The sequence below is a fragment of the Oryzias latipes genome, chromosome 12 (genome assembly GCF_053564925.1).
Source record: "Oryzias latipes strain Hd-rR chromosome 12, Olatipes_Hd-rR_3.1".
NCBI lineage: Eukaryota > Metazoa > Chordata > Actinopteri > Beloniformes > Adrianichthyidae > Oryzias > Oryzias latipes.
Window position 1 is genome coordinate 14,855,442 of NC_136248.1, and position 70,527 is coordinate 14,925,968.

Sequence of the window (70,527 nt, forward strand, 5' to 3'; positions counted from 1 at the left end):
TTCAGTGTGATCAAGGTACAGTCAATGAAGCACGCATTCATTCAACCCACCTGCTTATTCACTTTTGCACAAATACAGGTATAAGTTTTGTTTTTTAATACAGCTCTCCAATAATATTGGTTATGCAAATCCTGTGTTACTGTGTGCAAACGTTAATTTCAGTCGGTGTGCCCTGTGATACAAGACTTCTATGTATGAATATACTTAGAACCTGTAAATAGTTGTGTACAGACTGTTGGTGTGTATCAGTGTGTGTATGCGAGAACTAAGTCATGACATATACTTGTGACACTCTCTTGTAATGACTTTATTATTGATTGCTCCCCCACCCCCTCTATCTCCCTCATCTGAAGAAATACTGGATTATATTTTAGTGCAAAATATTGAATTGTATTTTCTACAATTCAATGTGTTTTCTAAAATATAAATTCTTTACTCATTCAGACACAGCACTTACTCAAACGCAGTTTTCTGCAGGCTGTGTCCATCTCATAAAATATGCAAGTTATATCTAAGTAGCTCCTGCTTGACTCGGAGTTTTGTGACCCAAACAAAAGAGACGGCTTACTCAACCGTGATACTACCTCAGCTCTAATGTAGCACAGATACTGTAGTAGACTTGTTTTGCATTAAAACCGTAGCTTACAAAGACAGGAGAGGAAGGAGGAAACAGAAAAGAAACATTTCCGCATGTTGATTTAAAAAAAAAAAGTTTCTATATAATCTAGGTGCAGTTCAAAAGCGCACAATTGGAAAAAGTCTTTGGTAACCATGAGTCATCTCTTTTGGGGAAACACCATTTTATTCTCCTCATCCTCCTGTTTCACCAGCCCTTCTTTGCTTTACGCATAACTGCTCTGCACACAATGCCTTTCTTTAATTGAGAGTAAGCACTATAGGTGGCAAAAATAGATCCGCAGCATTAAAAAATGATGTCAGATAAGACAACGTGAGTTACAATAATGCATTTTTATCTTCGAAAAAAAATCATTCACATGTGAATATTACAAATATATATCAAGTATGTCACAGGTAGAATAAATACAAATACATTATTTTAAATACAATTCAAAGAAATGAGTTGGCAAAAGTTTGAGAAAAAGAAAGTGAATATTAGATCTTTAACAAAGCTGGTGATCTGCTTCATTTATTTCAGCACCATGGACAGCAACATTGTCTGTCATAGCTATGAGGCACCTTAACAGGACCTGGGACCACTTCACAACATGTCCAACAATCAGGATAAAAGCAAGAATGTCATGTGAGTGTTCTACAAGTAAGACTGAAGGAAATCTAAAGTTAACTGCCATGAATGTGTTGATGTTCCAGGGAGGCATTTTGGAGGTAGAGTTGAGCGGTGGGTGGTATGAGTCACTCACTACTGCAACTGCTACCCACTGAGTTCAGACCTGAAACTTCACCTTTCCCTGATTTTATAGCCTACCTGAATGCAGCAACACATCTCCAATCAGCCACGGGTCAGAGTAAGCTTTGATTGTATAAACAAGATTGGAAAGGAACCAGCCATAAACACACACAGTACAGACCAAAAGTTTGGACACACCTTCCCATTCATTTGAATGAGAAGGTGTGTCCAAACCTTTGGTCTATACTGTATTTTCACTGAACAAGGCATCAAAGTTCTTTAGGAGTTATTAGTTAAAATAAATTCATATACAGTATACTGAATAAGTCACAGGAAATCCTAATATGTGAATTGATGGATTCCTCTCTTACTTTTATGTGAGGAACTACAAAATTATGTTAAAATGACTCTTATTAATATTAATTTAGAAAAAATGTCATCAAAAACTACAATAATGATTCCTCTATTTTTTATGATAGACCACGATCTCCCCAACACAAACTTTATCAAACATCCATCCATACACCTTCTAAACACACTTAATCCCATTTTGGGTTACGGGGTTACTGGAGCCTATCCCACCTTAAGCAGGATGAAGGCAGAGGACACCCTGGACAGGTTGCCATTTGATTGCAGGGCTACACAACCCCTTAAAATCTGACCTTGAGGCATGTTATTGGGCTGTGCGGAAACCGGCTGTGTGGGTTCCTGGAGAAAACCCACACATGAACTGGAGAACATTCTTACTTCACACAGAATGGTCCCAGCTGGGATTTGAACCAGGCCCTTCTCACTGTACGGCAGGAGTGTTACCAACATCCAGACCAGAAACATGGTTTTAGACATTCTATTAGATTTGATCTTTAACAAAATATCCAGAATAAAAAAAGCCCTTTTCCCAGAAAGGAGTTTAAACTTTGCCGGATGGGGTTCAAAGCCATTGCCAAACCAGGTTTTCATAAGCTCAACTCTGTCTATATCTAGACAACAAACTAAATAAACTACCTTTGGGTGATCCTACAGCAAAACACAGAACACTGACTTAAAACACCCACTGCTTTTCCCCCTTGATGTGATCCCATCTTTTTACCTCACAGCTTGTCCCTTCCTCCTCTAGCATCCCTGCTGTCAGCTGTGTCATGATTCTGCAGCTCATCCTCTGCAGCATGACTCTTCTTTCCTGCTCTGCAGCAAGTCCTTGGGCAGACAAAGGAAGCAGAATTCAACCCCAGACCTGTGCCGAGCAGACACAAGCTCACACACTCGGTTCCTATAGCTCCCTCTTAACCACACATCTGTTTCATGAGCCTTTTTTGGATGAAATATAAATAAAACGTCTTCCACAGACAGAGAAAATGTCCCTATTTCAGTCAATGTTTTTCTACAGCTGGGCCATAATTAGCAGGTTGATTAAAAAAAGAAAAATAAGTACTACAATATTCTTTTTAAATCCACCAAAATAAAATAGCATTCATAGAAAGATTAAGTGTGTGTTGTAATTTATATTTAAATGCCAGATGACAAAGCTTAACTTCATTACTGTTGCAAAGAAGTGTTTAAACACTGTTTGCAGCCTGTAGCTTGAGAAGCAGAGTAGTCTCATAGTGTTTTGAGCAGTGAAAACATATACTTTGTTTTTACAGCTACAGTAGTTCCTCGCTATAAAGTGGTTAACCCCCATAGTGTAATTTTGCACGTTTTTTAACAGTGTGTTCTGCATCCTGATTAGACCAATCAATCTCCTCCTTGCCATTTCTCCTGTACACTACTGATTATGTTTAGACCGCAAAAATTATCTTTGTGTTTATTTAAGAAGGAAGGTTGAAACCTTTTTCAAGTTTGAAAAGTGGGAAAATATTGTTGTCTGTGCGAAAAGTGGGTGTGGTGAGGGGTCTGACTGCCTTGTAACATTTATGATTACTGTAAAAAAAATCCACTTTCCATTTCAGTTTTGCTTCAGATTATTTTTAGAACGTAACTCCAGCGATAAACGAGGGAACACAGTAGTTCCTACAATGTATAAATAGAAAAGAGACCCAGTCTTAGTCAAGGATATCATGAAACAACAAAGACTGAGCTTAGAACGTTTGAAAAACTCTTTATTATATTATACAAACTGACATCCATCAGTTAAAAACTACCTACTGTACTTTCGCACTATAGGGCGAACAACGAACAAGGAACATGACGGAGCTGCAAACTAGTTAAAAAAAGATAGGGGGTCTTTAAAACCTACTTTAGTACTTTTCCATTGAAAAACAGAGCTATAAATGATCTTTCAGGCAGCAGAAAGGAGCGAGCGTACCTGGCCACTTAAAATGCACACATTGTGAAGACGACTACAAGCGGCTAATATGAGCTTCCTCCGTAGGGTTGGCTGGGCGCGCCCTTAGAGATAGGGTGAGAAGCTCGGTCACCCCCGGAGAGCTCGGAGTAGAACCGTTTCTCCTCCACATCAAGAGGAGCCAGTTGAGGTGGCTCGGGCATCTAGTCCGGATGCCTCCTGGACGCCTCCCTGGGGAGGTGTTCTGGGCATGTTCCACTGGGCGGAGGCCCCGGAGAAGACCCAGAAGACGCTGAAGAGACTATGTCTCTCAGCTGGCCTGGGAATGCCTCATGGTCTCCCCAGAGGAGCTGGAGGAAGTGGCCGGGGTGAGGGAAGTCTGGCCGTTTTTTCTTAGACTGCTGCCCCCGCGACCCAGTCCCAGATAAGCAGAGGAATATGGATGGATGGATGAATGGATGGATGGATGGATGGATGGATGGATGGATGGCTGTAACATTGGCCTTCTCCTGTCCCGCTAGATATTGGCCTTAAGCCCCAACAGGGAAAACCCCTGAGGATATGGTTATTGTGTGCATCATACTGGGTGTTGTCCGTCTTGGTGAAGACCCAGAGCTCTGTACGACTTTGAGGTCAACTTTTCATTAAAAGGACTGAATTCCTGTTGAGTTTTTTTTGTCACTTTTCGTCCTCATCAACAAACACGCTGGGGTTGGCAAAGGCAACTTCACACACGCAGTATGTTAGAAGCGTTAGCTGTGTTAGCATTTTCAAAATAGCTGTATCTCCTAACCTTATTTGCAACACGTAAAAAAAACAGACTGATATCACTAAAACAAACGTTACTATGACTTTGCTAACTCCCAGCCTTGTTATTATCACGTAAGAAACCCCTAAGTCAAACACTGCTACATATTAGACACGGTAAAACATTTACAATAGCACAATCAGATATATTTAATCCACTTATAAAGTGCTCCAGATTATAAGGCATACTTATAAAAACAAACAAACAAAAAACGATATAGCAGATTCATTCATGTAGTACAATTCAGTAACTTAAGTCAAACAGTTTTTACGACACCAGTAGATTTGTTTCTGTAAGTTACTGTGGATGCTCACACATTTAACTGGCATCATAAATGGCAACAAATTTCCATTTGCACCTTAAAGCATTGATTCACTTTAAGGATCATCTTGTGCTGAAGTGTCCTCATGCACAGCCCCGACCCCCCTGGATATCTCCGATGGCAGGCCATTATCTGACCTGTCTGCCGCTCTCTGAACGGGTGAGTAAGAAACTCATTGCAAAGCACTTTATATTGCTGAAGTTGGAGGGTTCCTTCGGATTATTTGTTACCATTAACTGTTGACCATTGCCCTGAGACTGAGAGATTATGGGCCTACCCAGCACTCCCCAACACAGGAGTAAAAGGGAATTCTCTAGCAAGATGAAACTGAAACAAAATGAGGAAGGGAATCCCACAAGGAAAAACAAGACGCAAATGAAATAAGTAAGAGGGGCTCAGAATGGGCCCCATCTGCGATGACTCAGTTTAATCTTCTTGGCTTTCATCTGATCGATCTCTCCCTGCTGCAGATGGCTAAAGCTGCTGACATCAGCCTGACACACTGTCAGACACACAGTAATGCAAGTCCTTGCCAGCGCGAGGAAGTGAGACATGTAAAGAAAAGAAGCAGATCGGCTCTGTGCCGTGAGACCGCTGCCTTGCCCCTGAGGAAAGGCATCTGCAGGGTCAGGTCTGCTGGGGTTCCTGCTGCAGAAACGTATTTGCAAACTGAGATGTGCAGACGAATTAGTCTGAGTTGACATTGGCGCTGTGATGGGACATGCTGACAACTCACACACACACCCGCAACACCTGCTGACACACCTGGCTCAGGAACAACAAGGCCTCTCAGGTAACCAAGAATTGACCTGTGTCACCACACAAAACACAGAGAACCACACTGAGGTAAACAGTGGTTTAAATGCTGCAAAAAGCTCCAGTGATTACCGCTTTTATTTTGAAGAATTTTTTTTTTTGTCCGCATCTGTTTTAAGGGACAACTAGTGGCTAAGAGGCAAACTGCGACCAACAAAAAAAACAGCATTTCTGTCTTCCAAATATGTCGGATGGTTTTTCAAAAAAGTGTTCAAATTTTCTTATCTGTGCATTTAAGGTGTTAAAAGAAATGTAAAAAAAAAAAAAAAAAACGACAAGTACATTTACAGTAATAAGCTTTTAATTATTTTTTTAAACGTTTTTAATACCTTAAAGTCTTTTTTAGACTACTAATGTTTGCACGTTTTAATCAGTGAAACATGATGGTTGATTGGCATAGCAGCTAACCGCTCTTAGAAAAATGGTTGTGGCGGGACTGCAAGTCAAAGTAGATACTAACATAATGTACAGCTTTAATATGCTGACTGATTAAGAGGCAAGACTATTGAGTCATACATATCTGCAGCACCAAGTGTTGCAATGAAAGCAAACAACAGTATAAATCAGTGATGAAGGCACACCAGTTCCTTCTTCCTTGAAAGAAACCGTTTTATCTTAGTTATTTTTAAATTAGTTCTGCATTTGTTCTCTGGGTTGATGGATTTACTCCTTCCCTTCTGTTTTTTGCACGTATTTTCCTGCACAAGTGTGAAAAATTTACAAAATTTTGATCCTTTTTAATGAAAGAATGTCTTTTAAACAGTAGAGCTTTAGCATTACGGGATGTTCTTTAAGCATAATCTGTTGTTGTGTCTGTAGAATGTATAATGACACGGTTTCCTCCCTGTCGTTGTGTTTACTAAACTCTATCCAGCCTCCCTGTGTGTATGTGTGTGTGTGCTGTAATCAATGAGTGAGTGAGGTGACTCAACCATTTCTCCTGATTTGAGCCACCGTCGCTGTCTCTGTGCGAGGAGAATGCAGAAGAGTTTCCTTTCTGTGGTCACTGATCGGCCCACCAAACATCACCTACAAGAGGACGCCGCCTCAGCCTGATCTGTGAGAAGGGAGGGAGCTATTGATGCATTGCAGATAAACTGCAGATCCCAGGGCAGCCCCTCCCCTTCTTGCCTCCTGTACACCCCTTCTTTTCTTTTTTTTGGCCCTGTCAGATGACGTCGTTGCCGTCAGACCTCCCACTGCCATCGCCCCATGCATCTATCTACATGTTGTAACATGCAGCTTGCCCTCTCACCTGTCTGTCTGAGATGCCAAAGCACCTCTGACACCAGCAGGAAGTGTCATCCATTGAAGACCCGCTTCCAGTGAAATTGAATTTTTCTCATATATAAATATATATAAAGAAAATAAAGCTCAAAATTCAATTTCTGAGTATTTTTTTATTCAAATTGCCATGAATAAAGAGCAGATAAAAGTGGCGTTTGACAAGCTCCCTGCTCCGCTACATTCTGCTCCATGATTTAGGCTAAAAAGCCATAATCATAATACACTGACCAAAAATATAAACGCAACACTTTTGTTATTGCTCCCATTTATTATGGTATGAACTCAAATATGTGAAACATTTTCCACATACACAAAATAATCAGTTCTCTGAAATATTGTTCACAAATCTGTCTAAATCTGTGATAGTGAGCACTTCTCCTTTGTCAAGACAATCCATCCCACCTCACAGGTGTGCCATATCAAGATGCTGATTAGACAGCATGATTATTGCACAGGTGTGCCTTAGACTGCCCACAAGAAAAGGCCACTCTGAAATCTTCAGTTTTGTTTTATTGAGGGGGTCAGGGGACTCAGACAACCAGTCAGTATTTGGTGTGACCACCATTTGCCTCATGAAGTGCGACACATCTCCTTCACATAGAGTTGATCAGGTTGTCCATTGTGGCCTGTGGAATGTTGGTCCACTCTTCTTCAATGGCTGTGCGAAGTTGCTGGATATTGGCAGGAACTGGAACACGCTGTCGTATGCGCCAATCCAGACCATCCCAAACATGCTCAATGGGTGACATGTCCGGTGAGTATGCTGGCCATGCAAGAACTGGGATGTTTTCAGCTTCCAAGAATTGTGTACAGATCCTTGCAACATGGGGCCGTGCATTATCATGCTGCAACATAAGGTGACGTTGTTGGATGTACGGCACAACAATGGGCCCCAGGATCTCGTCACGGTATCTCTGTGCATTCAAAATGCCATCAATGAAATGCACCTGTGTTCTTGCCCATAACATATGCCTGCCCATACCATAACCCCACCACCACCATGGGCTACTCGATCCACAACATTGACATCAGAAAACCGCTCACCCACACGACGCCACACACGCTGTCTGCCATCTGCCCTTAACAGTGTAAACCGAAATTCATCTGTGAAGAGAACACCTCTCCAACGTGCCAGACGCCATCGCATGTGAGCATTTGCCCACTCAAGTCGGTTACGACGACGAACCGGAGTGAGGTCGAGACCTCGATGAGGACGACGAGCATGCAGATGAGCTTCCCTGAGACGGTTTCTGACAGTTTGTGCAGAAATTCTGTGGTAATGCAAACCGATTGTTTCAGCAGCTGTCCGAGTGGCTCGTCTCAGACGATCTTGGAGGTGGACATGCTGGATGTGGAGGTCTTGGGCTGGTGTGGTTACACGTGGTCTGCGGTTGTGAGGCTGGTTGGATGTGCTGCCAAATTTTCGGAAACGCCTTTGTAGACGGCTTTTGGTGGAGAATTGGACATTCAATTCCCTAGCAACAGCTCTGGTGGACATTCCTGCTATCAGCATGCCAATTGCACGCTCCCTCAAAACTTGCGACATCGGTGGCATTGTGCTGTGTGATACAACTGAAGATTTCAGAGTGGCCTTTTCTTGTGGCCAGTCCAAGGCACACCTGTGCAATAATCATGCTGTTCTGATATGGCACACCTGTGAGGTGGGATGGATTGTCTTGGCAAAGGAGAAGTGCTCACTATCACAGATTTAGACAGATTTGTGAACAATATTTCAGAGAACTGGTTATTTTGTGTATGTGGAAAATGTTTCACATCTTTGAGTTCATACCATAAAAAATGGGAGCAATAACTAAAGTGTTGCGTTTATATTTTTGGTCAGTGTAAAAAGACTAATAGGAAAGATTTGAAAATAGATTAAAAGATGATCAGAGTGGGACTTCAAGGATTTCCAGATTTTTTTTTATTTTTTATCTTGTACTTTATAATTATTCTACATTTTCTTACTTCAACAGTGTGGACTATCCCGTTTAAAACAGAGACTAATGAACTGTACAATCTATCTTGGAGCTTCATATATGTGTCAAAATGATGCATAGACTTTTCAGCCAGTTGATTACATCAAGTAGATAAGAAACAGGGGCAACCAAGCAAAGCAAAGCAGCTGCTCTGGAGATGACGGCTTCTCTCTGTTTGCCATGAAATACACCTGCTTGCTGGTGGGTAATGGAGGTGAGCAGATGGATGTTTCTGTTGCAGAGGGTAAAAAAGTACAGAAATTCCACAGAATTACCAGGGAATAAGACAAGCGTCCGTTGTGTAAGCTGCAGAGACTGAGAGAGGGGAAGGTGAACGGAGGATTTACAGTCGCCATACTTACCCGTTCATGAATTATCGTTTGCTCGCGCTCACTAAACCTCCACACACACACATGCAAAGTCATTTTTCCTCTCCATATTCTGTCTGTCCTCTGGCATAGCTTACTGACTGAGAGAAGACCAGTTAGCACATGACAGCAGCTGAAGAGGAGCCCTTGGTTGGAGTGTGGGTGATCCTTTTTATAGTACAAGTTTGGGAAACCTGTAAATAAATACATAAAATAAAGAAAAACAAAGAATCAAATTAAGGAATGAATTAATACAAATAAAAAATAAATGAAGAAATGTAAAAAACAATTACAAATTTAATAAATTATATGAATAAAAGCAAATAATCAAATTAATGAATGAATGCATAATACACAAAAAAAATGACAATACAAACAATAAGATAAATAAAAATAAACAACCAAATTAATACATAAACAAACCCAAAAATACAAATAAATGAAAAAAAATAAAAAACAAAGAACAGCTAATAAAAATAATAAAAACAACATTTGTAGCTGATGTCTGGTTGCTCTTGATGAACTGACTCCAACCTTGGTCCACTGCTTGTAATCATCATCTTGTTCTTCTTCTTCTTTTTCTTGCGATGCTCCCCCAAATCCTTGTATGCATTTTGCTTGACAACCTTCTTAACCTCCCGACTGCCAACAATGCAAATGTATTCTATGTGGAGGACGTTTTAAAACCTAAATATCTCCCAACCACCACTAATTTGCTTTGGTATCTAAAGAGGACATGTGGGACTTTTTAGTGATACCAAATGTGAAGGGGTGGGGCTCTGATAGTGGTAGTTTTTGGTGGATATTAAAATAAATCACTGGACGCATTTTTTTCTTTGGTAATCAGGATGTTAAATCATTCCACATTCCACTTAATGTTATGTTAATATACTTGGATTCAGCACTCAGTGACTAACCAGATTCTTTCATCATTTGCTTTCATAGCTTGTCCTCCATAAAGGGTGTCGATGACTGGACATAAGTCATGTGAGTTCCACACACCCATCCAGACAAATAATTTAAAGGATTAGGAAACATTTGTAAGTGTGTGAGCCAAAATAATCAAATTTATGGGAACAAACTGTCTTCAAATATTTCAATCTATGTGTAATGGTTCCATTTAATATACAAGTGTTACATTTGACTTTGCTGACCTCAGAATTTGAACTTTTTAAGATGCTCTAATTTTTTTAAATTTGCTTGCTAGAGTCTGTCTCTGGGTTGAGGTAATGTACAGGGGGAAAAACTTAGTTTTTCTCATGTATGTTCTGCCAGCTCTGCTCTGACAGCATCCTTAGAACTATAAAGCTGTATCAATTTTATTTGGAAAAACAATGAAGGTGGAACGTGGGATTGAAAGCACTACTGCACTGATCATTAGGAATAAGACATCTCTCAGTCCCACTAGTTAAAGTCATAATGAAAAGGCATCAGAAATTTTGAATTATATGGCATTTGATGCATCAAGACTCCCATTCAAAACCAAATTTTATCCATTTCAATTAAATTCAGTTCAATTTTTCTTTATTTCAAAAACAAATGGAAATAAACACAACAGTTTAAAATAGACAGAACAAGACAGTGTGTTTGAAAAGTAGATGTTTGAAGAGAAATCTTGTGTGATCCCACCCCTTTTTATACAACACCTGATAATCTGCACATTTCTATTTACAGTTATGCACATGTTATATATTCACATTACATGAAGAAGGGAGATTTTTGTTTTTATTGATCATTTCTTGCCTTGCACCTGTTCCATCAGTGAGATCTTGCAGTTTTTTTTAAATGCATGTAAACTTTTGGTTTGTTTTAAACCTTCATCCAAGTCATTTCTTATTTGCATGTTGCTTTTTTAATTATAATTGATTAATATTTTTAGTTTAGAAATGTTTTAGAGAAAACTTTTAAAAAACCCTTTTACATTTTTTAAGTGTATCTGAATGCGCAGATTCAATTCTGGTTTTGACTGTTTAATGAAAGATTTAAGATGCATATAAAACTGGATTTCAACATTAAACGCATATAAGTATTTTTTTTTTAATCTTGAATTGCCATAAACATAAAATAAATAATGTTTCTGGATTTGATTTTTTTGGCTGAAAATGTTTAAAAAGAAGAACAACACTGTGTAAACACCTAAATAATGCACATATTTTGCAAAAAAACAATCAGCTTTTATTCATACAAAAATAAACTTTCAATGATCTGGAAGTGCTTCTATACAATTACACACTTATGGGTCATATAGCATGAATTTAAAAAGGTAAGATGGTTATTTTGTAATATGGCTTTAGTAGAAAAGTGTATTTCGTTTAAAGTTAATAAACGTTGTCGAAGCACATATTTCCAATCTTAGCTCCTCTGACCTCAACAGTCTTAGCTTCATGCTCCTGTGCATATTTGGTTGAGGCAGCACTACACTAGCTAAATAAAAGGTCATGCTGACTTTGCAGTATGTCCTACACCTTAAATTTTCACTGTGGCCCTTAAACATGGGGCACCACCTCTAATGGTGCACTCCTTAAACTCTCTAAACCTGTGGGTTTTGCATCATGCAGGATCTCAGGCGAACTAGAGTGCAATGGGATGGGCTCATCTCACTGCTTGTTTCTGCTGCAGTACCATTTGAAATCCCTCCAGCTCTTCTGCAGTGCGCCGGAGCCCAGAACCAATACATAATGACTCCCCTTTTTTTTTCTGTTTTTTTTATTTATTTTTTAACTCTGGTACCGGTGGCATGATTCAGCATGGCAAACACAACGTCCGGAAGAAAGTCATACTGACCCTCTTTGTCTGACTCGGTCTCAGAGGCAATCTAAAACGGGCTTGATGGATAAACTCTGCTTCAGTGAAGTCTGTGCTAGAATCCAAATGAGAAAAGACATAAAACACAGGCTTTCAGAAGAGATTTTAGACAGGAGAATAAAGGTGCAGAAACAAGTGCAATTGTTTTAGCTGCAGTAAAGACGCCTTTATGTTTGGCACCTGATACTGAAACATCAGTATTGACAGACGATCGATCCAGAGGAGCGGGTTGCTGAGGACAAACTATTAGAGCGTCTGCAAAGAGGGAGATGCTGACAGTAATGCATGAATAACCCAACAAATGTGGCCTACAGGTGTAATTATGCAGTGATGTTACACGGGAGTTAGATTTATGCTGATGTTTCTTTGCTATTTAGAAAACATATGACAACTGTAAAAAAATGAGGAATAAAAGGCTAATTCTTTCTCTGACTGTAAACAAAGGTTTTGCTTTACTCATTTTTTTTCATTGACTTATATGCTGGGGCGGCTGTGGGGCAGAGGTAGGGCGGTCAACCCATGATCGTAACGTTGCAGGTTCAATTCCTGCCTTGCACGCCCATGAGTCAATGTCTCCTTGGGGACAATGAACCCCACCTTGCCTCTGGTGGTAGGTGGGCGCCTGTGTTTGGTGGCAGAGCAGCCACCAGTGTGTGAAAGTGTGTGACTGGTTAAATGGGACTGTGACTGTAAAACTGCTTTGTCCTTGTAGATAGAAAAGCGCTATACAAGTATTTACCATTTACCATGCTCTAACATGTAATTCATTTCGTGTTGGTTTTGAAAATAACATTAAAAGACAACAGAAGAAGCACAACTAAGAGAGGAAACGACAACAAATGAGCCAAAACATGCAGATTTAAGACAGATTTTTGCATTAAAATCACAACTTAGAACTGTGAGGATCACAAACTGTGGTTTGTTTTTTGTCTGTTATGTTATAGTTTTTGGACAAGTTATTGAGCAAGCTACATGACTTCATTTTTAAATGAATTTGGACGCCATGTTCAGTAATTTTTTATTTTTTAATGGCAAATATGAAGTCACAGAATTTACAAATTAAAAATCTAATAAATATAAACATTTTACATAAACTATTCATGAATCCACTGTTTTCTTTAGATGGTTTATAAAAATTAAAAAAAAAACAAAACTATTTTTTCCCACAAAAAATTTTCAAGTGCAATGGATTGTGGTCCATATTCACCAATCTATACCCACTGGTTAATAAGCCAGAATCAAATAGACTTCTATTGAGAAAATAAAGTCAGTCATTCTATTTGTCAGAATCACCATTCACTGTCAGAATCACCAGAATCAACCATTCTTGCTCAGATATCTTTCTAAACATGTTCTTGATAATCCTAATTATGTTTTAAAAATTTTTTTATTTTATTGCAAGTTATTCAAGTTATAAACTGACCAATCAGATGCCTCAAAAAAAGCATATGCTGCCCACTTTGAACGTTTTAAATGTTTTAAACGTTTTTAAACGAGCAACAGATTCTCCTGGGCCTGCTTTCAATGAAAGGGGTGTGGACTTCCAACAAACTCACTCATGACTGGTGACAATAGTTGCCATAAAAACATGGACTCAGACCGACTCACTGTCATTTGGCTCCAAATAGTGGCGCCCGTATAGCGTAAAAAAGGCGACTGGTGGGTGGGTGGGTAGGTAGGTAGGTAGGTAGGTTGGTAGGTAGGTAGGTAGGTAGGTAGGTAGGTAGGTAGGTAGGTAGGTAGGTGGGTGGGTAGGTAGGTAGGTAGGTAGGTAGGTAGGTAGGTAGGTAGGTAGGTAGGTAGGTAGGTAGGTAGGTAGGTAGGTAGGTAGGTAGGTAGGTAGGTGGGTAGGTGGGTAGGTGGGTAGGTGGGTAGTTGGGTGGGTAGTCTGGTGGGTAGGTGGGTCGGTGGGTCGGACAGACAGATAGATGGTCATGACACAATAAATGAGTGTCAAAAGTACACAGGATTGAAAGTAATGACGGCATCATTAGGAAGGCGGGAAAAAAGAAACTTAAAATACAATTATAAGAAGTGCAGTGATTTTATAATTTGATCCTGCATAGTGCTTTGTAACTTAAACTAAATACAACTTTTGTTTTCGCCTAAAATACAGGGATGTCAATAAAATTGCACTGTCATCCTCATGAAAACATGAATAATTATCTATAATAATTTTAATTTTTTTAAAGAAGGAAAACAAAATCAAATACATTTTGCCAACCATTTGGACCCTTAGAGTCTAACCATGAGCTGTGATAAGTACTTAATTTGGGATTTAGGAACATGCAGGAACGCTCAGACTCATGCTCCGCCAATTTGGAAGGAAACACAAAGTTGTATCGCAGTGCTGTTGTCGTTGATTGACAGCTGTCTGTCAGTTAGTTTTCACTCATTGAACCATAACATCCGTCCCCTTCCACAGGTACACTGGTGCAATTAAGTTCTGCGGGTGTGATGTTGTTTCAGCACCATGGACAGAGATCTCCTCCGTTAACCATCAATCTATTGATCAGTGGGTGTTTTCTTTAAGTCACCCCACCACCCCCGCACCCCCACCCACGTGGTCCAGGTCCTGGGACCATAGCGGAGGGCGTGCCTCCCCTCCCTTCTTCCATCAGTGCCTGCCACAAAACTGCTTGGGCTCGCCGTGTTCATGACACTAGCTCACATATATAAAGCGCGCACAGAAGCGGTCTGAGTCGCTGTGGAAGCCAGACACCCCTCTCCTGCGCGCACACGCCCACTTACACACACGCTTCCCCCCTTTTTTCCATCACTGCGCACGTCCTCCACAGTGATCTGGCTGGATGAGTTACCCGGTGGAGACGATAGGAAGCCCCTTCAGGAGAGTTATGGAAACGAGAACTTCCAGCTACGGTTACGGCCGCCCCAGCGGAACCCCGTCCAGCGGCTTCCGCTCCCAGTCCTGGTCCCGGGGAAGCCCTGGCTCCACTCTGACCGCGTCCTACAAACGGAGCCTGAACGCGCCAGTGTCCCGGGCGTACGGCTCCACGGTGCTTAGTTCCACCGACAGCGTCGACTATGGTCAGAACTCGCTCTCAGGCGACTACAAGAGATCCAACGAGAAAGAACAGCTCCAGGGACTGAATGACCGCTTCGTCGTTTACATCGATAAGGTGCACTACCTGGAGCAGCAGAACAAGCAGATCGAAGATGAGATCCAGGCTCTGCGGGAGCGGCAGGTGTCGCGCTCCAACTTGGATGACCTGTACGGCCAGGAGCTGCAGGAGCTGCGCTCCATGCTGGAGCAGATCCACCACGACAAGGCGCAGATTCAGCTGGACACCGACCACATCGAGGAGGACATCCAGCGGCTCAGGGACCGCTTCGAGGAAGAAGCCCGAATCCGCGAGGAGACCGAGGCCATCATCCGCGTCCTGAAGAAGGACACCACCGACTCGGAGTTGGTCAAGTCCGAGTTAGAGAAGAAAGTTCAGTCGCTGCAGGACGAGATTGCCTTCATCCGCAACAACCACGAGGAGGAGGTGAGCGACCTGATTGCGCAGATTCAGGCGTCTCAGGTGAGCGTGGAGAGGAAAGACCTCCAGAGGGCTGATATCACCGAGGCTCTGCGGGAGATCCGCTGCGAGCTGGAGGGTCACTCCAACCAGAACCTGCAGCAGGTGGAGAACTGGTTCATGTGCCGCTACGCCAAGCTGACTGAGGCTGCGGAGCAGAACAAGGACGCCATCAAGTCCGCCCGGGATGAGATAGCAGACTACCGCCGCCAGCTGCAGTCCAAGACGGTGGAGCTGGAGTCTGTGCGCGGGACCAGAGACTCGCTGGAGAGGCAGCTGAGTGACATCGAGGACCGCCACAATAGCGACCTGGCCAGCCTCCAGGTACGGAGACACCGGGGGCAATCTTTACGCGCAGTATAAAGCTGCAAAAACAGCATCTCCGTAGACTTTATCCTACAGAATAATGATATTTGTGCTTTCATTTATGTATTACGTTTTAGATTCAGTGACACAGCTTTGATTTAACACCACCTCTCCACATGAATGGTGACATATTCCCTGATTTTTAATTTGCGTAAAGACGCATGGAGGCTGCGCTGACATGCCTTTTTTTTAACGCGCTGGGAGGCTGCCAGCATTTAAAAGGAGACACTGCAGTATGCTGCCTCCGTCTCTCTTGCTGAGTCAGAGGCTCGGGTCGATGCCTGTTCAGTCATTGCATCACCTCACTGTTGGTTTTTTTATAGAGAGGGTGGGGGCGCGTAAATCCAGTGTGGAGGCTAAGATATTCAGCATTTCTAAGATGTGGGATTGCGTCAGAATATATTAAAATGCACCCAGGAGACTGGAAACCAAAGTTAACTGCAGAATTTTTCTTTTTTACTTTGACTTTAAAGACTGTTTAGGGTCTTCACAAAATGTCTGCTGTGTGTTTTTTCAGGAAACAATTCACCAACTCGACAATGAGCTCAAGAGTACCAAGTGGGAGATGGCTCGTCATCTTCGGGAGTACCAGGACCTGCTCAATGTCAAGATGGCCTTGGATATTGAGATTGCTGCATACAGGTGTGGTTTCAGAATGTAAAAAAATGTTTAAAGATTTACTTGAAAGTGCACCAAAACGTTTTTCTGTCTTTTTAGGAAACTCCTCGAAGGTGAGGAGACCCACTTTAGCACTTTCCCTTACCGCCAGGCGGTCTCCTCCACGAAAACCGCTAAGGCAAAGTCTGAGGTCTCCAAGCTGAAAGTGCAGCACAAGTTTGTGGAAGAGATCATCGAGGAAACAAGGGTGGAGGACGATAAGGCCGAGTTGGATGAGTCGCTGGCGGAGATCGCACAGGAGATCTCAGCAGAAGACGGAGGAGGGGAGGGGGAGGAGGAAGGAGAGGAGGAAGACAGAAAAGAGGGAGGGGAGGAAGAGGAAGTTGTAGCCAGTAAAGCTGAAGTCAGCGCGAGTGAACCTGCCATGGAAGAGGATGGAGAAGATGAAGGGGATGCAGGTGAGGAGGGGGACAAGGGAGAGGAAGAGAAAGGGGAAGAAGAAGATGAGGAAGACAAGGGAGATGATGCAGAAGGAGGTGATGACGATGGAGAACAGGGAGAAGAAGGGGAGGAGGAAGTTGAGGAGACAGTCCTTTCCTCCAAAGCACCAGAGTCTAAAGCTTCTCCTGGGGAAAAGGAGGGAAGTGGAGGAGAGGAGGAGGAGGAGGCTGGAGTGGATGAGGCAGGAGGTGATAAGGATGAAGATGCAGGCAGTGACAAAGCATCTAAAAGTGAAGATGAGAAAGAGGACAAAGATGATGCAGACAAGGACAAAAAAGAAGATGAGCAGAAAGAAAAAAGTGAAAAAGCAGAAGATAAAGTGGAAAACACTGCAGCAAAGTCAGAAGCTGCAAAGCCTGAGGAGAAAAAGGAAGGATCAAAGCCTGGATCACCTAAATCTGAATCCCCAAAGCCTGGATCACCCAAATCTGACTCCCCAAAGCCAAGTTCCCTTAAAGCTGAATCTCCAAAACCTGGATCTCCCAAATCTGAATCCCCAAAGCCAAGTTCCCCTAAAGCTGAATCTCCAAAACCTACTTCTCCAAAGGCAGAGTCTCCTAAAGAAGGCTCACCCAAGACTGCGTCCCCAAAAGCCGAATCTCCTATAACAGAGACCAGCAAGCCAGAGGCTTCTAAGGAAGAAAAGTCAGAGACCAAGAGTGACTCCAAAGAAGAAAAACCAGTAGAAAAGAAAGATGCTGCCATGAACGGCGACCTTGACAAGAGCAGCCCAGAAGAAAAAGAGAAGAAAGACGAGGAAAAAGACACCGGCGTGATCGCCAACGGCGTGGACGAGAGTCCCGTCAAGGAGGACGGCAGCCAGAAAGTGGTGATCACCAAAACTGTGGAGACAATCACCACCGGGGAGGACGGCTCCAAGCACGTCACCAAGTCGGTCACGGTGACAGAAAGTGTCAAGGAGGTGGAGGAAGAGCTGCAGGAGAAGCTGGTCTCCACCAAGAAGACGGAGAAGCACTCCACCCAGTCCGTCAAGCAGGTGACAGAGGGAGACTGAGAGGCCTCGGGGAAGGAGGGATGGGGGAGGGGGCCCGCAAGAGGAGAGCACATGACAAGCAATCAACCCAGAAATCAAAGAAAATCATACAGCTAGAGCGACTTAATAAAGACGAGCATTCTCGAAAACAAACCTAAATGCTTCAAACATGCATGAGTGAAAGCTTCGCTGCAGACGGAGCAAGTGACTGAGGCATTTTACCCTCCTTTACTTACTTTCTGCTCTTCATGGGGGGAGCTCCATGGTGGGAGGGAGGGAGTCTGCATGCTAGCTCAGAGAAGGGGGGAGTCATTTTCCCTTCCTATCTGTAAAAAGAGGACTTATGTAAACAAATGCACTGTGGTTGGAATGGAAATGAGGGGGTTTTGAGACAATGCCAAAGGGGGGCCGACATGCATTCTACTGAAAAGCCTTACTTGACGATTGAAAATATAATCTGAGCCAAAATAAATCAACGCGAACTATGAATACATATGATAAAGACAGAAACACGGAACACGCAACCTGAAGCAGCCTGAACCTGAAGGCATCAAAGCTTATCAAAGCTCACAGTACTCCACCTCGCCTTAAACACGCTTTTTCCCCTTCTGTTTACCTGAGTGAAACAAACCAACAACAACGAAAATCTCTTACTGTAAACGCATAGAAACATGCATTCTTGCATAGGATTGACATCAGTTTAATGATTAATACACAAGGTGCTACTGTTTGCAGTCCCATGACTTTTCCCATTGTGAAGAATTTCCCAGCAGCATTTGCTCAATAAAGAAAGCTATGAAATGATTGTTTCTTGTTGTTTTTGCTAATCTCACGTTTAGATAATCTTTACCAAAAACATCCATATAACCTATTAGCAGCTTACACTATCATATATTATAACATTAATACCAGTAAAACTGCTGGCTTTTATTTAAGTAGGAAAACAGGTCAGATAAGTAACTTGCCATGTATTGTTTTGGATGTTTTTGCACCAAATGGCAGGTTGAGCCCAAAACATTGATTGTATGTGAAATTTGGATGGGATCAGGAAGTATCTGCTGACTCCAAAAAGCTCAAATCCCACAGACTTCTATTAAGAAATAAACAGCTGGTACTCAATCATTATAGTTGTCAGAAAAATAATTATTGCCCTTTTTTTCATGTTTTTCATAATCTAATTTTTCATATTTTTCTGTAGTTCCAGTTTTTCAAGTGACTTGACTCACATATGAACTGAAGTGCCTTCCCATTACTTAGAGCTCAATATGGTGTTGGTCCATCTTTTGCTTCTGTTACAGCTTTAACTCTTCTGGGAAGGCTGTCCATAAGGTTGAGGAGTGTGTTTATAGGAATTTCTGACCATTCTTCCAAAAGTGCATTGGTGAGGTCACACACTGATGTTGGTGGAGAAGGCCTGGCTCTCATTCTCCACTCTAATTCATCCCAAAGGTGTTCTATCGGGTTCAGGTCAGGACTCTGTGCAGGCCAGTCAAGTTCATCCACACCAGACTCTTTCATCCATGTCTTTATGGACCTTGCTTTGTGAACTCTGCACAGTTATGTTGGAAGATGAAGGGGCCTGCTCCAAACTGTTCCATCAAGGTTGGGAGCAGGGAATTGTCCAAAATGTTTTGGTATCCTGAAGTATTCAGAGTTCTTTTCACTGGAACTCAGGGGCCAACCCCAAATCCTGAAAAACAACCCCACACCATAACTCCACCTCCACCAAATCTTCCATTCAGCACAATGCAGTCAGAAATGCACCGTTCTCCTGTCAACCTCCAAACCCAGACTCATCCAATAGATTACCAGATGGAAAAGTGTGATTCATCAATCCGGAGGATGCGTCTCCACTGCTCTAGAGTCCAGTGGCGGTGTGCTTTACACCTCTGCATCCAACACTTTGTGTTGCACTTGGTGATGTGTGGCTTGAATGCAGCTGCTCGGTCATGGAAACCCATTCCATGAAGCTCTCTGTGTTCTGTACTTGGACTAATCTGAAGGTCACATGAAGTTTGGAGCTCTGTAGGAATTGTCTGTGCAGAAAGTTGGTGACCTCTTTGCTTCATTTTTGGTTGCATCACTAATGTCAGGTAGGGGATAATGAGGGGTTGTAAGCTAGCAGGAGAGCATGTCAACAAAGATTTCATGGAATATCAGGGTTACTTCCACACCACAACTCAGTTGAATTTCTAATAACTTCTGCCGCTTTGCAGGACATATGTCCTAGAAAATGACACAGGTTTTAGTTTAATTTTTTGGCTAAATACAGCTTAATTATTAAAGTACCACTGGGAAAGCTTTTAAAGTAGATCAAAATATAGTCGGTGTGGGACTTTAAATTACTTCCCTGAGGTGAAATTTAAACAAAAAAAAAAAAAAGTATAATCCTTTGTCATTAGTACAGAGCATATCCAGAATGACATCATAGGTATGTCCAGAATTAAAATATTCTTTGAAAGCAGCAGCACTGTTTGGGTCTGCATTAACATTCATGTTTTTGTGTTTAAGGTGCCAAATAACTTTGTTAAAATGACGGACAAACATCATAATCTGATCAGTGATGTTTCTTCTTAACTTCCTTTATTTTAACAATGTCATGACACTGCAGGTGGGTGGAACTCAGATGCTGTAACCCAGAACGAAGACAGGTGAGTTTTCAGGTAAGAAGTGTTTAATTATTTCTCCTGAGGTGAGATTGATCTAGGCTGGAAGCGGTCCGGACTTGAACATGACTTGTGGCGTGGCTGGATAAGGTTAGCGAGAGCCGTGAGGTCTTCAGGTTGCTTGAGTGGCTAAGTGGAAGGTCCACGCTGACTTCACTCGAGGTAGGTTGGCGATCCTGGGACAAGGAGCATAAAGTTAGAGCGAGACCGAAGCAAAGGTCATAGCAACAGAGCATAACTTAGACCAGCGATAGTCACCATAAGGGGCAACAAACTGGCGTTGAACTGTGGCGTTGGGTCTCCTTTTAAGAGGCAGAGAAGATGATGTGAGTGGAGTCAGCTGGTGGTAATCAGGATGAGAAGAGCAGGCAGAGCTGGAGGGGGAGGAGTCTGAGAGGCACCATGACAAACAAGTCATTTTGATTTCTGAAAATTACTTTTTTTCCCAAACATTTCCTATTTCTTTTTTTTTTTTTCCTTTTTCATCTTTTTTTGGGAACATTTTTGCTTTGATTTCTAATGCTTTTTTAATTTTTGTGATCTTTCGTGATCTTTATAATGTTTTTTGGATGTGATTTGAACTTCAGAGCCATCGTAGTTAATCTTTTAACTGCCATAATGTAGCAGCGACACATGTAACATAGGTTTTGACATTCTGTATATCTTCCATCCTTCACATGATTCCCATGAATCAGCTGACACAAAGAAAAGCGGCTTTTCTTTTTGGTTGTGCACCGATATGCAACACTTTACTAATGTAGAGCGCTGTGGCACAAAGCCGCTTTTCCCCACAGCAGTACCCGGTGATGGACGTTGATTATGTAAACACTTCACCACCATGCGGTGCTGCTTATCAGTGCTTTTCTCTGCTTCAGAACCTGCTGGAATTACAGTTGAAAAGTTACGGTTGTTGAAAGATTATAAACATTGGTGCTATAGCTCTGATGTTAAAGAATTTTAACAGAGTTTTCTTTCCCGCTCCAACTGCCGCTGGGATCGGGTTGGAGTGCAAAGGGTGCTAGCCCACTGACCCAAACTGAATGACTCAAATGAACATTCTCTTAAACAAAAACACTAATTGATCTTCTAATCTGTTTCAACTCTTTCAGGGTCACGGGGCTGCTGGAGCCTATCCCAGCCACTAGCGGGCAAAGACAGGGGACATCTTGGACAGCGCCACAATCACACACCCATGCACAACTAAGGACAATTTAGAGTAACCAATTAAACTATGAAGCATGTCTTTGAACGGTGGGAGGAAGCTGGAGAAAACCCACGCATGCACTGGGAGAACATGCAAACTACACACTGGGTCCCCCAGCCAGGGGGCCCGGGGGCCTTCTTGTTGTGAGGCAAGAGCACTAACCACTGCTCCACCATTCAGCCCAATAAACTAAAAAAATTAAAAATAAACATCATTCTCATTTAAGTCTCATTTAAGTTGTGTTACACCTGCATAGGTGTTATACATCTGTTATACAGGAATGAAACTTTCTGAGTTGTGGAGATTATGTCTGTTTTCTTTCCACACAGAAGGGTTTGGCACCCTGGTGCGACCATGGATTTTTTATTTTTTAGGTGCACCACTGAAAACTCCAGTCGCACTCTAGAGTCCTGTTTAGGAACAAGAACATTTCACAACTGGATTTGTTGCACAGGTGGCATCCAATGGCAGTCCCATGCTGGAATTCACTGAGCTGGTGAAAAAAGCCCATTCTTTTACAAATGTTATTTAAAAACAGTCTGCATACCTGAGTGCTTAATTTTATCCACCTGTGGCCAGGCCAAGTGATTAGAACACCTGATTCTGATCACTTGGGTGGGAGAGCCAATACTTTTGGTAATATAGTGTAGTTAGCAGCAACTACAGAAATCTTAGTTAGAAAACAAGCAAAATGGTAGATCTTTATGACTCTCCCCCTTTTTCTGACTAGTAAAAAGGATAAGCGTTTAAACTTTTTTCCCTGAATGTCTCTATTTTGAAAATAAAAACTATTTTGAGAAAATCTCTGATTAATAGAGTTTGTCCCTGGAGATTTTCCCAGAAGTTTCTGCGAAAAACGAGTTTGCATTGATTCTCACCAGATTGGCTAATATAGACCACAATGCATTGACTTTGAACCTAGCAGAACATGGTGGATTCTTAAATAGTCTTGGTAAAATTGGTATTACTTACGTTTTTTTCTTTACTTCAGGAAATCTGTGGCGTTACATTTGTCGTTTAAAAAAAAAAAGGGCTGCACGGTGGCACAGTGGTTAGTTAGCGCATGTTCTCCCCGTGCATGTGTGAGTTTTCTCTGGGGACTCTGACTTACTCCCACTGTCCAAAAACATGCTTCATAGGTTAATTGGTTACTCTAAATTGTCCATAAGTGTGAATGTGAGTTTGCATGGCTGTGTTGTGGCTCTACGACAGACTGGCGACCTGTCCAGGGTGTCCCCTGCCTTCGCCCACAAGTGGCTGGGATAGGCTCCAGCAGCCCCGTGACCCCGAAAGGGACAAAAGGGGTTTAGAAGATGAATGGAAAAAAAAAAAAAGAGTTAGCATGGTGTCTGAATGCTTTTCAAATCCAGGGTACTAATAGTCTAGCACTATATTGTGTTGTAGTCTTTAGGGAGTAGGAGGTGAATTCAGACATATTCAAAGTATTAGAAAAACTGACAATTGAGACAATTCTCCTTTTATAAGATATTCAGCTTTAAATTTTCAACCATTGTTGAAATGTAGCAAACCATTGCTGTCACCCAAACACATTTAATTAAAATTTTTAATCAAAAGACTCAGAAATAGTGACATGATTTTAAATTCATTTATTTGAGCACTCAGAACTCACACACACTCTTTTATTCAGCAATTAAAGACATTAGTCACCAGGAAATGTGCAATGGGACCCTTTTGGATTGATCTGGTTATCGGCAAGCAGTTAACCTGGATTTGTTGCTGTAATTGGTTATTGGACTGCCTCGCTGAGCACCGTGTTAACAAGCAGACTTGACAGCGCCGATTATCAAGCTGTGGTTTTTGCCAGGCTGGACCGAACTTTGCTAAAGTCACTTTTGGTCTTTTGTGCTTTTCTTTTCAGCAGGCTCTGTTTTGGCTGGTTTTTCTTCGTCCTTTCCTTTGGGTTTGTCACCTTTGTCCTCCCCTTTCGGGGTTGGCTCCTTAACGCTTTGGTCGCTGACTTTTTCTTCCTTCGCGCCATCTCTTTTGTCATCTTTCTCATCGCTTTTTTTAGCTTCCTCCTTCTCTTGCTTTACTGCACCTTCTGCATCAGCTTTCTCTGTTTCTCCTTTTTCTTCAGCATCTTCTGTTTTCCCCTCCTCCTTTTCTGATTCTCCTTTTTCTTCAGCATCCTGTGTTTTCACCTCCACCTTTTCTGATTCTCCTTTTTCTTCGGCATCTTCTGTTTTCACCTCTTCATCTTTTTCTCCTTCATCTTCAGCTTCCTCTGATTTGACTTCCACCTCCTCTTTTTCATCTCCCCCTTCTTTTCCTTCAGCCACCTCTGCCTCCTCCTCCTCTTCACCACCTTTACAAAATGTCAAACTTCTTTTATTGTCTGTCAGCGAATTTATTTTTTAGATTAGAAAAATAATCTTACCTGTCTCATCTTTAGCTTCTCCTTCTACCCTCTCTTCCTCTTCTTTCTCCTTATCTTCCTCCTCTTTCTCCTCGTCTTCCTCCTCCTTGACCTCTTCCTCCTCTTCCTCTTCTTCAGGTGGGCTGGCCTCTGCTTGCAGGGCATGGCTGGCAGAGATGATTCCCTCAGTGGTGCTGGAGCTGAGGAGACGTGAGGTCATCAGGTAGGAGGTTCCAGAGCTCAGGCTGGACAAGAGGGGCCGACCGAAGGAGGGAGCTGCGAAGCCGTGGCCGTACAGGGATGGACCCCCGACGGCCATTCCCACGTTGAAGCGGGACTCTTCGCCTTCCAGAAGCTTCCTGCAAACAAAGAACAAACAGATGTTAAAAGCTTAGCTTAAATTTGGATCACTTCCTGCAGAATTCAACAAACACGATAACAAAGTAAATAAACGGAAAAATATTTCTTCCACATTAATCGTTTTTCAGCTTTGTCTGCTTGACTTGTCACCTGTATGCAGCAATCTCAATGTCCAGAGCCATTTTGACATTCAGAAGGTCCTGGTACTCCTTCAGGTAGCGAGCCATTTCCTGTTTGGTGCCTCTCAGTTCTCCTTCCAGCTCTGCAATGGTGTTCTTAACACACATCCATCGTTAGTCAAAGGATAGATGAGTTTTCAATCCATGCATCAACGGTACATTTACAGACCTGCATAGCAGCAATCTCAGCACTCTGCCTCTCTTCTATCTCGTGCAGCTGCTTCTCCAGGGACTCGTTGAGGCCTCTGCATGCGTCGATCTCCAGGATGCGGGTCTGCAGCTGGCGCCGGTACTCTCCTGCTTTATCTTTGGAGCTCCTCATGGCGTTGCTGTGCTGGGCGACGGTTTCCGTCAGGGAGCCGATCTTCCCTTTGAACCACTCCTCTGCTGCCTGCGTGTTCCTCGCTGCCAGCCTCTCGTACTGGGACCGGATATCTCTGAGAGCCCCAGAGAGGTCTGGAGCGGCGGCTTCAGACTCCACAGCCACCTGGACACCTAGCTGGACCTGAGCCTGCAGTTCGGCCACCTCCCCTTCGTGGATCCTCTTCAAGAAGGCGAGCTCCTCCAGGAGGATGTCAACGCTCTTCTCCTGCTCAGCTTTAGCCAAAGCAGCTTGGTCGGCGTCACGACGGGCCTCCATCAGCCTCCCTTCTGCCTCTTCCCGAGCCAACATCTCCTCCTCATACTGACCCTGCATCACCCTCAGGGTCTGCTCCAGCTTCTCCCTCTGGCTCAGCACAGCCTGGTGCTCTATCCTGGCTTCCTCCACAGCTGCCCTCAGGGACCTGGCCTCCTGCTCATAGAGCGCTCTGAGGCGGGACGGCTCTGCGTGCCTCTGCCTCAGCAGCAGCAGCTCTGCCTGCAAAGCCCGATTCTGCTGCTCCAGCTCCCGCACTCTCTCGATGAACCCCGCAAAGCGGTCGTTGAGGTCCTGCAGCTGGCTACGCTCTTGTGTGCGTACAGCCCGAAACTCTGAGCTGATGTGGGCCGCCTGGCTGAGCTCCAGCTCCAGGGAAGACACTGGTGAGGAGGGGTAGGAGGAGAACAGCACCCGGCTGGGAGAGGAGTACTGCAGACGGGACGAGGCTAGAGGGGTCGCATAAGAAGAGTAGTTGGCGTGGGTCCTCCCTCTGGTCGGCGCCACACGAGGGGGAGGCTCATACCAGCGTTTGTACAACGAGGAGGAGTAGTAGGGGTCATATCCGAGGCTACTCATGGCTGACTTCTGGAGGTGTGGGACAGGCTCAGGCTGAAGCTAGACTGCCTGCTGCTGCTGCTGCAGCCTGTGCTTTTATAGCAGGGCAGGAGGGTCTGACGCAGGCGCATTCTCCAAACTCTGACAATGCAGCTTCTCGAGGCTTACACCGCAATGATGCAAAACTAGAAAGGAGGCATGAGGAGATGTACAGGAGGTCTAATAAAAGAAATAATCAACTTTGAGGCAGAAAAACAGGAAAAAAAATCAACTTTATTTGCCAATAAATAAGCAAAGACAGTAAAATACTACTAAAAACTTATTATTGAGTAGAATTTGAGTCTATTTTATATAACAATGCTGCAAACAAATGCAGGTTGTCATGGAATAATATCCAAAGGACAAAAAGAAAACTCACTGAGCTAATTTTAGTGCAGGGTGGAGGAGGAGGAGGAGGAGGAAGAGGAGGAAGAGGGTGTTCTCATCTAACAGTGGTGACTTAGCACATCATCTCCTGGTGGAGAACAGAATTACAGCTGCAGTCATGACCTCAGTGATCCTTAAAACGACACTGTAAATACAGAATCTTAAGAAAGTTAAACACACTTGTTTTAAGAAAACTATTTTTATTTTTGGCAACAACCAAAAAGTCTTTTAAAATCAAAATATTAAAGAGAATATGTCTTAGTGACTAGAATTTCTTTCTTAAAATAAGAATTCTTGGTGAGACTATTTTTCTTAACCCCACTGGCAGATTTATTGCTTATTTAACCCCTGTGCTTTCTTAGATGACCCCACCCTTGCATTGACGTGTTCTCCCTACCATGACAAAGGTGGATAAAGGTGGAAAGATTTCATTTAATCCATGGACACCAGTGAGGTTCTCAAATGATTGAAGAATAAAGGTTCAGTGCACTGTCTAGTGGGTCTAGATGACCCAACTCCCAATGTTAAAGTGCCTAGGATAGCACAAGGGTTAAAGACATTATTTTTCTAATTTTGAGAATTGTTTTCTTATTAGGGGGCCTGTTGTTGCAGTTTGCATCAAGCAATAGAAACGCGTGTGGATTTCAGTTGTTTATGTGTTTCCTGTAAAATGATGAGAGAAAGGATGCACTGTTATTGCAATTTACCATCAACAATTTGGATTAACGAATGAAGAGTATATCCTGTTTCTGGTCAAACTTTTGTCTCCAGTTTCATGATGATAACTCCTGATCTGCAGCATAAACATCCCTGCAGTTCATCCAGCTGCTGACAGGCGTTTTCTTTTATTCGACTCCTACTGTATATGAATCTCTGCAGGCTTGCAGTGTCTCAAGGCTTGCTTTTCCACACACATTAATAGTAAAGCAGCTTTGCTGTTGCGGTGTGCAGCAAGGCTCGTGCACACTTGTGCTACTTTGTGTGATTTGCAGTCTGCGTTTAGGCTTTTTGTGTGCTGCCGAACCTTTGCAGCAGGGGCCTGCAATGCTCACGGGCAGCGCCGTACCCCAAACAGAAGTGAGGCGGGTGGTGAGAGGTGGAAAATCCTCAACGATGCAGAGCGGTGTGAACTGTGCTGCAGGCTGAGTCATCGGAACCGCCGTGATCACACAAACTCCCCTGTGTACACTTTTTCCCCTTTAACAGCAGTCTAACAATCTGCACAAGGGTCATTTTTGGCAGACAAATGCTTACAGAGCTTTATGTTGGATTATGTTTCCAATAAGCCTGTTAGTGCGTTTATGGGACTAAGAGGGATAAAAAAAAAAAACTCTAAAACAAAGGATTCAAAATTGGCAGCACCTCTAAGTAACCTTTTAAAAAGTTTGTATTTCATTCAAAATCCATTCGATGACACTTAAGATGCGCAAAGTGCACAACAAAAAAACCCTGGAGCTTTCAAACTTGGCACAGCTTATCTGAGTAAATTACATCTTCAGGACAGATGAGGCATTCTGGAGGACACTACTTGTTGAGCTTCAATCTCATTGGATGATGTCCAAGAAAATCTCTCGTCTTTTGTCCTTTGGCACAAAGTATGATTAAATTGACTAAAGATGCAGGAAAATAAATCTAATTTATAGTGGAAGCATTATTGAGATCAAAGCACACTAGCAGGATCTTAAAATCGTCACCTTGACAAAGAGTGTAACCTTAAAGTGAAGCGGGGGGGTGTAAGTATGATGATACGTAAACGCAAAAGGAGCAATAATATTCATGGAACTCAATTATCAGCAAACTGAGGATTAAATCTGCCAAAATGTATTGAAAAATATTTAAGCATAGCTTAGTTTTCAAGATGTTATTTTAGTTAAGAATCTTATTACATTACTTATTGTCATGATAAAAACACGAGACGGACCCAGATGCTGAAACCCGGAAGGAGGAGACAGGCAAGTGGTTGGTAAGTAGAAAGTTTATTTTCTTTGCTGGTCCAAGCAGTGTTGTGGGTAAGCGTGGCTTGAGCTCTTGGTAAAGGGGCGTGGCTGGAGATCTTGAGGAGCACGGAAGCTGAGGCTCTTGAAGGTGGGAAGCGTCAGCATGAGTAGAATGAAGCTGCTGCTCGAGGTGGTGTCAGACTCAGGTGACACTCGTGGCATGAGGTAAACCTGAGGCACAGAAGACAAGGCAAGGTTAGCGAGGTACGAGGCAAGGGGAGCCAGACGTAGCGCTTAGGGAGACTAGGCACCATCAGGGTTAACAAACTGGCGAAGAATGCTGGAGCTGGGTCTCCTTATGTAGAGCAGGTAGCTGATGAGATGAGTAGTCACAGCTGGTGAGTCTGGAGCAGAGCAGAGCAGAGCTGGGAGGGGGAGGAGTCTGACAGAGGCACCATGACACTTATAACACTTTAGAATTTAATAAATCTATTATTTTTATATTAATATAATTTAAGAACCTAATATTTCACCCTATACCTAAAAGATTTAAATATTGTTTGAAACTTTATTTAAAAAAAGAAAGTCAGATTACACTGCTAATTTGACTCTCCATTTTTGCTTGTAAAATTAGCTGGTTTTTCAAATTAATATTTTTTGCAGTATATTTTAGTCTTAAAAAAAGAAATAAAAATAACATGTGATTTTTAAAAACATCACAGCAAAACATTATTTCCAGTCTGGCGTGTATAACAAAAAAGAGCTTACACAATTTAATTTCCTCAGCTCACAAGAGAAAAATAAATAAATAATACTAAAATTAAATAATGAAAAAATAATGATGTAAGGAAAGGTGGCATAAATTAGTAGTGCAAGGTCTTAATGGAAATGTTTGGAAAGAAATTTTTTTTGAAGTCTTATACAAGGATTCAAAAAGTTTAAAATGATTTTGTCAATATGCCAGTACTTGATTTGATCTCCAGAGTTAGACATGTCACCAGCTCTTTAGGGCATACTGTTAAAACCAGAAGTTACACCACCGTCAGACATGAAATAAAAGTAAACTTTTCCTTTTTTAGGTCAATTGTAATCAACAAAATTATTTCTATTTTCTAGATGTCAGAATAATGAGACTACAGGTTTTTTTAGACAAGTTTTTCTTCCTTTTATCAAAGTCAAAATTCATATAATTAGTATTTAGTACTATAGTATTTGGTAGTATTTGGTACTATTGCCTTTAAACTGCAGCACTTGGGTCAAACGACTTGGAAATCCTTCCACAAGCTTCTCACAAGATTTTGACCCATTCCTCCTGACAGAGCTGGTGTAACTGAGCCAAATTTGTAGTTTGCCTTGCCTGTACACGCCTATTCAGCTCTGACTATAAATGTTCAATAGGATTTAGATCCAGGCTTTGTGATAGCCACTCCAAAACATTGACTTTGTTATCCTTAAGCCACTTTGTAACCAGTTTGGCAGTATGCCTTGGGTCCATTTGTCCATTTGTGCCTAAAATTCAACTTCATGGCTGATGTCTTCAAACGTTGCATCAATATTTACACACATTGTTACTTCCTCCTGATACCATCAACTTTGTGAAATGCACTAAATAGTGAAGTGTTCAGAGGCCTGCCAGCTTCCCCATTTTTCCTCCAAACATAAGATCATTTCTCCAAAAATTAAAGTCTTTATCCGTGTTTGCATTAGCAACCTTTAATCTGGCTTTTCTATATTTCTTTAGGAGTAAAGGCTTCTTCCTGGCAGAGTAGCCTGTAAGCCCGTGTCTGTACCTTACAGTACTGTACCAGTTTCACTGTTGATAATGACGCATTCTCACCACCTTCAGCCATCATCTGCACAATATCTTTTGTCTTCGTCCTTGGGTTGTTCTGGACATATCGGACCGAAGTATGTTCATCTCTGGGACACAGAACCCAAATCCTTTCTGAGCAATACGATGACTGGACGTTCACCTGATGTTAATACTTGCATACAGTCTGGAAATGGCACCCATGGAAGAACCAGACTTGTGCAAATTGTCTGCCTTATGTCTTGACTGATTTCTTTTGAATGTCCCATGATGTCTTACAAACAAGCAAGTGTGTTTCAAATGTGCTGTAATATATATCCATCCACAGGTGTGTTTCTAATAAACTCAAATGCTGTCAATAACGTATTAGAAGCTTCCAAAAGATTACCTCACCATATGGGGTTTCCCAAATTGTTTGAAGGCATAGTGATCTAACCGCATGTAAACTTTTTACTTTGATAAAAGTAATAAAAACTTGTCTAAAAAAAACTAGTCTCATTATTCTGACATATAGCAAATAGAAATAATTTAGTTAATTGTAATTGACCTAAAACAGGAAAAGTTTACATTTTACTTTTTAAAAAATGTGTTTTATGTGCTGTATGTAAACTTCTGGTTTCAACAAGCTTTTCCACAACAATGCAACAAATTCTTCTGTTATACAACACTAACACATAAAGTCTATATTAAAACTTTAAATCGAGTTTGAGTTTACTTGAAATTTAATCAAAAACGTTCTGCATTAAATTTAAAATTCGTTCTTTTCTCCTCTGGAAAACTGTACTTTGCAGCCCAGTTTCAGTCAGGTGGTACTAAAAAGAATATTCATCATTTTAACTTAAAGCTTTAAATGTAATTAATATTTTATTGAGTTTTTGCCAAAGTTTTAATTAAAGAGCTGCACTTTGATCTTTTCTATTTAACAAAACTAAAACTAGACATCAGTCTTAATTTAACGCCTATTGATGCAAATATGCATCAAACTACTTCTGCTGCTTTAATTTAGCCACTAATTGAAAGCAGTGACAGAAGTGACATTTTTTTTTATGATGACATCTTTTTTTGAAAATATACAGTACATTAAAAGGAAAATAGGACACGATAAAACATACTTCAAATATCTGTAGAGTGAGTGAAACTAAGTATAAGTTTTATAAATGTTCACTCCGATGCCCTAGACCAGGAGTCTGAGACCTTTAACACTAAAAAAGCCATTTGGCCCAGTTTCTGTCTAAATCAAACTCAGCAAGAACCCACCCCACCGTTTAGAAAAACAAACTTTATTTATGCTTTTATGGCTATTCTACCTATTCTCTTTTTTTTTTTTTTTTTACTTTTATATGCACAATAATTTAATTATAACACTGTAATATTGTTCCTTCAATAAATTTAATTTAATTTTTCTTTTGACAGCAGCATGTACAAGATCCTTTCAAAATAAAACACAGTACATCCTCTGTCAAAACAGGGAGTTTTCTATTATTATGTCTATGATGCGCTTTTGTCCTCTTTCTCCTTTTACTATTAAAAAGAAAACACTAGCGCAGAATCCCAATTTTTTTTTTTTATACTGTAAATCCAACTCTTTAATTTTAGAATTCTTGAGTTTATTCCAACAAAAAACACCACTAACCTAACAAACTAAAGCACATTAACCAAAACTACAAAGTTATTTTTAAAAATTTGAATGATTTCTTTTGTTTTTTCAAAGCCGAAGAGCCACAATAGAAATGGAAATAACTTAAGGCGTCAAGGGATTGAAAGCAATGTGCAAAGATGTATGTTTGTAAAAAAAATAAAAGTAAAATTTGACTTGGGTGTGTAACACTAGAGCAACATCTAGAGGTAAGAATATTTAATTACACTTTGTAGTTTAAATCATGGTTTTTGAGATCTGGTCAATCTTTAAATAAGCTATAAAGGGAGTTTATCCTGTCAAACTTTGTTTTAGGAATATGTTCATGTGTGTAAATTTAAAAAAGTAAGAATTTACTCCAATCAGGTGTTGCAACTAAGTGAGAACGTGAAAGCTCCTTTGTTGCACTGATTATATTTAATATTTTATCAAATATACTCTATATGAGCTTCCTCAGCAACGATGTGGCTCCTCATTTCACTCAGAAGTGCCTCTTTACACTTTTGTTTCAGAGATCTCAGTTTAAAAGTCATGTGCTATTTTGGTGGATCCCTGACCTTTGCCCTTCCAGCCTGTCCCACCGTCCCAACAGAGGTTTGAGTGGATTGGTCTGCATCTTATGCCCATCAGAGAGTGAGAGGCTCTCACAGGAGGAAAGTAAAGAGGCCTGTCTGCTATAAAAAGAGTGTGGTATGCCGGCCAGAGCTGTGGATCGTGTGGGATCGAGCCGCTAAGAAGGCCTGAGGGGTGTGTGTCTGGTAAAACTCAGGAGGAGCCATCTTCATCATGACCGCTGTCCATCGTCTGGTGATCGTCCGTCATGGAGAAAGTGCGTGGAACCAGGAGAACCGCTTCTGTGGCTGGTTTGATGCCGACCTGAGTGAGAAGGGAATGGAGGAGGCCAAGCGAGGAGCCCAAGCCATCAAAGAGGCTGGCTTCAAGTTCGACGTGTGCTACACGTCTGTGCTGAAGCGAGCCATCAAGACCCTGTGGACCATCATGGAGGGCACGGACCAGATGTGGCTGCCTGTGATTCGCACGTGGCGCCTGAATGAACGCCACTACGGAGGCCTCACCGGACTCAACAAGGCAGAGACGGCCGAGAAGCACGGGGAGGAGCAGGTGAAGATCTGGCGTCGCTCCTTCGACATCCCACCTCCACCTATGGACAAGGACCACTCTTATCACAAGATCATCAGTGAGGTGAGACAACACATTTAGAAACTATCAGTTATTATAAATGCAGCAGAGGAATGTCATAGTGCAGGTTTCACACCTACTTTTATCTGTTTCCAGTCTCGGCGCTACAAGGACCTGAAGCCTGGGGAGTTGCCCACTTGTGAGTCACTGAAAGACACAATTGCCCGCGCCCTGCCTTTCTGGAACGATGTCATTGCCCCCCAAATCAAAGCTGGGAAAAACGTCATCATCGCCGCTCATGGCAACAGCCTTCGTGGCATCGTCAAGCACTTAGAGGGTGAGTTTCAGGGCTTTTTTATCTTTTAAGTCACAAAAAACGTTAGAAGTGAGCTTCGTTTGCAGACAAAGACAAAAAAAAACCTCTACTTGTCTCCACACTCAGCGATGTGGATTACAGTAGATATAAATAGCATGAAGGACTCAGAGAGGAGGAGCATGAATGTGGCTCCTGTTACGGTCATGACCTTTATGCAGAAAGGTTGAGCTTTTTGAGAATGGTCAGACCTGAAGGGAGAGGGGGGGGGGGTCATTTCACAGTTAATGTCAGGCAGGATCAGTATGGTAGGTCTGGATAGGACTTAAAGACACTCTCCAATGGAAATGATGTTTTTAACATGTTTTTGTTGATGGAGAACACATAAGCCTAAAATTGTATTTCTGAGTATTTCTTTGTTCAAATTGTTGTGAATCAGAGGCAGACGGAAAAATGTCCATTTGAGAAAGCTGGTAGTTGTGACTCTACAAGTGGGCGGGGCACAAGCTCACTGCTCCGCCCCATTCCGATGTATCCACCCGTGGATGACTAGATCCACGTACAACTTTGTTATCCTTGTCCAAGGCACCGATAATGTTAGGTCGGGGGCCGTAAGCTAGCGGGAGAGCATGGGAACAGATTGATGATGGGAAGTGGAAGCAGGGTTACTCCCCAACTCTAATTTCTTATGAACTTCTGCCGCTCTGCTGAAACTATGTCCTAGAAAACGACACAGATTTTTGGATTTTGGTTAAAAATGGCACAATTATAGTTACAAGATTATGCTAGGAACACTTGAAAACAGACAAAACACGAAACAAAAATCAGTGTAGGACTTTAAAAGTTGACAGCTTTGAGCTTCAGTGAGTTAAACCGTTTCTGTCAACCTTTGTCAGGTATGTCTGATGCAGCCATCATGGAGCTGAATCTCCCCACTGGAATCCCGATCGTGTATGAGCTGGACGCCGACCTGAAGCCGGTGAAGCCCATGTCTTTCCTGGGCGATGAGGAAACTGTGAAGAAGGCTATGGAGGCTGTGGCTGCCCAGGGAAAGGCCAAGAAGTAAGCTTCCCCTGAAGCTCCAGAAGGCAAAAAAAAAAAAAAAAAAATCCAAAAAAGGGACTTTTCCGCTGTCTTTCGACTTGTTTTTCTTTTATCTGTTAAAGTAAATTTTCATTCCAACTTTGGGAAATGTTTTAGTTTGCCTGGTTGACACAAAATAAAAGCCTGGTCAATCCACGCAGACACTAACCCCCTCTAATGTTTTGATTAAACTCTATCACCCCTCTGGCAAACCCAAATAAAAAAAGTGATTTGTTTTTATCTAGATCCGTTTCTATCTTTTCTCGTATCAGCTTATAAGAGTTGCCTTCATTTTTTTTTGCTTTCAATTTTGTCTTGTACTACAATACCTTCTGTTCTTATTTAGAAATCAGTGGTTTCAGCATAAAGGTGCTGTGAAATATTATCTTGGAGGCAGACATGGGGGTGGGGTAGAGAACTGCAGTCTGGGAGATAAAGTCAAGGAGTTCACATGGCACTGTTCCCATGATGCAGACCATTTCTTCACTCTGCCCAGACTGCATTGGAAAGGCCTAAAACACCAGCATTTGAGTCTGAAAACATTAATATTTCTTACAAACTTAGATTACCACCACCCTTCAGATGTGGCATGTTAACTTTTAAGTTATGTTGGTTTTTATTCTGCTGGATAAAGCCTTTGAAGATGGGATTCAAATAACTAGCAACACCAAGCAGCAGTCCTGGACTGTGTGCCCCCGCCACATACTCATAAACCCAAAGAATTTTGCACGCACCTACATGATGAAAGTGAATTTTGGACAATATTGATGATGCACACAATCCCATTTTTGAGACGTTTTAGTTCATATTTTTCATTGTTTTGTTTTTTTACAGAAGATAAAACTGCAAAATTATTTGAGTCTTGGTTTAACAGTTTTATTAAATATTGTTAAATTACAGACTATAAACACATAAAACAATAACTTTAAAAAGAAGATGTTACACTGTAGCATTGATGGTCCCATATTCTGCATTATAGTGCCATCTACTGGATGGCAGAATAAATAACAAGTGGACTGAATAAATATATGTTTCTCAAGCGTCTAACCAGGTCTGATCCTGACTCGGTTCGTCAGGCACAGATTTCCTGAAAGGTTTGTTCCAATATCTTCCGTATCTAATAAAACAGATCATTTAAAAAGTTTGGATCTATTACAAAGCTAAACACTTCGATACTGGAGAGCAGTTCAGACAAATGTCACTGAGGAGTTTTGGTGTTTTAGAAGCACAGGCTTCAGTCCTGATTAGAACCTTCAAGCTCACTGGTCCAGTTGTGGTTCAGGTCAGAAGGGTTTGGTTCTGGTCTGGTTTTGGTACTGCTTCTTTTTCTGAAAGGCCTGAAAAAGCTCGGGAGCGAAACCACCTGGAGGCGGTTTTTCTTGTACGTAATGGCTTTATCCATCTCTGCCTTTGATTCGACCACGTATTCCGCTGCACTTGTGACGTTCCTTTCTATGTTGTTAATCAGCTCCCCCTGGTGGAAACAATCAGAATTGACACAGGCTGGCCTGCTGCTGCGCCTGTGTGTCCACACATGCCACCACTTACCTGACTCTCCAACAGCATTGCTGTGTCAGCAAATATCTCACGAAGCTCTCCGATGCTGGACTCTAAGGACAGGATGTCCTGGTGACGTCTTTCGATCTGATTCAGAGCTCGACCCGACACACGAGTCTCAGAGTTCACCTGAGCAACGATAAGACATTTTTATTTCAAAAGAGAACAAGAAGAACAATTTAGATAAGACACAAACTCCCACTAACATCAGCTATGAAAATGGCCAAATTGTGACAATGCAGCATTTCTTCCAACTCCTCATTTGAAGTCGCCTTGTCCACTAAATAACAACAAAAAAAAGTCATTTTCAACAGATGAAGAATAAATGAATGCAGTACTAGAAAGACGTTTTAACTCCCACATGTTCAGGCTGCTCACCGATCTCCAGCTGCCTCTGAATCTGAGCCTTGCATTTGTCTCTGAAGCAGATTTGGGCTCGGTGGTGTCGCCTCATCACTTCATCAAAGCAGCGGGTCAGATGAGAGTGCTGTTGAACGGGGAGTCAGCACAATTCAAAATCAAATTATTGAGCTATTGCTCAAAACAGAACACCCCCCCCCCCAACCCAAAGGCCAGTAACAATCTGTGGAACGGTTGGTTTACAAAAAAAAAAACAAAAAAAACAACACAACCTAAATGTTTTAAAGATTTATTTATAATCTGGTTGTGGAGGAAGTATTATTTTTAAAAACTGGATTCTTTCCACCACATCCGACTCCGTGACGAATGTCAAGTCGCTCGGTGACACATTGAAAATCCATCCGCTACTATGAAACCTGAAGCTGGCAAAGTTAATAGAAACCAAACACTTTTTAAAGGTTTCTTTTTTGAAGAAAAGAGCCAATGAGGAAACAGAAGAAGCTTCAACTTCTAAATAAAAGATGGATTTCAGCTGCAGCTAACAAACAAAAAGCAGGAGTCTTTGCTCCAAACATGGATTTACCATAATAATAGCAACAATGTTACAAAGATGCTGCTAAGAAAGTTGCTCAACTGGTGGATTCACATTTATTATTATATTTAGAAAATATCAGTTTTAGTTACTGTTTTATTTATTTTTTGTATTCATCTGTTGTATCTTGAAGGTCAGATGAGGCTGAAGTTGGCGTCTGGTTTTTAGTTTCCACTTAGACAGTTATGGGTCAAGGGAAAATCTGTTTCGCATTTTACTACACAAACTCTAGTAAACAATTAAAGTTAAAAGCAGCTGCAGATATTTGACAGAGAATCAAGATAAACTTCACACTCAAAAGTTGTGGGAAACTGGAAGCAAAAGAAAATTAAATAAAGAGAAGTCAGAAACCAACTTCAGCCTCATACAGACCGATCGTGGCCTGAAAAAGGTTGAGGCCTAACTTGAAGAAAGGAAAAAAAAAATCAATTTCAACATCAATCCTAACGTGAATGTCAGCGTGATAGAAACTGGGAGTCTAAGCAAACAAACAAAACAGGAAGTAAAAAGTGAATTTCCAGACCTGGTTCTCATAGATTCGATGGATCACTGAGACACCAGTTTTCTCTTTCAACCAGCTTTTCTGCATTGCTGTAGGAAAAAAAAAAAGTCCATGTCAAATATTTCTACAGCCCCAGTAATCATTTGTAGCTTTCTAAATGGTTGGTCGACAACAATAATACACTTGTTTAATGTTGAAAAAGTCACATTAAAATATAACAGAACTGAGGTCTGTTTTCCGATCAAAGTATAAAAATATAGAAACTGGTGCAGTTCTGATGTGACCTGGTGGTTTATTCTATCACTGATCAGAAAACACGTCAGGTTTAATTTTACATGAAAACAGCATCCATACATACCTGACAGCAGAATGTGGAAGTCTCCACTTCCTCTTTTTCTCCCATTTGCCAGTCAAATAAGGAGTTAAGGCCACTACTGTGTACTTTTACTCCTTTGTAATCAGATTAGTTCCAAATGGAAGCTAAAAATCCGGTATGCCCGTACCGTTTACTCAGACGAGGGACTATAACTTCACTTACATTTTAACTTTGTTCGGACCAAGCCGGCATTCTGTGTGATCTCATTGTTAAGCAGCTCCAGCTCTTCTTTGAGTTCTAGAAATGCCAAAAAAATAAATAAAAAAAGATTTCATTATTTAAAAATAAACTAGCCTTTAAGGCAGTCTGTAGCTGCTCATGACATACATCTAATGTGTGTCAACCATTCAATATTTTTAGGAAACATGACGCTGTGTTTTGGATTACAACACAAAGAGAGAGAGAGAGAGATGGCTGATTTTCGGAATCCCTTCAGGGATCGGCAGAGCGAATCAGCTTTATTCATTTGTGTGTAAACAATTATATTAAGTAAACTAAAAAAAATTTCTGACAAAGCCAATCATATCTATAAAAGCAGTGGTGGCTGTTTATGCTGTTAGGCTTTTTTAAATTCCATTTCATTGTTGTGGACCTTCAACCAGATCAGCCACTCTGTGATGCCAACAGTCAAAACATTATCTAATGAGCTCTAAATGTCAACAATCCAACATTTACTCTGGTCTTGGTTTGTAGAGGACAGGATGGCGCCGTGAACTGCTTCCATTTCCTCCACGTGGCTGGACATTTTCTCAATAAGCCTCTTCACATCCCCCACCTACAAAAAAAACAACCCACAAACACCATAAAGCTGTGTAAACAAGAAGAGCAGTAGACACAGAGTTTGTATTCAGAGGTTTGTCTAGAGGACAGTAAGGGCAAAGTTATCCCTAAAAAACTGACTTTAATCTGTAGCAGTAGTTCCAGTACGCATACCCCTATAGGGTGCATGACAGGATTCCGGAAAAAAACTGTCAAAGTAGAAACAGTGTTCTGTAAACTACTGGAGGAAAGAAAGCTGGACACATTCATAAACCCTCATGTGGGACAGACGTATTAGCATCTACACACGTGGCGCATCGACTGAGACTTGAAGACACGAGGGTGTGGTTACGCTACTACAGTCGCTCCACCTGCTGCTTGTGTACAGGATCCACTGAGAGGCTCTTATTGCAAAGGGAAAACCTGCAGCCTGAAACATGTCTGTGACATCACGGCTAAAGTCTTAGTCACATGCACCCATAAAGGTGCTGTGAAGGCCGTAGAGGGATGCACACAGGTGCAGCCGCATCTTTTGGCTTGTGCGGCCACCTTAAAAGATGTCATGAAATTTAAATGTCTGATTTTCCAGCGTGGGGTAAATGTATGGTGAAGCATTTGTAAGGATAATGTGAGTTACACACACTTACGATGCTTTTGTACCATGTCTTTACGCTGCACTCTAGCCATCAGTAAGGGGCACATACTGAATGTACTGACCATGTGCAAATCCTTCATCAACAGGATGTGCAGTGTTGGGGGAACTGATAACAAAGTAACAAACTACTTTAATTTAATCACTATTGTCAGTAACTGAGTAACGTGACAAATTACAGTTTTAGTTTTGGTAAAACATTATAATTACTGGACTGCAGAAACCCTTGTTATATCATAACTTAGGTTGTGTAGACTGTCAATTTCTCTTGGATAAATGGAAAGAAACAGAGGTTAATTAAAAAAGAAAAATAGAATAACTAGAGCAGAAACGCAATTGAAGATAGAGATCAATCAAAAATACACACATGCCCTCATTGCTGCAGTCATGTCACCCTAAATCAAAGTGCAATGGCTCAAAAATGAGAACTGTTTTTTTTTTTTAAATCTGACATAAATGAATAGTTCATCATTTAAAGCAATAAATAAAGAAGAATATTGAAGATTTATTACAGTACTTAGACAAATCTGACTGCATCTCCACACTAGCTGCTACTGAAACATGAAGAATATCCGTTACAAGTCATGACCATTTATTACGCCAGTAGCCAAACACAGATAGGGTGACACTTTACGACGTAAACAGCAGTTTATGGCAGTCTTCTCAGGCGCTGCCTTACCTTAAACCTAGCGGGCGAATAAAGGTGACGCGGGAAAATAAGGAAGCAGACAGGTGTGGTTTAACGGCCACTTTCAAAGCCAACACACGAGGTTTTAGTAACTTTAGTAGGTCGCAAAGGTTTGTGGGTATCGTAAACTGTACCGTTTTGAAGCAGTCCTCCATGATCTTGTCCGTGCTCTCTCCCCCCCGCGAGTCGCATCCGTCTTTTATCGACTGCTGCGGAGTTTCCTCCCTCCACCTGCTTTCCAAATGTAACCCGGTCATAAACAGCAAATGTTCTACAATAAAACAAAGCGCGCGCCCACAAACATCTTATTTTTTAAGAAAACACTATTTAAAACCCTTAGTTGTGAGGCCGAAGAGGAGCGAGGTCCACCACCCTGGAACTAAAAGAGAAATATTCAAAATAGCAGCTCGGTATGAAAACAACAACTCACCTGCCCTGCGTCCTGTTGTGAGGTGATGTCACTGACTGAGCACACCTGTGTGAGAATAGGCGCGGGCACGCATGCGCCGCCCCGTGCAGCTGGTAAACAAACACCAGGCGCAAGTACAAGAAACGGACAAGTCTAAGGCTTCCAGAGGTTAAAAATAAATAAAAAAGTTTTAAACTTTGTTTTAAAAAAGCTGGGGTCATATTATTTGCCGACAAAAAAAACGACGTTTTCTGGTATTTCAAAGGTAAATAGATGATATTACTTTGGGAAGATGCCACCCTACCACGCCTCTACCTTTGAATGGTCCTACCAATGAGTTATATCGCTAGAGGAGACACCCCCGCTTTAAAGCCTTTTTTTTTTTTTTTTTTTTTTTTTTGCTTTAGAAGCCTGGCCGACGGTGCCGGAGCGCGACGCCATCTTGGTGGGGTCGACGACGCCCACATGACAATGATTTCTATTGCTTTTAGTGGTGTCTAAGTAGATTTTATGTACCATATATATTTTTACATTTATATATATTTATACATATATCCAAATATATTATATTTATAATATATATATATATATATATATATATATATATATATATATATATATATATATATATATATATATATATATATATATATATATATATATATATATATATATATATATATACATCATTTGTTGTTGTTAAAGGAGAGAAACAGTCAGCCTTAAAAGCTCAAACTTTAAGGAAAATGCATAGTTGCAGGACTTCTTACAAATAAAAAAATTATTACAAAGAATTTTTTAAAATAATTTCTAAACATTTAGAAGTTTTACACCTCTTTGACATGTAATTTAAATTATTTAGAAAAACCCAACAATAAGTCAATAATAATAATAATAATAATGATAATAATAATAATAAATCAATAGTAAGTCAATACAAACAATAAATAACAACAACAAATATTTGAAAAAAATCATGTAAACCAATTAATTTAGAAATTATTAACACTGAATATTAAGGGCATTTGTCTCCATTCTTTATATCATGCCTCAAACATTGAACTTTTTAAAAACAAAGGAAATTTTGACCTATATTCCTGGAAGTTGTTTGACAGTACAAAGATTTTGGATATTGACTCACTTTTGATGGTATTTCATAAAACATTCTTGGTTTGAAATGAGACACAGAATAACACATTTCTGACATTTTGACCTGTTTGGACCGGGGTTTCATCGTCCCTGCTTTTCAGAGTGAAGAGGCAGGTGTCCCATGTTGTCGTAGTGCACAATGTGGCTTTGGTCGTGATTGTCTTTGTGTGTGGCCTTTCCACATCTGTGGTAGAGGGCTCAATGATGGTCGGCCAACTTTGGGTGCTTGCTTGTTGATGTTATTTAAACTGTGTGCAACAGCCAGGCAGAACCTTTTCAGTGACACTGGTGTTTGCTTCAGTAGGTCCCTCTTGTAGACCAGCCAGGAATTAGTGACACAAAAGTCGATGATGTATCCAAACGGGGACTCTACCATCACCTTGATTTAGCTGTACAGGTCTTATACAGGTGCACCAGCATATCAGAGAGATCTATTTGGCAGGGATCAGTGATGGGAATGGGATGAACTCTTTTGACTCTTTACTCCACCGCCTGACTGTTGAAAGAGGCATGATCCCAAAGGCATTGCTCAGCAGGTTGAATCATTTGTTATCAAATCTTGTAAAATTGGTCTGTACTCTCGTTGATGTGCTACTTATCACAAAAATCTATATATCTGCATAACAACTGGAATATTTTCCTTGGCATGATGTCAGCAATTATGTTGACTCTTGGTGCCAGTTGTCCGCCTGCGATGGGAAGGTGAAAACATACAGAGAACAGAAGAATTGCTAAGAAATCCTCAATTTCTTTGAACTTGTCTTTGTAATATCTCCCAACATCTGAGAAGAATAAAGATTTGTATGATAAGCAATATGCTTAATCATTTTAAAGCATTTTGAAGTATTGGAATGGTATGTGTACATCCTCAGGAGGCTCAAATCTTGAATCTGGAACCTTGAATTCCTCAATGTCCTCATGCTTCCATGTTCTTCTTGTGGTTTTGCTTGGGTTAGAGGGAATATTGAGTCAAGAGAATAGCCTGTCTCCTCCAACAAAATTGGAGGAGACAGGCTATTCTTGGTAAGGTAGAATGGCATGTGTTTGCTTTTTCTGTTCTTCTTATGAGGTGGCAGTGTAGAAGATCTGCTTGTTGAAAGAGATTCTTCTTCATCCAGGGATTCAAAAGAACTGTCACCAATGCCCTTTGCATGTGTGGACTGATAATCAGAATCCTCTGTTGGGTCATCATCACTGTCATACAGATCTGCATCTAAGTCATGTGGATTTTGTCGTGGTCTTGCACTGTAGAATGTTTTAGTGTCTATCTAGTAGTTGTAAAGCAAAAGATAATGATAGAAAACTTTTGTAAATGTTAGTAATATTATTATTGCCTCTATTTTTGCTTAGTTTCAAGTGAATTAGCTGTAAAAATCTTGATTTTTCATTTCTTTACACAAAGGCTGATATAAACTCAAAAGTAGACAAAACTATACAGTAGTATGTATTTTAAATTATTATTTATGATGTGTTAAAGATTATTTCTTTAGTAATGGATGATTTAGAAGGTTGTTCTAACTGATTTTATGACAAACAGTCCCATTATTTAACATTGGCCTGATTTTGCTACTTATACCATAAAGTGACAAATCAACCGTTTGGTAGAGCATGTTTTAAAAAAATTATTACAAACATAAATTTGGTTATTTTTGTTTATTTAGGAACATATTTCTGTTCATTAAAGCCTTTACCTGTTATACCAAGTAAGAAAAATATTCCTACCTTTCAAATTTTCATGAAAAAGGAAGAAAGAGTGTATGATCATTTTCAAGTTGTGACTTGTTTGTCAGTCACAGAGGTTGGGCAAGCAACTGACTGACACAGTGCCATCTGTTGGTTTTCTTTAAATTTGCATGCTTCTACCAATTGGTTGAGATGGCTTAGTCAGTTTGAGTTAAGTGAGAAACTTCTCTTATAAAAAATATGGTGACTCAAAGTTTGCTCAACCATTTGGTTGAGCAGGCAGTTAAAGGGTTTTAATATGATGAGTAAATAATTGTTGTCAATTTGATTTACAGAATTTCTTTATAAAAACAAAGTGCTTTAGTCATCTATAAAGCCAGCTTTATATTCATGCATACTTAGTGTATCTGGAGGCATTGTTTTCTTCTGACTTACAATAGAGAATTTTGTAAAACTCACTGAAATTTCTGGTACAATTTCAGAAATATGTAGCTGGTTATAGAGGAAAGTATTTTGATAATATCTATGACATTTCATGTTCAATTTAAGTGCTTCACAAGACTTTATTCTTGGTGTCGCTCAACTGTCTACAGTAATTTCAAAATAAAAGCCAAGTGTGGCTGGGATGTTTCTCTGTGGAGTTTGCACGTTCTTCCCAGGCCTGAATGGGGAGAACTCCAGCTTCCTCTGACAGTCCAAAAATATGCTTCATAGGTTGATTGGTTACTCTAAAGTGACCCTGAGAGTGTGTTGAAGTGATTGGGGTCCGCTGTGACAGACTGGTGACCCATCCAAGGTATGGCCCACCAACACCAACAGTAGCCGGCACAGGCCCCAGCAAACCTGTGACCCCCAAAGGGATTTAGGTGTTGGGAAAGTGGATGGTTACCTTTTTAGTTGAATATTTTAGGATTAACACTTTACGATCCCAAACTGTGAAATATGACTTCAAATATGATATACAATTCAAATTGCTGTGAATCTGGAGGAGACGAAACATGCTGTTTGAAAAAGAGTGTATTTGTATGCTGGGGGAGCTACAAGCTCCCTGCTCCAAGCGCTCAGCAAAGGTGAGGGGAAAGGAGGTGGGGTTGCTCTGCGCCAACAGTTAGAAACCATAGAAAACGACAATGCTATTTTTTTTGTGTCTAAAAATGGCATAATCATAATTAAAAGACAACTGAGAACCCTTTCACAATCGATCAAAAGCTAATTGGAGTGGATTTTACATCAGAATCACCCTGAACTCTTTACCCTGAAATTTATCCACTGTCCCAACCTGGAAAACACAAACAGTTGCTTAACATGGACTGCAAAATCTTTTACAGTTAAGCTCCAAAAAGCTTCACTGACGGACTTCTACATTTTCCAAATTTTCTTTGCTGAGGTCTGCATCCCATTGAATGGCCTTTTGGATTTTCTCCACCTGTAGGTAGATATTTAAAGACAAAGTTAGAGTTGTGTTTAGAACTATTCTGGCCACGAAAAGTTTGTAAATTTTCTATTTCAGATTTCTTTAGGATTTCTTATAATAAAAACATTTTAATGTAATTAAACTGACTTGTTTCCTGTATGGAGAGATGATGCCGATTTCTCCTGGTGGAACATGGCTCACATTATTCCGGTGGAGGTGTTGGATCAGGGATTTTAGGTATTCCTTTATGACTTCAATCTCTGCCATGTTGTAAAAATAAGAGAAGCCCTTTTCCTGTTGGCTGATGCCCGCCACGCCATGGAAGACCACCGGGAAACCCTGAAACGAATAAGGAAGTCACAAAAGCAGAAGTGGACTGAGGCTGCTTGTTGTCTGTGTACGTTCTCCTCACCTCCTTGGGCAGAAGCTCCAATTGATTGTATAACTTGCTAAGACGAGCGCACGGCTGGAGCTCTCCACCATAAAACAGGTCGTTGGGAACTTTGAGAATGGCAGGATGGGAGCTGGGAGATTCAAAATGAATCGGGTGACACATAAAAAAATTAGAACTTGGGGAAAAAGTTTATAAAAATCCTGCGAAATTATTTAAAGTGACAAAAGATCATCATTTTTACTCAGCAAGTAGAAACAGGTCCAGCATTTATTGTGGCTATCTGATTTTTTTCATACCATCCTGCTCCTAAAGGAGAAGTTTGTAAACTGGAACAATACATACATTTAAATGAGAATTTACCACAAAATTTAAAATGATGCTAATTTTATTTTGAAAGAGTACACAGCAGAGACCCTCACATGTTTTTTACCCTGCACTGTTTGACCCAAAAAATTAAAAATGATCATTGTAATAGAATAGAATAGAATAACACTTCATTGATCCTACAAAGAGGATATTACCTTGTGAACATACATTCTTTAAAAGTTTGTTTAATACACAAAATACACGTAAATCCAAGCAAAACTTGTCATTTGTTTGTTTTTATCTTTAATTATTTGGAATCAAAATTTTAATTCTAGATTTTTTTAAGAAAAAATGCAGAAGCTGCAGAGTTTTTAATGGTTTTCTTTTTGTAATTTCGATTAAATCCAATGACTTTACCTTTTTTTAATTTAAAAAATAGGTAGACATTTTAAATTTTAAGGCCCGAGCTAATAGTTGAGCTGACCTTCTACAAATGTAGTCACAGGGCGGTATAAGCAGAAATGAACTGATGTAGTAATACATATAACCTAAAATGTGACGTGCATGCATGAGTGACACAACTGCCTGTTGTAATAGAAACAAAATAAATGAATAAACTTTCCAACTTTGCCAAAGAAAAACATGCTATTAAAGTTCTGTTTTCTCACCTTATTGTCATTCGCAGTGACAGAGAAACTCTTTTGTTATTTTAAACACCCCACTTTTATTTTGACAGCATAACTTTCTTCAGTATGCCTGTGTGGATGGATGAAAAACAGTCCTTTTGAAATTGTACACAGCACGAAACACACTGAAAGAAATAGAGCAACATGTGATGCAAAGTTGCAATAACCACAACCCACTAGGAGCCAAAAAGTCAAGCCCTTTAAAAATAACATACTGATTTATATCTATGTAATTGTTCCTATAATACATATAAATATATTGTTTTTGTTGCATAAATGAAACATGAAGTGAAAAAAGCCTTTATTTTTAATATAAATAGTTTTAAACTTTTGATAGAGGTATACATGACTTTCTTAAAAAAAAAAGACAGCCTGTGTCACATAGGATCATCAAAATGAAATAAATATTTTAGCAGTTTCTGTAATTAAATAAAACAGTTTATTTTACCGTTTGTGTTGCATCTCAGTCAGAAAAAAAAATAGAAAATCTGCTTTATAATCCACTGTGCCGGAATTCTGTTTACTAACCTCCAATTGATTTTCTGTGGTATGCAGCGCACAAAATTCTGCTAAAATGTTTTATTTTGACTTTCGATATGCATCTTCTTTCAACTGTTTGTGAATGAATGAATACATTTTAGGTTAGATTGCTCTTTTTGACTTTACTTACTTTAAAGTTACTTTTTACATGTAAAGGTTTTTGTTTTTTTCTGTAACCAGAGAGCCATGATGGAGGGGTAAGAGAGACACAGGTTTGTTCTATCCTTTAAAAAACTGAACAGCTGTTTGCTTTAAGTGAGATCAACATCAGAAAGATCTTCTATCTCCAAAGTTTTGAACAATGCTTTCCTTAACAATACCATTAGAAATGGAGAATGCTGACATTCTTAATACAAAACAAAACAAATCTTGGAGGTCATTTCCAACCACTTTGCTCTTTTTCTGTGTTTTAGAGAGTTTTCATACCTATTTTTCTGGAATAATGTTGCCCATTTTATTCGGTCCTGAATTTCACTGTAGGCCAGATTAGCAAGCTGGTTTTCATCAGGGACAATTTTGTTCAGATTCCTCCTGGGGACAGTCTCCCATTCGTCATCTTGAGGTAGACTCATTTTGGCCTGAAGAATGTGAAGAAGAAATGTGTTTAAGTCATGATGCATTAATAAAGACAGAATGAGATCTTAATGTGTCACAGAGGTCATGAAAAAAAGAGCTTTAGGAAGTTTAAATGCAGCCATGAGACGCAGATTTTGAGGTCAAGGATGTTTGTTACGTCATCAATTTAAGATTTAGGGAAAGCAGCTGTTTTGGTTGTTGTGACTCATGTGGCAGTGAAGGTGACTAGTTCCTTATAAATATGCCTTGTTACTGAAGATGATGCAGTTCACCTGTGGAGAAGCTGCAAAGGTAACCCTAAGTAGTCTCTGCACTTTCAGGTGTATGCCAATCAAATCGGTTCATAACAATGATGTAAGAATGACTCTGACCTATGAGGGTATAAGACATTATTTATTCTGAGCCATTCACATTCATACATTCTTGCTCTCACAGTCATATATACTCTCTTCCACATACATATATTCTCTTACCCATACATATATTCTCACTTGCACATACATATATTCTCTTACCCATACATATATCCTCTCTTGCACATACATATATACTTTCTTTCGCATACATATATTCTCTTACGCATACATATATTCTCACATGCACATACATATATTCTCTCTCTCGCATGCATATATATTACCTTACACATACATACATTCTCACTCTCATTGTCACTCTTAAAAAAGAATATATGTATGTGAAAGACAAGTATATATGTGCGTGTGCGGAAAAGTATATATGTGCGTGTGAGAGAGGAGTATACATGAAACGGAAGTGACTTTGCATGAAAAGGAAGGCACTTTGCATGAACCGGAAGGCAGATGATTTCTCGTGCTCTAATTGGACGAGAGGCCGCCACCTCCGATTTTGAACAGACGCTAACATGAACCAGCAAGAAGGAGCCAGGGGGGTCCTGCAGCAGGCCATCGGAACCTTAAGAAATATTTTATCTTCACCTCAAGTGGTCACAAATCTGTCTGCATCTCTAAAGACACAAAGGAATGTCTCAAATACCAATAATGGTAATAGAAGCGCCACCGAAACAGAAATGAGGTAGCTGTTGACTGTTTGTGTGTTTCTTGAATCTTCCACAAATCTTGAAATTGACAAAAATCCAGATAAAGTAAAAATGTGATCACGTAGTTGTCTGTGAAGCCTCTCTTTAAAGAAAGAATCAGCACTGCCTCTTTGTAATTGTTCGAGACATCCTAAGACACTTCTAAAAAAAGCTCGAATGTCACTTTCAATGCTCTTTACACCTCCATTGAAAAATAGCACCACAAATAAAGAGGTCAGTATTATAGAAGGATTCATCCTGTTGTGTAATACCATACACAAACCGAGATCTTAAAATATGCTGTAGATTAAAGTCACTCCGGTGTAACACTCACTTCCCGTATCCACCTTATTCCTAGCCCACATTTTATATAAACGCAAATCACGCTTCATAGAACATTGGTTTCGAAATAAGATTATTTTTGTGTATCAATTATTTAACAACCAGTGCTTACTTTTAACTTATGAGGAGTTTCTCTCTAAATTTAACTTCCCTGTTCCACCTTTAGAATATGCCAGAGTGTTTGGAGCTATTCCTTCTGGTGTCTGCATGCTGTTTAAATTCCAACACAGAGTTAATATTGAGGAGCTTTTTCTACTCTCTCCCATAAATACTCCTGTGGGGAAAATATGTCTGACCGGTTATCCCAGGAAAAACAACAAAGCAATACGAACATTATTTCAAACGAACATTGTCTCACTACCTCGTAGTATGTCTTATTGGAGCATGTTTGTTGAAGACATTGCATGGAAGGAGGTTTGGCAAACACCCAATACATTTTTAATCACTAATAAGGTTAAAGAAGTTTGTTTTAAGATTATCCATAAAATTTACCCAGCTAAAATGTTTATTCAAAACAGATTTAAATTAAACATTGACACACTGTGTAGTTTTGGTTGTAATTTCCCTGAAACAGTTATCCATCTTTTCTGGTATTGTCCCAAAGTTAAGGTGTTTTGGCAGAAGATATGTGATTTTATTAATGATAAAATTGATTCTTGTTTTGTCTTATTTTGGAAAGATGTTTTGTTGGGTTTAATATCAAAAAATATGCAAAAGGACTCTGCTTTTCTTTTAAATCTTTTACTAATTTTGGCTAAATTCCATGTTCATAAATGTAAATTTTCTGGTAGAAAACCTTGTTTCACTGTATTCCTTTCTGAATCAAATCAGTATATCAACAGTATTCGAAATTCAGAGAAGCAAAAAGCAATTAGAACATTGTCTGTATGTGATAGTTTCAGTATTTTCTCGTAGAGTTTAACCCCCTGGCTTATTTCTATCTTTATTCTTGTTCTTCTGTTTGTTACAGATGTGTATTTGATATTTGCAGTTGTGTTTTTTATTGCATATCTAAAAGTACATCCTTGTAAAATGACATGATGTGCAATAAAGTTGATTAAAAAAAAAAAAAAAACTTTATTCCTAGCCCCCATGAGCCTTTGCGTGAATTATGGGCGACACTTCCTGTAGACACCGGAACACGCATGAAGAAACTGGATTCTCTAGAAAGGACTGTATTGTATTAGTTCGTAACCCCGTCAGTTTCTTGCACACAGGAATAATGAATAATGACTCAGAGACAAAACCTATCTTTTGTAGATTTACTCCGCACAAAGACCACAGATTTGTACGCAAGGTTACAGACAGATGAACACGGTGCATTCAAAGTCCGAACCAACGAGCTCAGGGATGGGGTTGGTATAAAAACCCTGCATTTGCATGTTCAGAAGATCGTCCGATGGGCCCCGTGTGAAAATCACGCCCACAGGTTACTGCTGGAGAGAAGCTACAAGGCTAAAGTGAAGATAAGTTTGAGGCCTGCTCGGCAGATCACACATGCACAGAAAAAAGGGAGTATGAAAATAAACTGTTAGAACAATAGTTTGGCTGTGCTTTCTTCAAATGTAATATAATTTTGAGATGACAATCCATGCTCAGTGAATTAAGTTTAAGCCATCAGTGTAATAAAAGTTAAAGGCAGTTTCTAACTATTCTTCACAACATTAAAACAAATTCCTCTTGTTTTCGATCCATAACTACATATAAATGTGGGAAAACCAGCATGTCTTAAAAAAGGCAACGGTGAGGTGAAGATAAAATATTTCTTGAGGTTCCGATGGCCTGCTGCAGGACCCCCGTGGTTCCTTCTTGCTGGTTCATGTTAGCCTCTGTTCAAAATGTTAGTACCACTGTTTATCCCACTGAGCTATTATCTCCTCGTATATCACATATCCTCACAATATCAGATGAAATTTGAACATATCATATTTGGCCTACACGAAAAAAATATAAGATCAAACGTAAAATTGGCAATTAATCTAATTATAATATTTGGTAAATTTCATATTCACAAATCAAAGTTTTCTTCATCACAACTTTTTTTCCCTTTAATAATTAAAGAATTAGAATCTTATTTACATACTATTTCTAATAGTTTAAACAAAAAGGCCATACATATTTATGAAAACTGTCTGTCTCTGAATATTTTCAATGCATAGCATCTGTAATCTTTTTGTAATACATGTACCATCCCCTGACATTGTTGTTGTTATAACTATTGTTCCTGTCATACATATTTGTTCTATTTGTGTTGAATAATAAAGTTTATTAAAAAAAAAGAAAAAAGAAAAGTCTATTCAAAATGAGAGGTGGCGGCCTCTCGTCCAATCAGAGCACGAGAAATCATCTGCCTTCCGGTTTATGCAAAGTGCCTTCCTTTTCATGCAAAGTGCCTTCCTTTTCTTGCAAAGTCACTTCAGTTTCATGCATACTCCTCTCTCACATGCACATATATACTCTTCCTCACACGCACATATATACTTGCTTTCACATACATATATTCTTTTTTAAGAGTGACAATGAGATTGAGAATGTATGTATGTGTAAGGTAATATATATGCATGCGAGAGAGAGAATATATGGATGCGCAAGTGAGAATACATGTGTGCAAGTGAGAATATATGTATGTGCAAGTGAGAATATATGTATGCGTAAGAGAATATATGTATGCGAAAGAGAGTATATGTGTATGTGCAAGAGAGAATATATGTATGCGTAAGAGAATATATGTATGCGAAAGAGAGTATATATGTATGTGCAAGAGAGAATATATGTATGCGTAAAAGAATATATGTATGCGAAAGAGAGTATATATGACTGTGAGAGCAAGAATGTATGAATGTGAATGGTTCAGAATAAATAATGTCTTATACGGCCCCTCATACTGACCTGCCATGAGTAGTTTTCCTTCAAAATTCAATTTGAAGATTTTCAAAGGCTTATTAACTTTGAAATTTTTGACTTAAAACACAATCATACTACTTGGAAAATTACCTCAGTGCTAATTTACTCTTTAAAAATCGACATTGATTTGTATTTATGCCATTTTAACTATTATGATAAACATAAACTGTTGTTTTTGGCATAACGTAATGATAAAAAGGCCTTTTAAAAAAATAGGAAATAGTTTATAACTTTTGACTGAGGTTCACGTGAATTCCTTTCAAAATAAAAGACACCCTGTCTCACAGGATAATCTCAATGTAGCAAATGTAGTAATGGGTAAGTAATGTCAAAGGGATAAATCAAAACAGTTTCTTTCACAGTTTATGAGTCATCTCAGCCAAAATTTTGTAAATCTTACAAACCAAAATAAAATCAGAGCTAATTGACACGGCAGAACACAGGACTGGACTCAGATTTAAGGCCCGTACACACCGGGACGAATATTCGCCAGGCCTTGTTCGCCAGCGTTTTTCGCCACGTTTTTTGTGTTCACACCCAGGCGATTTTTGCTGACGATATGCCGAGCGAACATGCAATATCATTCCCTGACATTAGATGGCGCTTAATGTAAAACAGAAATACACCTGTACACAAGGTGGCGCTGCGCAACTTTACGCTTCTTAAAGTCGCTTTTCACTCAGAAGAAGAGAGCAAGTATTATGTCAGAATCATATAAAGAAAACATGAATATTTCAAGCACCAGTTGCTCCAACTGGTGCTTGGTTCAGGGATATTTTAGAATGTCCGTCATTATTTCTTCGCGCAGTGTAGACGCTACTTGGCGTCTATCTTCTTCGCTGGTATATGTGCTCAGAAAGGCAGTTTTGTGTTTGAGTGCCCCCAAGTTGTGTTTTACTGTAACTTCCGATGCTCGAGACACGTGTGCAAAAGCGCCATTCTCATTGGTCGTATAGTTTTCGACGCAGCGCGTCAAACCAAAAAAACGAACCCGAGGCGTTTTTTAAAAAGTGACGCTTTGACGCGTGGCGGTTTTTCGCATCGGTGTGCACACTCACATTGGTGCCCTTTGTTTAGTCACAAGGCGTTAAACGTCGGCGAATATCGCGCGCGGAATTCGTCCCCGTGTGTAGGGGCCTTAAGGAGGATTTAAATATTTGGGATAAGAAAATGGCTAGCTTTGACAGGTGAAGGCACATGACAAACAGGAACAGGACAAAGGGAAACACAGGCTATAAATACATGAGGAGGGGAAGCACAGGTGGGAATGATCAGGGATGATGAGGCAGTCTCAGGTGTAGGAAACAGACAAGGCAGGAAGGGGAAGGTCTGAAACGAGAAGTAGGTTAGACTTTCAAAATAAAACAGGAAACCCCACACGAGACAACAGGAAGCTTGACGAGACATGACACTAATTTAGTGACCCATACCATATTTTTGTAATTATCAGGCACAATTAAAATCCTTATTCGTTCAGAAATAGCAAATCTAACCTATGATCTAGTCCGCTTGAATTCTATTAGCTTACTGACCTCCAATTGATTTTCTGTGGTACACGGCACTCAATAATCTGTCAAAGTGTTTTACTTTTACTTTTTTAACTACGAAGCCCAATTGCTTGATTTAGAACTTAGGATTTCTACAAAGAACTAAAATTTAGAACATGCATGTAATTATTTAGTCTGATTTAAGTGTTAACTGTTAAACTTTTTTTACATTATGAGTGGCAAAATGCAAATTTAGTTCTTTTATTTAACCCTGACTCACCTAAAAAAATAAAATAAACCATTCTCTTGCTGTTTTTTCTCTGACACAGTGATCTATGTTAAAACATCATAAGTCTACAGTTTTACAGTTTTTTGTGCTCATCAGTTTCAATGTAAATCAATAGTGCGGCTGAGCTTGCAGGCTCAGCATTGCTTAACGGTGATTTCACACAAGGGTGAACCCAGGAGAAGCCAGGCGGTGAGCTGGGAATCAGTTTGCTGTGTTGCTGATCATGAGACCATGTGGGGAAGCAGCAGAAAATAAACAAGTAGAAAAAATATGTAGTACATAGAAACAATAGACATAAAGGGTAAAAAATAAAATAAAATAACAACGTAGAAAACAAGATGATCCAAAAAATTCAAAATCTGCAAAAATAACGTTTCAGTCTTGAGTGAAATCACTTTTTTTGAAGTTATGTTTCTTCTTTTATATTTTAAAGTTCTAATTTTAAAAACATGCATTCATTTGCTCCTACTTTTAACATTTTGCACTTCCATTTCCTGTTTCCGCAATTTAACAATATTGAAAATCCACAAAAACAATTTCCACTGGTGATTTATTTTTATGGTTAATTGCTTAACGGTTTTTGCATGAAACTGCAATATTCTCAATTTGTTACATATTTTGATCACAACAATGTAAAATGTAGTAGAAACTGTCGGACCTACAACTCAGAAAAGAATATCTGAAGAAAAAGGCTTCAATAGACCCGTCCCACAAATATCAGAATATGTCTTTAGCATACACACTTGTACCGAACAACGTACTTTAAAGCAGTGTTTTTCAACCAGTGTGGTGCCGTGGAAGATGGTCAAGTGTGCCGTGGAAAATTGCCCTCATTAACTGATCTAAAAACATTAACCATCTCAAGGAAATCAGCTTTTTGTTCATCCAAACAGGTCCTGATAAAACACTGAGTAGTTAGGAATATAAAAGATCATAAAATACTTTTTTCTTTGTGTTTAATTGATTCTATTAAAGACATTTTGATAAGAATGACGGCACCGCGATTTACCTGCAGCTATAACTGTTTTCTGAAAAGTCCCGCAGCTTTTACTGTCTCCACGACTCCACCAATCATTCTTGAAGGCTTAATCACATGTCATCAGTCTGACCAATCAGAAGTGTTAAAAGTCTTCACTTCCTTGTTCCAATTTAGCTCATAACTCACTCATTTCCCACAAAAACACCAGCTAAAGCTCGTCATTAGCGGTGTAGCTTTCCACAGAATCCGGTATCAGACCGTGGAACAAGTGAACAAAACCATGAAGCTCAGAGACGCAAGTCTTTCTGCCGTTTTTCGCCGTGTTCACACTACATCTCCCATGATGCATTGGCTTAAAGGGACAGCGCCTCAGCGTACAATGAGTCGTCCTTGTTACACGGATTGAAACCACAACGAACATACAGTTTGTATGTAACTTAACTTTTATTACATCTTTTAGAAAAAAAAACATCTGCAACGTCCTGCTTTTTCTGCCACAATTATCACAAAAATGAACGTCAGATTGCCGGGGGGGGGGGGGGGGGGGGGCTGTAGATCAAAACAGTGTATGAGTTTCTGCTTTTTTTTTTTTTTGGGGATGCTGGTGTGCCGCGGGATTTTTGTCAAGGTTAAAGTGTGCCGTGGCTCAAAAAAGGTTGAAAAACACTGCTTTAAAGGATGACAACGTTAGGGCAAAAAGGGAAACAAATGTTTACTTTTTTACTGATGTCAACAAAACTTTATATTTAAAACAAATCTTCGATGTTTGACTAAAAACTTTACGTGTTAAAGATGTTGGAACTTATTCTGTTTGCTATGACTTGATTTTTTTAAAGCAGATGTTTCATAAAAAGACTGTAGTTTTCATGTAGTTTTTTTTTTTAAATAGGCTCCTCTGCAATTTTGCTGACCATCATCTTTGGAGCTTTAACATTTTATAATGCTTTTCAGATCTTTTGGCCTTTTGACAGCAAGCAGGCTTGGAATGCTTTGTGGCTTGGCTGTATTAATATTTTATCCTCTAGATGGCAGTCTTGTCTGTTTTTTTTTTTTTTTTTCAGCCTGAATGTGGATCAAATTTAAATTTTAACTTGTGCCAAACCCTTGAATCAGTATTGTTTATTTTTATTCTGTAATGCTGATTGATATACAATTTTCTTCAAACTTTGAATCGTTTTAAAGGTTTTACAAAGTCAGGCCTCCAGCAGCCACTTAACAGAAGGATGTTAAACGTGTCAATTATTCCTGTTTTAGTAGTCACTGGTTATTTGTGCAGGAAAAAAAACCCACACTAAAATTATTTTAGATTTTTACTGTATTTTATTTACATAGTGATATCCTACCAGGTACTGAGTTCCAAAACAGAATGAGATGCTGGATTGTAATAAATTATTCAGGTGTTTAAATTTAAAAACAAGCAAATGTGTTTGTGTGTGTGTGTGTAGGTGTATATGTGGGATAAAGTTAAATAGTCTCTTGCTTTGGCATTTTTTATATATCAAGACAGAATAACTAATTCAATCTCAAGTATGCCATTCATAGTAACAGAATTCAGAGCAGCAAACTGGAAAACATCTGTATCCAGGGGTGAACTCACCATTGTTAGGTGATTGTCTCGTCCCCCAACACCTTGGGGGCCCTGAACTGAACACTCAATACAAAATATGGTCTAAAATAATTACCATCCTCATTATCAATTAACTCTATCCTAAAAACCCAATCACTGAAATGGCAGAAGACTGTTGATGTGAAAGTGTTTCGTCCTCCCCGGTCCCTCTGCAGCAATGGCATATTCCGTCAACAGCAAGTTAAACAGCGGAGTGAAACTCTACCAAAAGATTAACAAAAAAAAAAAAAAAAAGCATTGTTATCCCAGCAGATGTGTAAAAATAGAAAGAACTTAAAAAGAAGACAAAAAAATACAAGAATGAGAAATTAGACAGAAAAGAAGAGGAAAGACAAAGGGAGGGGCAGAAAAGGGTCATTTATACTTAAGCTCAAGTATATTTTTAATTTTTTTTTTTACCCCATTCCAAAACAGTTTCAAGGATTCCTTGACAACCTTAAAATAAGGGACTGTTTTGTTCAATCATTCAAATATTTTTGTTTCGTTTGCCTTCTGCTTTATAATCAATTAAAGAAAAGACAAAATATCGTCATTTCCTAGAAAGTGAATGGGTAACAAATTACGTTATGTTGGTTATTAGCACGTTTTTGACCCAAGTAAAAACAATGAAAGAGTGTTTTTTGGGAGGTAATTGTCACAGGAGCCTTATGCAAAATAAAGAAGAGAAAGCATATAAGCCACTTTGGTGTATCTGTCGTTCTTTGGCGTAAGCAGAAAAAAAACAATTCACATGTCAAATTCGTGTCTGTTTCCTCTTTTGACGAGCGTCAAATTCAATGATCAATGGTTGTCCAAAAAAGTGTTCATAAACTTGATGCTTCTTCTTCTGTGTTGCTGTCAGTAGCATATACTCATTCAGGCATCTACAGTGCTCTCTAGTGGTTTTTAATGATTGTTAAGGCCATGTCACACAGCCACTGTACATACATTTTGTGCATCTTCCACATATGGAATTTTGGTCTTTCATGATACATACTTTAGGTAATATTCTTTATAAGTGCTTTTTGCGTTTGTCATTCATCGATGTGTGCAGATGTCCGTTGAGAGTTTCAGCCAATGGGTCTTAACATGAATTCGGTTTTAAGCTGTTCAACATTTTTGTTCGCAATTTACGTGTATTTTATGTAGTGTTTATGCTATTATTATGTAAATCTTATGCGATTATGCTTGATTTTTTCAAGATACATACGCAAATTTGTGGCTTTCCACAACCATTCCACATATGTCTTACAGGCTTTTAACACATCTAACATTAATGCATAACTTTTACACATATGTTGAAAATATCATGTTCAAATTAATGTAATTGATGCATTTATTTAGGGTTACATTGGCTTTTATGTTTATTTACATGTCCCTTTTATAGTTTATTTGTACTTTTTCCATGGTTTTATCGTGGTTCATTTCTAAAACATCTGTAAAAATTTCACGTAAAGACCACAACTTTTCTCAATTTTTCCACGTATTTTCAGGTATGACCAATTTTTATCAGTGCAATATGCGCAAAATGTATGTAGTAACTGTGTGACAAACCCTTCAGTGGGAAAATAGCTCATATACGAGCCTATTTATGTTTAAATTAACATTGTTAGGTTGTTTCTCAGTGTAAGTTGCACCCCTGGCCAAACTGTACAAAAAACCTGACTCACAGTCCAGAAAATAAGATATATGAAATACATTTCTTTAACAATTAAATGTGATTTCACTTTAAATGCTTATCAAAACATTTGGACACTAGCATTGTAAATATCCACTCATTTTATTCTTCATTTAATCTGGTTACTTGCAAATATAATTCAACTGTGTTACCAGACTTTTGTAATGAAATCAGCTTGAGTGTAGAAAATGAAATAATTAAAATGAGATAAATGAAAATGATACAGCAGAATTTTCTACTGATGAGACATCACTGTGAAAGGCTCCCACTGTGCTCACAAAAAGGATGCTCACTCTATGAGGCAGTTGTTGGTTAGCAGTAAACATAAAGTAGAGCTGATGGAATTACACTAGTCAGCACTTTACCGCATAAAGCCTTACAAAGAGTAGAGACTCTAACCTAATTATGAAATGCCTCCCAGGACAATCCCTTATTTCACCTTTCCATTTGAATAATCTCCTGGTGTGCTTTCATCTGCCACCCACGTTAATTAATTTAACTTGTATGATTGCACAGCCAAAGATCAATGCAAACCGAATGGACAAAGAGGATTTATTCCAGGCTGAAAGGTAATGAGATGGACGGCGATCCATTCCCCAGAACCAGCTGATGTTTGCACATGACTGGAGAATTTCCATTAAAGAGCTTCACTCACTCCAGTTCATGCGAAGCAAGTGTTTGTCATTTGTCACGTCGCCGTGATGGATGGTCGGGGCAAAAAGGCGGCAGGTGAAAACAGTGCAGAATAATACTCATTAGTATTCCATGCATCTGAACTGAATTTAAAGGACCTGTCTCTCTGAAGAAGCACGGTGAAGCCATTGCTTTGACACTCAGCAGAGAGCTTTGGCGATTCTGATAAATAACAGAATTCTTTTCATTTTATTTTGAAATTTCAGATCCCATACCCTTTAGAAAGGCACATGAGCCAAAGAGGTGAACATGGGAATTCAAACTTTGGCTATTAGTTTTTAACCACAGGACTGTTTAATAATTGAACACAACCTTTGGATGTCTGTCTCATTTGATGACAAGACTTTTACATAAAGACCTCTGCAGTCCAAGCTTGATCGCCTAAAGCTTTTTAGATAAAAAGAAAATACATGCAAGAGTCTAACGAGGTTACATTTTTAAATCAGGAGAACGAAAAACCCCTGAATACCAACCGACCTCTCATTAATTCCTTGCAACAGTTTAGTGACTTACATTTAAAATCACCTATCCACAAATATACTTGACATTTCTTGGAGTTCTCCTTATTTCCCAAGTCTAGAGATTTTATCAAATGCCACTTTCAAACGTCAGCCCTGCAGGCCTTTTCCTTAAAGATAAAAGGTTGTCTCATTTTCAGAAAACCCTTGCACACAAGTAACTTTTTTTTGCAATTGAATTATCACAAAGAAAAATGTTTGGGATTTGACATCTGACAGCATTTGAGATTGTATTTACTAAAAATCTGGGGCAGATGTGGACCACATTTATTTATTTATTTATTTATCCAACAATGACAACATGGCATTAGAAATACCTGGATATATTAAACTTGCTTGTTAAAGTTTAATGCTTAAAGTCCCACTCTGATCATCTTTTGATCTATTTTAATTAGAATATGTAGTTTTTAAACCAAACCCAAAAACCAGTGTGGTTTTACATGTTAGGTTGCCCATGGTTTTTTCTCTAATCCACAGAAGCGGACCAATTCATGTCATTTTCTCTAAAAGTGATTTCCACAGAGGGAAACAAAATTATATCGCAACACGTCTGCAAAACCAGATTTTACTGTAAATTACTGGTAGAAGCAAACCAGAAATACAAATTATCTCCTAAATAAATTTTTCCAGCTTTCCTCCAAATTAGGATACATATTCTCTACACTTATACCCACAGCCAGTAAGTAAAAATACCTGCATTGCTATTTTTGTAGAGAGGCACAGGCCATCGACACCAGCCATAAAAACAGATTTTTCTGTCTGCTGCATCCGGAAGTAATGATGCGGTTGGTTCAATCATAGACTGTGAATCTGTCCATCTGTCTTACCTGACTAGTAATCTGCAACCACTGGAGGTCAGCAAAGACAAAAATTTGAATAATAATGACTAATTACTTTACTAAACCCTTATGCTATCCTAGGCACTTTAACATTGGGAGTTGGGTCATCTAGACCCCACAAGACAGTGCATTGAACATTTTTTCTTCAATGATTTGTGATCTTCACTGGTGTCCATGGATTACATGAAATCTTTCCATCTGTATCCACCTTTGTCATGGTAGGCATAACACGTCAATGAAAGGGTGGGGTCATAGGATAGCACAAGGGTTAACACTTTCAGAGACAGCAAGAAAACCACCTCTGTGTTTTTAAAAATACATTTATACCATGGTCCAGGTGAACACTCGATTCTTATTGGCTGCAGGGTGTCCTTTAAAAAGTGGTAATGGGCAGTAATAATGGGCACCTGAAAAAGAAATTATGGTGGCATAGTCTGAATGTTCTAAATTATTGCAATGCAAACGAAACAATGGAAAATCTGCTTCGTGATGGACGGCTCATGCCTCTGCGTCTTCTGCGTGGTGAAGAGGTAGAGCAGGCAACCTCTGATCAGAAGATCATAGGTGTGGTTCCCCACACTGTCTGCTCATGTGTCAAAGTGTCCTTGGGCAAGACACTGGACCCAACCTTGCTCCTGGTGGTTATAGCTTGGCGGCAGTGTTCAGCAGTGGAGCTGCCTTCAGTGTGTAAGTGTGTGTGGATGTGTGAATGGGTGAATGGGACTGTGACAGTAAACCACTTTAAGTTAAGCGCTATGTAAGTATGCGCCATTTACCAATAACCAATCATTTCTGATAATGGACACCTACTAATGACACAGCAAAAAAACCCCTCAGGCAAATGTTAATGCAATGGAGGATGATGGTCCAAAGCTAATTTTTTTCAAGAATGTACAGTTATTTTTTATTTTATGTCACTCTCAGAAAAATAGACTAAAAAATCCAATTATCTATACATCTTATACAAGTGTATGTTGCCAGCATTAAAGGGCATATACCATGTAAAATAAACTTTTTGAGCTTTTAAGTGTATTATAATGTTCATTCCTCACAAAACAACCCCACAGCGGTATTTTGATCCATTCATGCATTTCTGAGTATTCCTCTAAAAACCTGCTCTCTGAGCACCAGTCCCTCTGAATCCACAAAAACAAGCAGTTTCTCACCACAGACAAATCACTGAACAAAGTGGGTGTGAAGTCACCCATATGAAGCCGATTTAGTTGCCATTTTCCCACGATTTGGAGCCAGTTGACAGTGATTGGTCCAAGTCGGTCTGAGTCAACGTTTCTAAGGCAACTACTCGCCAATCAAGAGTAAGCTTGTTTGAAGTCCACATCCCTTTCACCCAAAACAGCTCGGGAGTATTTGTCTAACATTTGAGGTAGGGGCCAGCGGGTACCACATGCTTTTACCGAGGCATCTGATTGACCAGTTTATAACTAGTAAAACTTCTGATAAAGAACAAAATAAGACAAATTAGGATTAGCAACAAGATGTTATCAAAAGAAGAATCATTCTGACAAGTTAAATGATGGAGTAATAGCTGTTTACACATCGCTACAGATGTCTATGGCATTCTGGTTCCTTGGAGCCAGCAAGTATGTCATGATATGAGATGATATGGACAGACCCAGTCGCTTGAACCTGGAAAGATCACAGATACAGGAGTGGATAAAGTCACTGGTTTATTGCCCAGAATGATATGACGTGGAAGAGTTCTTGCGAGTGATGGAGGAGCGCGAGTCCCAGAGACTGTGGTGAAAAGATGAAGCCCAGATTGTGAGTGTGGCCTTTTCCTTTGACTGATGCAAAGCACTCGTTTGGAGCGGCTGGTGACGTCAGACTTGAATGTAGATAGTACGACTGCATGGCGTGGAGTCGTGGCTGGAGGTTGGGACTTCAGGTGTAACCAGGGTATCGGTGAATGAACCCAGGTCGGCACTCGCGGATAGATTTCCTGCAGACATTGAGGTAGACGTGATTACTAGAGAAGGCACCGAGCATGACATAACAAGAAACATGAGACCAAGATCTGCACCATAGAGGGCAAATGAATTGGCGATGAATGCTGGAGAAGGCTCATCTTAAATAGCAGGATTACTGATGAGGTGAGTGCCGACAGCTGGGTCTAATCTTGGGAGAAAGAGCAGAGAAGGGAGGGTGAAGGAGAGGACTCCCAGGTGTACCATGACAAAGTACTTCCTATTTGGAATGCCATGGGGAAGAGTCAGTATGTCCAGTAATATATACTGTCTATGGTTCTCACATTGTTACTTATGAAAATGAGGAACAGCCCCTTCCAGAGGTCTGCGCTGCCAGTACGCCACCATTTTTCCCACAGAGCAGATGTTGTTTGTTTTCGTGGGCGACACGCTGCCGATGCCGCTCTAGGCTGATGACATATAATGGGCGGCACCTACAAGGAGCGAAAGCTGGTGCCTCAGAGAACTAGTCATCTTACTTCCGGGTAGGAAAATAAAACATCATGAAAATAACCTAAATTTCATAAAAAATTGTTCTTTAGTTGGCCAAAGAAATATTTATTATAATCATTGAAAAAAGTACTAATTTTGATTTTTCATTAATGAAAATAATAATTACAAATGTGAACTTTTTTTCAGTTAACTCCTTTGCCTAACCTTCTTTAAAGACCCACTCTAATGAAAATTATGTTTTTTGGTGTTTTTCACATGTTTATGTAGCATTTTTCTGATGATGGAGGACAACAAAAGAAAAAAAATCATATTTAAACTGCATTTCTCATTCAAATCGTCATGAATCAGGAGCAGACAAAAAAATACCGTTTGGTAAAAGCTTGTACCAGTGATGTAGGTGCTACAACTGATGGGCCACAAGCTCTCTGTTCCGCTCCGTTCTGATGCATCTACTTGCAGACAAATAGATCCATGTACGTCTTTGTTTTCCTAGTTTGTGAGGGCCTGTAAGCTAGCGGGGGACAGTGTAAACGGAGGGATGACGGGAAGTGGAGGGAGACTTACTTACAGTCTTGTCCAAACCTCAGAGGCAAAGTTCTAAAGAACTCCTGCTGCTCTGCAGAAACTATGTCCTAAAAAACAGCGCAGGTTTTTGATTTGAGCTAAAAACGATAGAATCATAGTTTTAAAACCACTGGGAAGATTTTGAAAATAGATTAAATGGTGATTAAAGTGGGATTTTAATTGTTTTTCTTTGACTTTCCTTTTATTGTTCTTGGTTTAATTTGTGCCACATTCATCTAAATGTATGTTTAGAAAATTTAATCAATGAAAGATTCCTCAATTGCATCACTTAAGTGTGTACAAGTCTCTTTGTGCACAGCAACACTGCTTCTGTGCCCTTCACCCAGAAAGTCCTCGCCAGCTCAATTGTCCGTTGTTTCTGAGTCAGACAAACAGACTGTCCAAACAAAGTGACAGACAGAAGGTCACGTGAGGACACTAATGAGCAGAGGCTATTATGGGCGCTCTGGAGGGAAATGTCAGTCAGTGACATGAGCGTTTGTGAAAAGACGCCTGAATACACACGAGCACCTTCCCTTCGTACACCTACACACCACATCACTCAAGAGGATCCACCCTGACAACCATGTCTTCAGCCCTTTAACACTCCAGAACTTCATTAATATGTGGAAATGAAGACTTGACTAGAAAATTAGGACTCAAAAATTTAACAAATTGTTTTACACAGTTGAGATTTCAAACAAGGTTTAAAAAAGTAAAAATCGGCTGCGGTTGGGGTTCATTCAACATTATGCGATGCATCATGCGATAGAGCAGATGTTGCCAATACCCCTCTGCTGCTCAGTCATGCCTTGTCCAATCCAGGTTTGGAGACGCTCCATCCTCATCCTACCAGCCGAGCCTGTGAGATGTCACCATAAGGTGTCAGGTTCTTATCATTCTGCTGCCACGATGAACAGCCTACCTTCTATCTTCTGCCTGCAGCTACAGGTTTCTCAGCAAGCTCCACTGAGCCTGGAGGATTTGTAAGAATGCAGGACAATCTTGTTCAAAGGTGGGAAGACTTTAAAGTCAAACTATGGTTTGCCGCCTCTGTCTCTCTCCAGCTCCCCAAACGGATGCAGCCTTTTCCTATATTGAGTCTAGTTTAATATAATAGCATTTACATATTGACAAAATGGCAAAAATGCATAGCTATAGAAACTGGCTGTTAGGCCGAGGACACTGCCACCTTAGAAGCTTAAAAAAACGAACAAACAAATAAATGAAAAAATAACAGTTTTTTTTCTGAGCAGACACGTTTAGAAATATTTCCATGGAGACCACCTTGGGTCAGACGAGAACCTGGGTAGGAGTGGGCTGCACCGCAACAATGAGCAAACCATTGACTGCATATGAAAACTTGACCGAGTGAGAGTGACATCACACATTGAAACGACTTACTTATGGCTCCAACAAAATTAAGTCCGTTCAGTTGCCATTTTTTTGCAATACAGACAAAACAATGTAGCAGTCAGACAATGACAATAAGCAGTGATTTGTCCAAGTCGGTCTGTATCTACATTTCTTTGATAAGCACTGTCACTAATCAGGAGAAACTAACTGTTGTAACTGATGTACCATCTGGGGGCAGATGGTACAAAATTTTCTTAAAAAAGAAGTTTAAACACAAGCAAAATCAAACTAAATGTGACAAAAAACACACAACTAAAATATAAAAGAAAAGCCATCAAAACCACAGTTCATAATTGAAATAAAAACAGGTCACAAATGTCTCTCCTAAAAGGTTTGTTTGGTTTTTACCTTTTTTCTCTCTTGTTTTCAGAAAAATTAAAAGATGACCATAAAAACCATCAAAATCATTTATGGTGATGCAAGAAAGTGAGGACAACTACAAAGAAGAGTTGCTGAAAGAAGTTGCTGGCAACATTTAACAATGATAAGCTGGATTTGCATTTTTGATCTGAGTGCTCCATGTGTTCCCATCTGTCCAGTTTACAGTTGGATGCGCTGCTAGATCACGTCTTTTTCAAACCTGGGGTTACAATCTGTACGGAAGCTGCACCGCTCATTTCTTTGATTCATTTTTCTGCCTTTTGTATTTATTTTCTTTGTTTCATATAATTTCAAGTTGTAGAGACTTAATTGATAAGTATTTTGTCCTATTAAACATAGTTTTAGTATATTTTTTATGTTAAAAAAACAACCCTCAATATTCATTTTTTTTCTGTGCTATTTTTATATATTTTGTTTACCATCTTGTTGTGTCTGGTTCTTCTAATCCAGCAGCGTTTTTCCCCTTTCGTCAGTAAAATTGTGAAGTGTCCATCTGTCTGTCTCCTGATCTCCTGCACTTGAGTCCTCCTTGTATCTCCACGACTCGGCAGTGCTCTTCACATTTAATGGCTCTAAAAATTGACTCCAGGGGTCTTTCCAGCCAGGACTGAACGGAATTATTTGAGCATTTTCCAAAGCGTCTTGAAATAACCATCTCCAGGAAATGCTAAATCTTTCTTGAAAGTACACCCAATCGCCTCGCTGAGAACCCTTTATTAGACATTTTATAGACATTTATATCTGCCATCTGCTATGTACATGCTCATAAAAACGTTGCTTTAGTATAATTATAAAGAGAACATATTTTAGACTTCTTAAGTGTCTAAAAAGGAAGTGAGAAAATAATGGAAGTCATTTTATTCTGAAGGTCTGATGGAGTTTGGAGGTGCATGTAATAAAGAAGTCTTTCATTGAACTAGATCTCCATTCATTATAAAGAATCCGGACTTGACCACAAAAATGTTCCATGATAATATCTTCCTCGGTGATAGTTATGTCAAACTTGGCAAACGTCCTCCTTTTTCATTTCATTTTAATTATATGGAATGGGTTCAAATCCTTCTTTTTTCATGACTGCCTGTCTGCCGGCTCCTTATGCTTGCATGCTTTAAGGCCCGTACACACCGGGACGAATATTCGCCAGGCGTTATTCGCCAGCGTTTTTCGCCACGTCTTTTGTGTTCACACCCAGGCGATTTTCGCTGACGATGAGTGGAGTGAACATGCAATTTCATTCCCTGACATTAGATGGCGCTTAATGTAAAACAGAAATACTCCTGTACACAAGGTGGCGCTGCGCAACTTTACGCTTCTTAAAGTCGCTTTTCACTCAGAAGAAGAGAGCAAGTATTTACGCGCTTGTCAGAATCAAACAAAGAAAACATGAATATTTCAAGCACCAGTAGCTCCAACTGGTGCTTGGTTCAGGGATATTTTAGAATGTCCGTCATTATTGCTTCGCGGTTGTGTAGACGCTACTTGGCGTCTATCTTCTTCGCTGGTATGTGTGCTCAGCAAGGCAGTTTTGTGTTTGAGCGCCCCCAAGTTGTGTTTTACTGTAACTTCAGAAGCTCCAGACACGTGAGCAAAAGCGCCATTCTCATTGGTCGAGTAGATTTCGACGCAACGCGTCGAAAAAAAAAAACGAACCCGAGGCGTTTTTTTTTTTTGACGCTTTAACACCTGGCGTTTTTTCGCGTCGGTGTGCACACTCTCGTTGGTGCCCTTTGTTTAGTCACGAGGCGTTAAACGTCGGCGAAAATCGCCGGCGAAATTCGTCCCGGTGTGAACAGGCCTTTAGGCTGTGGGCTGCTGGCAAGACAATCCCATTTTTATTTTTATCGCTCCTTCACCTCTGTGAACCCACACAGTCTTTCTGTGCAGTCGAGTCCACATCTGAATGCACAAAACCTTTCACAACGTGCCTGAGTTTTACATTGGAATGTTGCTGTTTCAGTGTGTTATCTGATGAAAGTGTTTCTTTTCTTTCAGAGGTGCAATAATAAGATTTTATAATTTTAAATAAGTAGATTAGTTTTTAGTCTTTAATTTGTTTGGTTTGTGACACTACATTTTAGCCCGTTATGGAATTCATGTTCCCAATCTTTCTATAAAATTAAAGTTTTATATGGTGTCATAGATTCAACAAGGTACCGGACTAGAAACATTCCTCAGAGAGTTTGGTCCATATTGACATGATAGCATCACACTGTTGCTGCAGATCCATAACGCGAATCTCTCATTCCGCCACATCCCAAAGGAGCTCTATTAGGTTGAGATCTGGGGCCTCATTTATAAACGTTGCGTATGCACATAGGAAGGCGTACGCCACTCTCTACGCAATAATTGATATTTATAAAAAGCAAACTTGACGGGAAAATGTGCGGTCCTTCAGGCAAGCTCTGACCCAGGGCTACGCACAAAAACGGGTGAAATGAGAAATGGCGACACCGTCGGCAGATGGAAGAAACACGTAAAAGTGAAAATGACAATACTGCCTCTCATAAATAACATGAAGACTTCACAAAGCAAATCTTACAATTAACAGCCTACACGAACACCCGTTTGATCGATCAGCAGTGAAACAAACAAAAGAATCAAAGAAAATTACAACAGAAATTCAAAAGAACACATATTTGCAAAAAGAAAAGTGAAATATGTTCTGCAATATTGGCATGTTGTGCAATTCATCCTCTTAAAAAGTATAGTTAACAGAACGAAATAATGTACAAAACTAATATTCTCGTCAATTTGTCCGTCTGGCGGAGCAGATATAGGTGCAATTAGATAGATAGATAGATAGATAGATAGATAGATAGATAGATAGATAGATAGATAGATAGATAGATAGATAGATAGATAGATAGATAGATAGATAGATAGATAGATAGATAGATAGATAGATAGATAGATAGATAGATAGATAGATAGATAGATAGATAGATAGATAGATAAATAGATAAATAGATAGATGTATTAAGTGTCCACTGGGGAAAGTTGTTTTCATAGTAAAACATTTCTTCATAAGCTACGAAATTATGGTATTTATGCATATGCCTTTAGTTTATTTTATTTTTGGTAAAACAATGTATGGCGTATGTCTCAACCATTCAGAAAGCAACAAGAAATTACATTTGCGCTGAACAATTTCCCATTTCCACGTCGATTATTACCGACATCTGCAGCTTGTCAGATGTAATTAAATGGATGGAAATAAAATGCCTCATCACAATGTGTAATGGCGCACAATGGCTGATCTTGCACTCTTAGAAGATGTGGCAAATGGAAGAATTCGGAGTGAACGCATCTTTAGACAGCAAGAAGACTTGCTGGCAAACGAAAACGAGTGGCTTATGAGCCGGTTCCGACTTCCTCGAGCCGTCCTGTTGGACCTCTGCGGGCTTTTGGGCCCAGCGTTACAGAGGAGCACTCGGACTCACCACTCCACTTAATAGGGATTCCCCAATAATTGCCGCCAGTCTCTCATCAAGAGGGGTCAGCTCCGGTGCCCCCCCCCACACCCCCCCACCCATGGCAGACACACTCTGGCGATGGAGCGCTAGACATTTTTTTGCCTCGACTTTGATGTCCGACCATTTCTTTTTTATTTCGGCCACGGTCCGAGGTTGTGAGGCTACAGCATTTACGGCGTCTGCCACCGTTTGCCACTCAAGTGCCTTTTTGGCATTAGTATTGCCCACACTGTGCCCTCCAAACAACATTTTTTTCCTCTTTTCTACCTCGCCAACGATAACTTCTACTTCACATTGAGTTAGGTTTTTTTGATTTCCTCTCTGTGTTTGCCATGGTTTCGCAATCAATGAATATTAACTTGTGGGCGTTTCACAGACTATTTATGGGCAACTATGGGCGTGTCATGAAGCTGCAAAAGCTGCACTACATTTAGAATTGATTGTGATTTATTAAGGGAAAAATCCGTAGGATTTGCGTGTGCACGGTTTTATAAATCCGAATATTTCTGTGCGTACGCATGTCCTATATTTCATCCGTACGCCACTTCTGACGCAAATCCTATGCAAAGTTTGATAAATGAGACCCCAGGTGACTGTGGATGCCATTTGGGTCCAGTGAACTTATTGTAATGGTTAAGAAACCAGTCTGAGATGATTCCAGCTTTATGACATGGTGCGTTATCCTGTTGGAAGTAGCCATCAGAAGATGGAAGTACACTGTGGTCATAAAAGGATGGACATGGTCAGCAACAATAGTCAGGTAGACTGTGGCATTGTAACCATGCTCAATTGATACTGGGGCCCAAAGTGCGCCAAGAAAATATCCCCCACATCATTACACCACTCCCAAATAGCCTGAACCATTGATGCAAGGGAGGATGGATCCATGCTTTCATGTTGTTGACGCTAGAATCTAACCCTACCATCCAATTGTGGCAGCATAACTGGAAACTTATCAGACCAGGCAATGCTTTTCCGTTCTTCTATTGTCCAATTTTGGTGAGTCTGTGTGAATTGTAGCCTCAGTTTCCTGTTCTTAGTTTACAAGAAAGGCACCTGGTGAGGTCTTTTGCTGCTGTAGGCCATCTGCCTCAAGGTTGGACGTGTTGTGCGTTCACAGATGCTCTTCTGCAAACCTCGGTTGAAACCAGTGAGTTACTTTTGCCTTTTTATCAACTGGAACCAGTCTGGTCATTCTCCTCTGACCTCTTGCATCAACAAGGCATTTCTGCCCACAGAAGTGCCGCTCACTGGTTATTTTCTGTTTTGGCCATTCTCTGTAAACCCCAGAGATGGTTGTGGGTAAAAATCCCAGTAGATTAGCAGTATCTGAAACACGCAGACCAGCCCAACTGGCTCAAACAACCATGTCACGTTCAAAGTCACTTAAATCCCTTTCTTCCCCATTCTTTTTTTTTTTTTTTAACTTGTCCTGTCCAACAGCTGGGCAGGCAGATGAGAACTGAGGGCCTCTTGTGTTGGACATATTTTACTTTAACAACAGGTGTTGTTAATCTTCAGACAAACCAAAGGTATGTCTGAATAAACACCTTTTGAAATTGAGGCCAAACTTTATTAATTTTGATCATGTTTGAAAATCTTTGGTGTTGGACCGGACGGAAAAGGAAAGAAGGGAAGAAGAGAGAGGGATGTTAGAGAGGGGGGGGGGGGGGGGTAGGAGGGTGATAGTAGGAGGGGGGGATAAGACCATGAAGCAGCATAGAGCAGCAAGTTTACTGGTTGTTTATCATTACGGTAAGGTTCAAATGTAGTACAAAAAAGGGCGGGGCCTGTCCACACAGACACTTCAATGTTATCAACACACCTGCTAGCTGCAAAAAATGTTCACATGTCAACATGTACACAAAACAGATAGTGTTCACACACACATACTTATGCCTTTAAACCAACTAGTGTGAAATATTTCATTCATTCAATCATGCAAACTATTAGTGCAAAGGTGAGCTAACACCTGCGCTCAGGTGAGTGTTCATGTTCTTCTAAAATGGATGGTGGAATGTGAAAAGAAGGAGGGGGAGTGCCCAGCCACCCCCACACCAAGACCCCCGCCGCAGCAGCAGCGGCAGCCGGAACCCCCCAACCGCCCCCCGGGCGACTAAATCCGCCACCCAGGCTAGGGCCAGCAGGACCGCCGCGAGGCCCCCAGAGCCAGAGAGCAGGGAGGCATGGGGGGAGAGAGAGCGCCACCCCAGCCCAACCAGGGGGGCTGCTCAACGCAGGGGTGGAGCCCAACGCAGGGCCGGAGCCCAACGCAGGGCCCCACCCGAGAAGGGCACCCACAGCCCCAGACGAGCACCCCATCACCACCCAGGAGTTCTGAGTTTCTTCCCCATTCTGATGCTCGGTTTGAACTGCAGCAGATCATCTGGGCCATGTCTACAAACAGTACCTAAATGCATTGAGTTAGTGTCATGTGATTGGCTGATTAGAAATTTGCGTTAAACAGCAGTTGGACCTAAAAACAGTGGCCAGTGAGTATAAGTTATAAGGACAAGTTGGTTAACACTATCATTACTTTTCATAAATCTAAAGCTTTTTGAACAAATTTTATTGATGTAAAAGTATTTAAATTCGTAATAAAAAGCTTTAAAAAGAATATCAAATACCCTTTTTTAATTCCTAAAGTGTTTCCCCAAATATATTACATTTTTCTTAGACAATTAGATTATTAGTTAACTCTTTCTCTAAATTATTTCTGTCCAAACATCAAAGATGTATTGTGTAGGGATAGAAATGTAATGAAAGTTGACGTGTGAATGTTTGGTCCTGTTTTGGTTTTGTGTATTACTTTGTTTTTCCTGTCTTGAACAGGGCAATAGG

The 70,527-nt window shown here is 40.1% G+C and overlaps 5 protein-coding genes and 1 long non-coding RNA gene across 9 annotated transcripts; 2 read left to right on the forward strand and 4 right to left on the reverse strand.

Annotated features, from left to right (window-relative positions):
* Positions 1–14,345: 14,345 nt before the first annotated feature.
* Positions 14,346–18,858, forward strand: nefma (neurofilament medium chain a). Its single transcript, XM_004074985.4, has 3 exons — positions 14,346–15,898; positions 16,458–16,582; positions 16,658–18,858. The coding sequence occupies exons 1-3, from the start codon at positions 14,843–14,845 to the stop codon at positions 18,072–18,074; spliced, it is 2,598 nt and encodes an 865-aa protein (XP_004075033.1). The 5' UTR covers positions 14,346–14,842; the 3' UTR covers positions 18,075–18,858.
* A 4,657-nt stretch (positions 18,859–23,515) lies between these two features.
* nefla (neurofilament light chain a) lies at positions 23,516–26,119 on the reverse strand. The gene is made up of 4 exons (XM_004074984.3): positions 25,009–26,119; positions 24,811–24,935; positions 24,322–24,659; positions 23,516–24,249 (listed from the first exon to the last, which is right to left on the reverse strand). Exons 1-4 carry the CDS (start codon positions 26,053–26,055, stop codon positions 23,771–23,773), a joined length of 1,989 nt encoding a protein of 662 aa, XP_004075032.1. The 5' UTR covers positions 26,056–26,119; the 3' UTR covers positions 23,516–23,770.
* Positions 26,120–28,420: 2,301 nt separating this feature from the next.
* On the reverse strand, positions 28,421–32,767 carry LOC110016089 (uncharacterized). The gene is made up of 3 exons (XR_013659334.1): positions 32,401–32,767; positions 28,709–28,801; positions 28,421–28,628 (listed from the first exon to the last, which is right to left on the reverse strand). It is a non-coding gene; the product is annotated as an uncharacterized LOC110016089 (long non-coding RNA).
* Positions 32,444–34,623, forward strand: pgam2 (phosphoglycerate mutase 2 (muscle)). Its single transcript, XM_020707789.3, has 3 exons — positions 32,444–33,046; positions 33,140–33,320; positions 34,193–34,623. The coding sequence occupies exons 1-3, from the start codon at positions 32,630–32,632 to the stop codon at positions 34,360–34,362; spliced, it is 768 nt and encodes a 255-aa protein (XP_020563448.1). The 5' UTR covers positions 32,444–32,629; the 3' UTR covers positions 34,363–34,623.
* Positions 34,624–35,230: 607 nt separating this feature from the next.
* On the reverse strand, positions 35,231–40,610 carry LOC101164734 (syntaxin-2). Of its 4 annotated transcripts, none has more exons than XM_023960741.2 (9): positions 40,296–40,610; positions 40,000–40,096; positions 38,442–38,541; positions 37,929–38,003; positions 37,412–37,479; positions 36,315–36,423; positions 36,143–36,216; positions 35,928–36,065; positions 35,231–35,853 (listed from the first exon to the last, which is right to left on the reverse strand). In XM_023960741.2, exons 1-9 carry the CDS (start codon positions 40,493–40,495, stop codon positions 35,614–35,616), a joined length of 1,101 nt encoding a protein of 366 aa, XP_023816509.1. In that variant the 5' UTR covers positions 40,496–40,610; the 3' UTR covers positions 35,231–35,613. The 4 variants fall into 4 exon arrangements, with proteins under 4 accessions (XP_023816509.1, XP_023816508.1, XP_004074905.2 ...); XM_023960740.2 differs by having other exon boundaries at positions 40,000–40,099; XM_004074857.5 differs by lacking the exon at positions 40,296–40,610 and having other exon boundaries at positions 40,000–40,099.
* Positions 40,611–44,311: 3,701 nt separating this feature from the next.
* LOC110016014 (putative helicase mov-10-B.1) lies at positions 44,312–45,091 on the reverse strand. Its single transcript, XM_020707388.2, has 4 exons — positions 44,933–45,091; positions 44,668–44,859; positions 44,464–44,532; positions 44,312–44,385 (listed from the first exon to the last, which is right to left on the reverse strand). The coding sequence occupies exons 1-4, from the start codon at positions 45,074–45,076 to the stop codon at positions 44,332–44,334; spliced, it is 459 nt and encodes a 152-aa protein (XP_020563047.1). The 5' UTR covers positions 45,077–45,091; the 3' UTR covers positions 44,312–44,331.
* Positions 45,092–70,527: the final 25,436 nt, after the last annotated feature.

Bases quoted from the DNA above. Each gene is read 5' to 3' on its own strand.
- nefma (XM_004074985.4), top strand. From the start codon at position 14,843: ATGAGTTACCCGGTGGAGACGATAGGAAGCCCCTTCAGGAGAGTTATG. The intron at 15,899-16,457 runs GTACGGAGACAC...GTGTTTTTTCAG, and splicing joins GCGACCTGGCCAGCCTCCAG to GAAACAATTCACCAACTCGA. The intron at 16,583-16,657 runs GTGTGGTTTCAG...CTGTCTTTTTAG, and splicing joins ATTGAGATTGCTGCATACAG to GAAACTCCTCGAAGGTGAGG.
- nefla (XM_004074984.3), bottom strand. From the start codon at position 26,055: ATGAGTAGCCTCGGATATGACCCCTACTACTCCTCCTCGTTGTACAAA. The intron at 24,660-24,810 runs GTGACAAGTCAA...CTTTGTTTGCAG, and splicing joins ATTGAGATTGCTGCATACAG to GAAGCTTCTGGAAGGCGAAG. The intron at 24,250-24,321 runs GTAAGATTATTT...CATTTTGTAAAG, and splicing joins AGAAGCTAAAGATGAGACAG to GTGGTGAAGAGGAGGAGGAG.
- pgam2 (XM_020707789.3), top strand. From the start codon at position 32,630: ATGACCGCTGTCCATCGTCTGGTGATCGTCCGTCATGGAGAAAGTGCG. The intron at 33,047-33,139 runs GTGAGACAACAC...ATCTGTTTCCAG, and splicing joins ATCACAAGATCATCAGTGAG to TCTCGGCGCTACAAGGACCT. The intron at 33,321-34,192 runs GTGAGTTTCAGG...AACCTTTGTCAG, and splicing joins CATCGTCAAGCACTTAGAGG to GTATGTCTGATGCAGCCATC.
- LOC101164734 (XM_023960740.2), bottom strand. From the start codon at position 40,495: ATGACCCCAGCTTTTTTAAAACAAAGTTTAAAACTTTTTTATTTATTT. The intron at 36,217-36,314 runs GTGAGCAGCCTG...GTTGTTATTTAG, and splicing joins TCAGAGGCAGCTGGAGATCG to TGGACAAGGCGACTTCAAAT. The intron at 35,854-35,927 runs GTAAGTGGTGGC...TGTTTCCACCAG, and splicing joins CAATGCTGTTGGAGAGTCAG to GGGGAGCTGATTAACAACAT.
- LOC110016014 (XM_020707388.2), bottom strand. From the start codon at position 45,076: ATGTGTCACCCGATTCATTTTGAATCTCCCAGCTCCCATCCTGCCATT. The intron at 44,860-44,932 runs GTGAGGAGAACG...TATTCGTTTCAG, and splicing joins TGGAGCTTCTGCCCAAGGAG to GGTTTCCCGGTGGTCTTCCA. The intron at 44,386-44,463 runs GTCCGTCAGTGA...TGTGTTTTCCAG, and splicing joins AAAATTTGGAAAATGTAGAA to GTTGGGACAGTGGATAAATT.